Source organism: Pinus tabuliformis, chromosome 6, assembly GCF_031772625.1.
Source record: "Pinus tabuliformis cultivar Carrire ecotype Pingquan chromosome 6, CPIR1, whole genome shotgun sequence".
Classification (NCBI taxonomy): Eukaryota; Viridiplantae; Streptophyta; class Pinopsida; order Pinales; family Pinaceae; genus Pinus; species Pinus tabuliformis.
Window position 1 is genome coordinate 1,680,424,951 of NC_142292.1, and position 69,312 is coordinate 1,680,494,262.

The window sequence follows — 69,312 nt, forward strand, 5'->3', positions numbered from 1 at the left end:
TGCCATACTTGAAACAAAAGGATGAAAACTCTAAAGAACTAAAAGCCCTGGCATTGTCTGTAGTGATCTTAGCAGGGACACCAAATCTAGTAATGATGTTATTCTCAATGAAATCCATAATAACCTTTTCAGTGGCATTCTTAGCAGGAATGGCTTTGACCTATTTAGTAAAATAATCCGTGGTAGTCAAAATCCATGAGTAGCCATTAATAGAATTTTCATGGAACTTCCCTATGAAGTCCAGACCCCAATGCTGAAAAGGTGCCTCTACAATGACAGGTTGTAGAGGAAGGGCAGCAAGCTTTTGCTTCCCAGTGAACAGTTGACAGGCTTGACACGCTCTAACAAACTTGTGCACATCAGAAAAAATCGAAGGCCAATAATAGCCAGCTCTCAGGATTTTGTGGGCGGTAGTTCTAGCGGCATAATGACCACCACAAAATCCTGAATGAAACTCAAAGATTAATCTTTTGGACTCAACATCGTCAACACACCTAAGCACTATGCCCTCAGGATTTCTCCATCCAAGGCCATCCTTCATAAGGCAGTACTTAGTGGCCTTTATTCTAAGAGCCCTTCTCTTATGAGCGACTAAATGGTTAGGACATGCAAGATTGGTTAAGTAATAAACTATGTCCTTATACCATTCATGCTCTGCTAATCTTTTCAATTCTGGCGAAGATAGATCGTTAAGGCAGAACAAACCAAGAGTCTTTTCATTACTTTCAGTTAACATTTGAGCTAAACCTTGGCCTTTGATCAGCTTGGTGGGTCTGATTTCCAAATCATACTCCTATATCTTAGTAACCCACCTAGCACGAGTCCCTAAGCAATCGGTTTGAGTTAATATGTCCTTAACAGCAGAATGTGGGACGAAAGCAATGATCTTAGAATAGCCCACATAAGTTTTAAAATGCTTAAGAGAATTGACCAGGGCATAAGCCTGCTTTTCCATGGTATTGTACTTCAATTCGGAGTTTTGAAGTGCTCTACTCATGAAAGCAATAGGTTGCTCATGACCATCTTTATTCTTTTGAAGCAGGACACCGGCAATGGTATCTTCAGAAGCGAAAGAAAAAATCATGAAATTCTTGGAGTAATCAGGACTAACCAGGACAGGAGCTTTGGCAATAGCAGACTTGATTTCTTGGAAATCCTTTTTGCCCTCTTCTTGCCAGAAAAATTTCGCATCTTTCTTCAGAAGACTTTGAATGGGCTTAGCTATTTCTGCATAATTTGGGATGAATCTTCTAATAAAATTTATCTTTCCAAGGAAAGACTGAAGGGATTTAAGATTATGTGGGAGAGGAATCTTTTGAATTGCTTCAATTCTTTCGGGATCGATCTTGATTCCTTCCTTAGAAATGATATGACCGAGTAATTTCCCTTCTGTTACCCCAAAAACAGACTTAGTCGGATTCAAAGAAATTCCATATTCTCTACATCTATCGAAAACTAGCCTAAGATGATCTATATGACTGATACCATCTTTAGAGAAAACAGTAAGATCATCTTGGTAAATTTCGATAATTTTCCCGATTAACCCTTTGAAGGCATAATCCATAGCCCTTTGGAAAGTAGCCCCAGCATTTGTTAACCCAAATGGCATTCTGATGTATTCAAAAGTACCCCATGGTGTTTTGAATGTGGTCTTGTGCCGATCTTCCCTTTTAACCCATACCTGATTGTACCCAGAAAAACCATCTAGCAGCGACATCATTCCAGACCCAGCTACTCTTTGCAACAAAGTTTCCATGTTTGGCAAAGGGTAGTTATCCTTTTTGCATGCTAGATTAAGGTTTCTAAAGTCGACACAAAGTCTTATTGTACCATTCTTTTTCCTAACAATCACCAAATTCGAACACCATGTCGAATGCCTAGTTTGAGCGATGATCCCTGCTGAAAGCATCTTTGCAAGTTATTTCTGGACCAAGGGGGGCTAATTTCGGATTAATTTGCCTAAGTTTCTACCGAAAGGGTTTAGCATTCTCGTCCTTTAAGGGAATAGTATGCTCCATAACATCTTCCCTATAGCCCTTTAATTCATCATAGGAAAAAGCTAAAACATCTCTATATTCATGAAGTAAATCGGTTAACTTTTTCCTTTCCTCCAAGCTAGTGCCTTTACCAATTTTAACTATTTTCGGATTTTCAGAAGTACCAATGTTAATTTCGAGGTACTCGCCTGGGTCCATCTTGTTTTCTTCTCTAAGCTTCGTGGCATCATGCCGATCAAAATGTTTCTCTAAGGCAACCACATTTCTAGGAGTAGGATTTATGATATGTTCATGATTTAAAGATCCATCCTCTTGAGAAATTATCCGAAAATCTTCAAACTCATCCAAACTGTTGAGAAAATGAATGACTTGCATTTCGTCGTTAAAAACTTGCCAATGCTCCGAGTTATCTGGGACAGATGGTCTAAATATTACTTCCATTTTGATTTTATCGTTAATTAACTCATCAGATAACTGGAAAGTTGTGGCAGCTACAGCAAGTTCATCTGCCAAACTATTTTGTTCTCAAGGGATTGCTTCAAGGTTAAGGGCATCGAAATGCTCCATAGTATCCCACACAGCGTTTCGATAATTTCTTAATCTTTGATTTCTACATGTGAATTTGTTCTTAAGATACATGATAACCAGATCGGAATCCCCCTTGATGCTAAGCAATTTAACCCTTAAAGCCTTGGCCATTTCAAGTCCCAACAATATAGCTTCGTACTCAGCAACATTGTTGGTTGCTTCAAATTCTAAATGATAGGCAAACTTGAAAATATGACCAAGGGGTGATTTAAGCACTACTCCAGCACCTTTACCATAACTAGAGGACGCACCATCGAAGTACATATACCAAACTTTATCTTTAAGATCCTTAATCTTATCATCGGGGGGAATTATGAAATTGGACATGATAGAATAGTTCCCAATGTCAGATTTCTCTTTAATTATTTCATTATGAGGCTTCTTAGGATCTTCAACATGAAATTTCCTCTCGGGCTCTCTATTTAGCCTAACAAAACCATCACCGCTAGGAGAGGGAATCATAGCATATGACCAATTCATTTGAATGCTTCCTCCTAGATCAGAGGCCCACTTTCTAGATAACAGCATACCCCAAGCATCAGGTACATCAACGACAACAATATCCATAACAACCATGATGTCTGGGTAAACTGAAAGATGAACTTGTAAATCCTTGATTAAACCATGTACTTCGATTTTCTTAGAATCCATAGCACATATATTATAGTAGGGTCTAGAAACTCTTAAGTTAAGCTGTTCCATGACCCTTTTAGTCATAACGCAAGCAGATGCGCCTGAATCCAACATGCAGTTATTCAATTTATACCCATTGACTAATAAGGTGATAAAGAAGGGTTGATGATCTTTGTTATCAGCATCTACGCTTTGCAGATATATGGGAGCATCATGATAGTCAACCTCACGAGTCTTCTGTTGAGAAGCGTTGACTTGAGGACCCTGAATCGCTTTTAGTAACTTGTCTCTTTGGGAAGGGATCTTAGCAATTTCAGACACAGGAACCCAGATTTTTGCATTGTTAAACCAACTTCCCAAATCGACATCTATTCCAGAGTTTATGCCAGGGTTTAAAGTTCGAGGGGGAATTTGATTCCCGCTCTGATCTTTATCCCTTCTTTGGTATGTCAAACCCTTATCTCTAGCAATTTCTAAAATTTTCTCAGGAGAGGGTTTCTCACCATATAACCTAGCCAAAATGTCATCTTCATTTTCAAGGTTATTTATACTAAAAGCATATGAAGGATTCATAACATCATAGCTCCTTTCCTTAACCTCTATCCAATCATTCATAGGCAAAGGAAACTTGCTCCCTACTACGTTTATTTGATCACCTGTCCCAAACATTCCATTATCTAAGATTCTTCTGACGATGGGACAAGAGGATTCTTCATGAAGAGCATCGCAAACACGACAGTAAGGAGGAGCATTATCTACCAAATTAGTAAGCGGATTAGGGGGTCTTTGCTCACTAGATTGACCCCTTCTTTGCCAATTATTATTTCTGTTATTATTATTTCGAGGTTGAAAATTTTGCGATTGCGCTCTTCCCATTTGAATCAACCTATTCTGCAAAGTGTTTATCTCCTTATTATGATTAATTTCCATAGTTTCAATTTTTTGAAGCAACTTGAGAACAAGCTCACTTTCTGGCTCTTGGACTGCTTTTCCCTTAGGTTCCTTTAGTTTCGTAGCAGCCCTATCAAAACCTGGGATTTCAGACTTCCCAGAAGTTTCCTTGTCCTTTTCAAGTTCTATAGCTAAGGCTTGGCAATCTCTATAATCATTAAGTTTAGCACGCCTTAACTCATAAGATGGTTCAGGACTAAAGGCATCAATGTAAAAGTCTTGGAGAGTTTTATCTGTAGGTTTATAGTCTTGAGGTAATTCTCTAATAATACCATTAAACCTTCTATTAAATTCCTCAACAGTTTCATCCTCTCTCTTTTTTATTAGACTAATAGCTTTTACAAGATGTCTTCCCTCTCTCTTATCTCCATATTTTTCTTTAAATGCATTAATGATTGATTGTAGGGAGTCGAATGAATTTGGAGGCTTTTCTGTAAACCAATCATAAGCATCACCTCCTAGAGTCAAGATAAAAAGAGTCATCCTGACATCTTCATGATCAAAATCAGTAGATATTGCATACTTAGCCATCCATATGTTGAAATCTCGCAAATGGGAATTAGCAGTAATGGCATTATCTCCTTGAAAGCTAGGCAATTTGTCTATCCCAACAGATGGAATATCATTGGGGTATCCAGGAATGTTATAAAAATCACAAGGGGCATACATACTCATGGTGTTGCGCCTAACTTGACCCTTAAAGAGCAAATGAATATCGGAGAGGGCTTCTTGTCCAAGATTTCCAAGAAGTGTACGAGAAGCGAGTTTGTGTGATCGCACCCTGAAGACCTTTTCAGGGTCAGGAGTAGGGTTGCACAGACTGCTTGGATGCCTTCTAGTGTACACTCTTGCAGATAATATAGGAAGTGGAGTCGCCACCTGAACAAGAAGTTAAACACAGAAAAGCTTGAAAAGAACCAAGGACAGAAAAACTCTGTCCCCGGCAACAGCGCCAAAAAATGTTGTCGCGCAGATTGACACGACAACGCTTAGACCAGGGGTTGTCACTCTAATCCCCAATCCCTCTGTTTAAGCCTGTCTCCCGCGGCTAAGGGGGGTAGACCCTATGAGATAATGAAGACCAACTGTCGACTAGTTGGTTGGGAGACACAATATGAATAGCACTAGAATGGATTTATAAGTTAAAAGACCGGTGCCTAGAGGAACAAATGTTTAATTGTTTAATTACTAAATGCTGCAGAAATATGACCTCATCAAGAGCAATCATTTATCAACAAAGCCTGAAGCGAAAATTAACTTTTATCAAATACGAGAAAATGCTTAATGACTTAGTGATGTTCCAGCAAATTAAGATTTCAAGAGATAAAGTGCTTTGAATAATCATGTAAAATAATAACAAGAGACCACATTCATGCAATTAACCATCAGATGAAAATTAGGATCAGATTAAACACCACTTCCCACGTAAATTTTTTTAACCTCAGCATAAAAGATGAAACATAGTTAATTCCCGAGCCAAGACTGAAACTAGCAAAAATATTTCCCACAATATTATTTTTGTATTTATTTTTTTTTATAAAAGAAAATCAAACAAAACCTAAGAATTAAAAAAATAATCTAAGCCAATTTTATTTTTTTTTTAAATAAATCTAAAACTCTAATAAAAAGCTATTAGAAAACACATCCTAAAGTTAAACTTAAACTAAAACAGAACTTGAATCCATTCAAAACATAACCTATAAATACCAAAATTTTAAATCTAAAATCAAACTCTAAAATAACTAAAATCTAAATCAAAAAATTACAAAATCTAACCTAAAATGAACCCTTACGTGTGTATATATATATATATATATATATATATATATATATATATATAAACTTTTATAATCAAAACCTAAACGTATTAAGCTATGATTTAAATCAAAATAAAGATTGAAAATAAACCTAAAACTGACGCATACAACAAAGAATGAAACACGTAAATTTTACCCTAACGATAATGAATCGAAAGTGTCCAGGCGAAATGGTCGGGTTTCATACAGTCGACGGCGGCAGTTAAGTGTCCAGGCGAACGGTCGGGTTTCATACACAGTCGACGGCGGCAAAGTTTTCTATGGAGGTAATACGCAGTTGAAACCACAACCGCAGGAGCATACGCCCAAACTGTTGAACGATAATGTCTCAGCCACCGGAGGAAGGAGGTGCGGCCTCGAATTTTTACGGGGAAACCCTAGCCGTCAACCGAAACTTTGCGTTGAACAGTGAGACGTTTTCAGGTGAATCGTCGTCACACTGAGAAAGAAAAGCGGAATAGGAAAAGCGAACTGTTCATTCACCGCGTTCTTCCTTGGCTAGACAAGGGTATAGACCACCTGTAACCTACGCATAAACTCTAAAACGAAAATGCATTTCCTCACAGGCCAAAAAAATTACGAATGCAGGGTGACAAGAGCATAACATTCTCAAAGGGATGATGAACAAATGCGTGAGCAGGATTAACGCACAAATGCACAGATGAAGGCGGCAATAGTAATCAATTTGAGATTTACTGAAGATGGAGAAACGCAGCAGTTACCTGTCTCGAGATTGCAGTCATTACCTGAAGCTTCTACGCAAATACCGTCCGATGTTTTATCTGAAACCTTTCACGCTGGCTTTTGCTGATTATCTGAATTGAATTAGCTTGGTGATGAGACCGACTGGCCTTTAGTTTGTTGATCAGATGGATTGAATGTGTTCTCCTTTATCCAGCTAATGCACTGATACATGAAATGATGCCCATCACAGTTTTAGCACATGTTTTACAGCCTCAGATCAGAAGTGCGTGAGCCTGCAAAACCCTAGACAGCGCAATGATAACCCTGGAAAACAGAAAACAAGAGCCCGGCAGATATATGCAAAACTTCAAAGTAAAACCCTTCAAAATTAACCTCGAATCACAAAAATTTACAGCTCTAGAACAGCCAAATTTAACAATAATTGCAGTAATATTTTCGAAATATCAGAAGACTTGAATTCTGCTGTGAACAGAAGTAAAATCTCTCATGCAAAACAGGAAATAAACTTTAAATGATTAACCCAGGGCCAAAATCAGCTGGGCTCTGCAAAGAAGACCCTGTGGGAGTCGGTCGGTTCAGCCTAGAACTTCCCCAAACGCCCAAAAATATTCTTCAATAAAGGTTTTTTCTGCACAACTCAAGCAACCATCAGTAAAGAGAGCAAGAATGCTGCTAGATCTCAGAAAGTAATGGAGATACCTTCCATTACTTCAGAAACCCTAACAACACTCAAACCCTAGCAGGTGAACAAGATACCTGTGCTCACAATACTCTAAAAACAAGCTATTATTAATGGCTGAAAAATGAAATATGTAGAAAATTAAACATCTCACAGCACTTCCAGAGAGTAACACCAGCAAGATTTGGACCCCAAAGTCTTCTTTTATTAACCAGAAACTAGATTACAAGAGAGCTTTTTCAGTACAAGACTCACAGATCCAATGATCTGAAATGACCCCTAGCACCCTATTTAAAGGAAATGATCCCAACGGCTAGTTCGAGTGATCCATGTCGAAATGATCTCGACCGTCGATGAGGATCAAGACATCTCTTAATCTCATCCGTCGATTTATTAAAAAATGATATTTTGCATGCATTCACAAAAAATATTATTATTTTATTATTTAGGGTTTTTGCTTTATTTTATAATTTTTTTTATTAATTTTTTTTATTTATTTCATTTTTTAATTTTTAATTATTATTTTATTATTTTATTTATTTTCTTAAATGGATCATCGAACTAAGCCTTTGGAAACATCACCTAGGACCTAGGACTTAGGACTCATGAGGGGACTAAAACATTTTTCAACCCTCAAGACACATTACATCATGACTTTTACAATTTACATCTTAAGGGGACAAACCCACTTTAACATAGACCCTCATAAACCACCCAGTTCTGCGACACAACTATAATCTAGCAGATTAACGCACTAGGATTCTCCTAAAGTTCTAATAACAAAATGCATCCCGGCTTTGGGGTCAGGTTGAAGGAAAACTCTGCCGATCGTAGATCGGTGAGACGAAAAACCTTCCGGGACGTAGATTATCATTAGAAAGTTAGGTCCACCTAGGCAATTTACATACATGACTCAGATCTGCTAAGATTATTTACAATTCATACATGCAGACTGGGTTTACAACATAAATCGATCAAGCTGTTGATGACTGTGGGATGGCACGGACATGTCGATCAGGTGCTACCCCTTTCTTGGCAAAAAGGGGGTGGACTGCATGGGTAGTTGACCAGTAGTGGTCAACAGAAGGAATTTGATCAAAGATACATATTCATTTTTGACCAAAATAGAAAGGAATTAGAAACATATTCAGTAGAAATAAGCAGGCTCGGGATTGAAAATGAGAAGCAGAAGGGATAGATAAAGGTTCTCAACAGAGAAGTAGAGAAGACCACTCTTCTCAAGCTACAAGTTGAGGAGACAGAAAAAAAAGAAGGAAGATCTTGAAAATATGGTTTCAAGAAGATCTTGCTCAAAAGAAAGAAGAACTTGACTCAACCAATGATGAGATCAACAAAATCAATAGATCGCAAAAATAAATGTTACAAGATAAGACAGATGAAGAAGAAAAAAAGAAGGCAATTGAAGATGGTAAAGCTCGAGTTGATGAAGGTACAATCTCCACATCTTCATAGGATGATTCTAAGAAGGAACTTAATCAAAGTGAAAAGCCAAAGAAGAATGTTGCAACTCCAAAGAACAAGACCAAAGCAATCAAGAACAAAAGACCACAACAAACTACAACACCGCCTCCAAAGAAGAATGAAAAATATTCTAGGTATGTTCATTTATTTAATGGTTATTGTTTTTCGTGTGCTAACTATGGACATATGGCCAAGGATTGTAAAGTTATTGACAAGTACAACTATCAAGGACCATCGCATCCAAATGAACCATTCAGGTATGCACATTTATTTAATGGTTATTGCTTTTTATGTGCTAACTATGGACATATGGCTAGGGATTATGTAGTTTTTTATAGGTACAATAATTATCCACAAAACCCTGGAAGTAGTTTACAGGATCATGAGACAGGTTCCACGATGATTTTGTCAGAAGAGGATACATGCTAGATGGGCCAAACATTGAATGTTTCAAATTCCATAACTATGGTCATAGCGCTCGCGGTTGCAGATATAAAATGGAATCACCTATGGACAACATTGAATTCTTCAAGTGTCATAACTATGGGCACATGGCTTGAGATTGTAGGAATAAGAAGGTCTGGAAAAGGAAACAGGTATAGGAAGACCAAGCAAATAACAAGGTTTCAGCAGTTATGCTTTCAAGATTTGTAAAAGAAAAAGGTCATGAGGAATTAGCAGTTGCTTCAGATAATGACTCAAGTCAAGGTGGCCCATTAGGTGACTCACTATTTTGAACAATCTGGCTTGTTGACTCCTTAATGTTTGTAGAGGATGAGTCTATGCAACAGTATATGGCACAAATCTACGATTGACTAGAATGTAGTTTGAACAAGATGGCAGTTTCATTACAGGTTCAGGGAGAGAAAAACAGTTGAAGGATTACAAGTTACCAGGAACAAGGCAAGATTAGTCTGTAAAGAATATGCACAGGTTGAAGGAATCGATTTTGAAGAAACATTTGCTCCTGTTTCCATAATGGAAGCTGTTAGTTCCAGTCTTCGCAACCTGTCACCATGGATCAACGTGTGCTCTTACTATGTTTGGTTTTGTTAGATGTTTTTCACATTATCTTCAGCACAAAACATGTCATAAGCATGTTCATCAAGAGTAGCTCGGAAAGAGATTTCCAACAGTATATCACACTCCAAAAATCGGCTCTCGAATCAAAAGATATGACCGAATGAATGGTTGAGTCAAAGATCTCCCGTGCAACAGTTCAAGTATTGAATGATCCAGAAGAAACTAGGAGATGTCAGTGGTTGGTCTTGTCATTGAATTGTGATGGAGAAGGAGAGAACATAGCATTTGAAGGCCTATTATCGTGCTGCTAATCTTCATCTCAACATATGGCGAGCTTGTTTCTCTGCTTTGATTGAAATAGATATCCTGTGCAGAGGGCACGGTACATTGTTGATAGGGATATTGCTGGTGAAAAGTTTATAGCTACTGGTCTCATGGTTCTAGAGAGGAATTACTTGAAGATTTATAGATGTTCATTCAGTGTTTGCTATCATCCTTACTTACATCTTTTCCAAGCTTTTCAATTCATCAACTTGTGTCTATCTACCTACCTAAAATGCTTCAACAACATGGTTTTTATTTGAGCAACATGATCTGGAGTGAAAGGCTTTCATAGGGCCTTGTTAAGGCTGAATAACGAACTGCCTTAAGGGATTATATAGTGAAATGTCACTTAAAGACATATGCAATGACTCAAAACACAGTGAGATCGTTGCAGAGGAGCAAGTTTGTTGTATTTGTGGGTGTGAGGACAATGAAGATCACGAGGCAATGATTCATCCTTGCACCTGCAACGGAGGTTTAGTTGTTGCACATCCTAGTTGTGTTGATGCTTCTCGAGCAATTTATAGGTTTTGTAGGTTGCAGGAAGAAAAGCTTCATTTACTATTCATCATGGACCTGTGATTGGTTAAGTGCAAGCCAGTTGTTAGGGTCGTCTACCTACATTGGATGTTTGTGGGTTGTATGTGAGAAAAGAAATCCCGAAACACTGTGTTCCCATATTTATTTCTGATGTTTCAATGATTGGAAAGACTGAGGTATGATCTGAAGACCTGAAGTGTTGCTTAAAAAGGTTTAGAGAGTATGTGAATTTTGTTTTTGAGTATTTCATTGCAATTTTCGGTTGAATTTGCTCAGCCCCCAAATCTCCAAGGTGGGTTTTGGGTTTTAGCTATGGACCCTCTGGTGCCCTCAACCCCTGATCCCACTAAACTTAGTTTAGTGGTCAATAACCCTAAGCATAGATCAGTAGATCTTGATGCATCTTTCAAGAATGGAATGGTTGTAGAGGAGACTAGGGTTAATGACAAGGTCACATTGGTGGGCTCTTCAATGGACAATGTCATATTGGTAGAGACACCTGTGACGCTCTTTGCTAACAGGGAGAACGCTAGGAGTTCGATTACCAACCTAACTCCCTAGACCAACATTTCTTCTGCAACAAGGAAGAGTGATTTTGGTGATTTCTACTATGATGAGGGAAATGAGTGGAATGAAAAGGTTGTTGAGAAGCCCCGTAGTGATTCCAAGACCCGGAGCAGAGCACTTTTGACCCATTTTCGTCTGGTCCAGAAGAACTCATCTTTGCGCCCAAGAAGTCTCATAAAGCAATGGTGATATTTGATGACAATGATGGTCATGCTCCATCGAATAGCCCCAGCAGGCCTAAAAGGACCTGCAATGTCCATAAATCTAAACTCAGTGTGGCCCGTACCTTGTGCTTTGACAGCTGCCTAGATTCAGAGGACAAGAATCATAGCATGGGCTTGAATATTATTGTTGTACCCAGTTCAGCAAATTCAGATCAATGTGACTCGCTAGTTTCTGCTGAAGCTCTCAATTCGTCTTCTCAGTCAAGGTCACGTGTCGTGATGTTTCAGATTTGCATTATGAGAAACACTCTACTCCAGAAGCACATAATGCTGGTGGTCCAGTTAGTGATAATGATAGATGGATTATTTTACCTGGTGATGATGCTTTTGACAAGACAAGTGGGGTATGTTGTCAGTGGCGTTACGCTCCTGGCTGAAGCGTTGCGCTTCTGGGAGTGTAAAGTTGCGCTCCTGACTGTGGCATTGCGCTCCTAGATTTAGCGTTGCGAGTAGAGGAATGCCAAAGGCACGGATTGCTATGCCTATGGGTGGAGATGGCCCGTGTCATTGTGTCTTCAAAGCACCGTATCCTAGTGATAAGGAAGAGAGCAAAATGGTTGTTGAGTATGTGGATTTTTGATGGCCACTCATGAGATATTTACAGCAAAGGTTTCAGGCACTTTCAACAGGTGGTAAATTTCCCAAGGCTGCAGAGTGCTCTTTATTATTGACACCATTTATAAGCTTGCACACAAGGAGCTTGTTGGAAGGCTGTGAATGGAATGTGGCTCTTTTGTATGACTTCACAATTGAATGCAGAACAGGTTAAAGGATGTCCCAGCTATTTCGACTGGTGCCTTCTTAGAACTCTCGTGGAGGACCTGAGAAACCTGTTTGTGATTATTGGGGCAGCAATGTTGAAAAGTGTGCAACAAGAAATGCTAAATTTAGAATGTGCTAAAAATAGACCTGCTAAAAATAGCATGTCTAAAAATAGCAGTTTTTCCAGTGAGGTCATTGGCCACATTGGGTGAGAGGTGAAACTTCTAAAAATAGCATTTCTGGGTCCCTTCCTATTTATAGCAATCCCTAGTCTATCTATAGGAAGTAAAATTAATTTTGATCTTAACAATAGTTGGAAATATTAATTAATTAATTCAGTTGAGTTAATTAGTTAAGGAAATTCGAATTTGAAGTCTTTGTGAGCATGCACATGAGTTGTCCCACTCATTGAGGAATTTATCCTTAATTTCCTCCACTGATTGAGGGAATAAGTATGAGTTGTATAATGAGAGAATCATTTGACTTAGTTCTAACTAGTCAAGTCCAGTTAGATTATTTTAACAAGTTGTTAAAATAATAAAATATAGTTTGTGAATGCTTGCATGCATGTGACAACTATTATTTTAGATAACTGAGGATTCACTCATGGATAACTATTGCATGTCAGTTCTGTCAGAGACACAGTTGAGATTAGATGTGGGACAGTGTACTATCAGATGCTTGACTATTTCTAGTAAGTAGTTTTTGCATGATTGAGGAACTAGTGTCCTCAAGGATTACGTAGTTGGACCATAGGTTGACTTGGTTTGTTTGGAATTAATTGCATATGCTTTTTCTATTATTTCCTAAGCAAACTACGTAAAGAAATAGGGATTGGACCATAGGTAAAGCCTTTATATACAGGGCTTGGTTGGTTCATGAGACATATCTTCATATCTTCATAGTTCATTGAGAACTGGATAGCTTGAGAGCTTATTCTTTTTGTATTGTGAAGAGGATTTCCACTTTATTGATAATACATGGTTGGAGTTTTATGTTGGTGCTTTCCCATAGATGTATCTTGTGTTATGTGTGATTATTTCTCTTGATCAGTTATGCATGTTTCTACTTGATGTTGCTCATGAATTCGATTATGCTTCCGCTTAATGTTTTGTAGAAGTAGAATAAGTATTATGCTTTAAGACATTGCATATATCGGTTTGTTCTACAGGTGAAATTTCTACATGGTATCGGAGCTAGCTGATTTGTAGAAAAATTATACATGGTATCAAAACACAAGTGATCAAGCAAGAATAGTATACTAGCTGGAGAAATTCGAAGTTTATTTTTCGGGATATAGATCTCAAGTTCTTATCACATCTATTTCATCGATGGCATTCTATGGTTTGAGGCTTGAGTATGCCCTTGATGGCAGCTCAAACTATATAGCTTGGAAGGATCGCATGGAGGTAGTTTTGGAAGATAATGGTCCTAAGGATTCCATTGATCAAGAAATCACTAAGGCTACTGACAAAACTGAGCAAGTGGAATGGAGGAAGTATGTGGCTAGAGCTAGGATAATTCTCTTGGAGGCAGTGCAAGATCACATTGTCTCGAGCCTCCATGGGAAGGAGACTCCACATGCAATTTGGAAAACATTGAAATATTTATATCAGAATAGCAGTGATGAGAGGATGTGATATGTGTCTGACCAAGCTAATCACAAGTAGGGATGACCTTGCAAGTGTAGGTGTCATGATATCGGATGAGGATATGGTGAGTCTAGCACTCCTTGGCCTTCCTAAGAGCTGGCATAGATACCAGTACTCGGTGAATGGAAGGGAGAAACTACCAGATTGGGAACGACTATGGTCGGGATTGATGCAAGAGGAGATCAGATGGAGCACCAGAGATAGTTCTTCATCCATGCATGATGAGGAGAACTATGCCTTAGCGAGTGAGGCAAAGAAGGGGAAGGAGAAGGGTTCTCTTTCCGAATCCAGTTCTTCCAATGATGGTAAGAAGGTTGACAAATCGAAAGTGTGATGCTTTCATTGTCATGAGGTGGGCCATTATGCTGTAAATTTTCCACGAAGGAAATCCAAGAAGGGATCCAGGGAAGGATCTGAAGGTGAGGCACTTGCTTCACAGTTTGAGTTGGATTTCACACTCTTCGCATGCATGGTTTCATCCATGGTGGGAAGTGGTTGGTTTCTTGATAGTGGAGCTTCTTTCCACATGACCGGCGACAAGAGTTTGTTTAGTACTTTGGAGGAGAAAGATCTCCATATACTCATAGCGATGGGTAATGATGAGAAGTATAGTGTCTCAAGTGTAGGCACGGTTATTTTTCAGAGGGAGCATGGAGCTCGCCTTACCTTGACTGATGACAAGTATGTACGAGGACTGAAGAGAAACTTGGTGTCGATCATGATGCTGGAAGACAGAGGCTATGATGTAGTCTTCAGTAAGGGAAATGTTTTCCTTAGACACATCATCACTAGACAGGTGAAGCAGATTGGTTCACGGGTCAAGAACCTGTATGCTCTTGAGGTTCAAGATGCATGCAAAGCCTTGAGCAACAAGGCAACTGATGGAGACTTGGTGGTTGAGAGGGAGGGTATATTACCTCTCAACATGCAGAGCCATAAGAAGTCTCAGACGATTATGGAGGAGCCACAACTGGTGCAGCAGCTTCAAGAGGTTGTGGAGTAGCCACAACAGGGGAAGCTGAGTGGAGATCGAGTAGAGACATCTACTCATGCAGAGACCTCCAGTAGGGGGAAACTTCAAGCCAGGTGGGTTGAAGGATCACATGCATCCATACCTCCAAGTAGGAGGTGGGGCGATATAGAGTGATCATCCCAAGGAGGAGGGGAAGGATTCTTGAGGTACCCAACCCCTTGGATGAAACCTTGCTACAGGAGCCCCGACGTGAGTAGCAAGAACTGATTGATTGGGTAGAGACAGATACGGATGGAGCGGCAAAGAGAGCGACAGTGTAGGGAATCCACGACAGCGCATAGCTAGTAGGCTACAACAATGCGAGAGGCACAATTGTTTTGCACAGTGCTAGGTGGCACAGAGAGGTGTGCAATGGTGCGAGACGCATGTAGATGTTTCCATAGCACAGATGTCAGAGAGGGAGCACTTGTCAGCAGCAGGGAGAGCTTCAGCATAACAGTATGTTCCTAGCCCGACAGATTGGTCAGTTGGGAGTGTTTTTGTTCCAAGTGTTGTTGGAGCAAGTTGACCGAGTAGATGTGTTGCATGCAGAACATTCCAGAGTTACAAGATTGGGTTCGAGAGGAAGCCTTTCTTGTTGAGAGGGAGTTTCGAAAAGTGTGCAACAAGAAATGCTAAATTTAGAATGTGCTAAAAATAGACATGCTAAAAATAGCATGTCTAAAAATAGAAGTTTTGCCAATGAGGTCATTGGCCACATTGGGTGAGAGTGAAACTGCTAAAAATAGAAAGTTCTAAAAATAGCATTTCTGGGTCCCTTCCTATTTATAGCAATCCCTAGTCTATCTATAGGAAGTAAAATTAATTTTGTTCTTAACAGCAGTTGGAAATATTAATTAATTAATTCAGTTGATTTAATTAGTTAAGGAAATTCGAACTTGAAGTCTTTGTGAGCATGCACATGAGTTGTCCCACTGATTGAGGAATCTATCCTTAATTTCCTCCACTGATTGAGGGAACAAGTATGAGTTCTATAATGAGAGAATTAGTTGACTTAGTTCTAACTAGTCAAGTCCAGTTAGATTATTTTAACAAGTTGTTAAAATAATAAAATATAGTTTGTTAATGCTTGCATGCATGTGACAACTATTATTTTAGATAACTGAGGATTCACTCATGGATAATTGTTGCATGTCAGTTCTATCAGAGACCCAGTTGAGATCAGATGTGGGACATTATACTATCAGATGCTTGACTATTTCTAGTAAGTAGATTTTGCATGATTGAGGAACTAGTGTCCTCCAGGATTGTGTAGTTGGACCATAGGTTGACTTGGTATGTTTGGAATTAATTTCTTATGCTTTTTCTATTATTTCCTAAGCAAATTGTGCAAGGAAATAGGGATTGGGCCATAGGTAAAGCCTTTATATGCAGGGCTTGGTTGGTTCATGAGACATATCTTCATGTCTTCATAGTTCATTGAGAACTGGATAGCTTGAGAGCTGATTCTTTTTGTATTTTGAAGAGGATTTCCAATTGATTGATAATACATGGTTGGGGTTTTATGCTGGTGCTTTCCCCTAGATATATCTTGTGTTATGTGTGATTATTTCTCTTGATCAGTTATGCATGTTTCTACCTGATGTTGCTCATGAATTCGATTATGCTTTTGCTTAATGTTTTGTAGAAGTAGAACAAGTATTATGCTTTAGGACATTGCATATATTGGTTTGTTCTACATGTGAAATTTCTACGAGCAAGACCTGTACCATTTGTTGATCAGGTTCCCCAAGCTCCATTATATTGACCTGACACAGTATTGCCTCGGTGTGAGCCATTGTTTGATGCTTATACTTTTCAAGCATCAGATTCATATGCTTATGCGTATTAGAGACAGGCTCTGCCTCCTACTGATCCATTGCCTGTGAGGAATGGGTTGTTATCTGATATTGATTATCGTGTGGTAGATCCAGGGCTTGAATATTTACACCGTGAAAGAGTAGGAGAACGTGTTTTAGAGCATAATTATCTCGATTATGTGCTAAGAGAAGCTGACCACGCTAATGCTGCCCTTCGTAGAGCTGACTTCACATCTCCTCCTAGACGTTCATGTTTTCTAGGAATCGATGACAAGTGTTTTAGCTATGAGATCAACAACATTGAGTTTTTGAAGGAGAGGTGGCAGTATTCAAATTATTCAATGAACAAATGGCAAATATTTCAGGAACCCAAGGCATCTACAGGGCGCAGGTAGAGGATGAGTTGATCAGCATCCCAGATTATCCCTGATTTCCAGCGATGTTCCACAACAGACTTTGGCAATTCGACTTGTGGCAGCAAATTAATTGTTCCTTTTTATTTTTGAGATTTAATTAGGTTATTTTGTTATAATTTAATTTATGTAATTTGACCGCATAAAAACATATTTAGGTTTTGTTTGTTTTTTCTATTTTAATTATTTTGATTCCTATGTTTAGGAATCAATAATTAATATGTAATATTATAAATAGGATTAGTTTGAAGATGTAAGGGTTGAATTTTTGCAGCAGAGTGAGGCTGCCATTGGACTGTGTAAAATTTTCCTAAATATCATTTTAATAAAGCAGTTTTCTGCCCTTTGGACCTGGGATTCATCACGGTGTTGATGTTTAGTATGTTTTTCCTGTAATTCACTTACATATTTGGTTTTTCTGCCTTGTTTCAGCATTATCTAAGAGATATGTTAGGAATTCATTTGTAATGATGCTCCTTTCATGATGATTTTGTTGTTAGTTGTAATGGTTGTCTTAGTAGAATTCATCCTTTGCTAGATGCTCTGTTGAGCAACCTCATGATTCTCTTTCGTCTAAAGTTGTTGCCACAGATCCATCCTTTGTTTGATGCCTGTAGGGCAGCGGGCTTTCTCCCCTATTCTTCTCACATTCACAATCTTTATCTGGCTAAACATGGCACTTAATTTGCCCCAAGTTTTCCAGCAAAAACTAGCATTGACTCCATATCCCAATCATCCTTTCTCTTGTTGTTTCGACCCAAAACCTTTCAAACAAATCCCCGCACTCCATATCTAGCCTAAGATTTCATTTATTGCAGCCACATTTTGTTGGCAAAGAGAGAGCCCTCTCTGGTCTGGCAAGGCTATATGCCAAATCGAAAGCTTGGTCTATGGCTACCTGGGAATTGCCTCTTTCAGTCTTGAGGTTAATTCTGAGTGCTAACATTTTGGTGTCGTTGTCGGGGACGAGGTGACAGATCTTCTCCAGGAAAGATCATTCAAGTTGCAGATATGATTGTTGATGGTGGACAGCAGTCAGACACATATGAAGGCTGAAACATCTGCATGGTGAATCCATTGTTCAAAATCCCGAGTTTCAAAGTATTGATGGTGGCTCCACTGGCTAAATCAAGGACTCAAATGTTGTTTCTATTTGTTCAACGTATTCATGTATCAATTTTTCTAATATTCCTAGTTTTCCTAATCAATTACCAAAGGATGCATATATTTTGAGTAATGGCCCTAAATTCAATGGGGAAGATCTGACTTTGACTCTTGAAAATATAGAAAATTTTAAAACATTTGTGAAAATTCTTAGAGTTAAAAAGGAAGATGTCTTCATCAAATTGTTCTATGATTTGTTTCAAGGCATATCTTTCTTGAAACATGGATGGAGAAAGAGGAAGAATTCAAAATAGAAGTACCCTCTATTCAAGGCTTTAGGGAATGGGAAAATATGTGCACGGATGATGAGGTAGGTGAGAACTTTGCTTCATCTCTTTTTTCTTATTTGAAGTCCTGTCAATGTAGCCATGAAGTTAAGCTTAATTTTTTGCAATAGTTTGCCATCAAAATTGAAGGAGATCTAACTGAATTGGAGACCCAAATATAGTGCTAGGATCTGGACTATTAAGCCCCATTCTTTGGGGACCTTTTCCAGTAGAAGGAAGGAAAGGTAAGGCTACCCATGGATGTTTGCATTGACATTTTGCAACTGGAAACATAGGTTGAGGAGTTAGGGCAGCAGACATGGTCTAGTTTTTTTTATCCTATTGTCGCATATATGGAGTATTTTTTCAGTTTGAATGGTAAGTCATATTTTTTTTCACACAGCAAAATTCAGTTTGTGCATGGACGGCTGTCAACATTCCCGATTATGTACTGGTTCGAGCACTTCCAAGTAGCATCCCTGTTCCAGTTACTCGATTGGTTGGTCTGGAATTATAGCATTACTTGATCTATTGATTTTGCATCAGAGTAGGATAGATTTGTAAATAAATAAGCTGCCAAAGGTAGCATTTCAATTTCTGATATTTGTTATGTACAGGTTGCAATATGTGTATGTTTGGATTGGTATGAGTTGTTTTGAGTTTGTAGCTATTTGACCATATTTCCCAATGGATGAGGCACTTGGTCTACGGTGTTCTTGACACCTCCAAGGAGCTGCCATCCCCAATAAGGCCGATGTTAGCTCTAGTCTTCGTAACTTATCACAAGGGATCAACATGTGCTCTTACTATGTTTGGTTTTGTTAGATGTTTTGCACATGATATTTAGCACAAAACGTGTCATAAGCATGTTCATCAGCAGCAACTCGGAAAGAGCTTTCCAATGGTATATCACACTCAAACAAATAGCTCCCGGATCAGAAGATATGACTGAATGAATGGTTGAGTCAAATATCTCTTGTGCAGTAGTTCAAGTATTGAATGTAGGAGATGTCAATGGCTGGTCTTGTGGCTGAATTGTGATGGAGAAGGAGAGAACATAGCATTTGAAGGCCTATTACTGTGTTGCTAATCTTCATCTCAACATATGGCGAGCTCATTTCTCTGCTTTGATTGAAAGAGATATCCTCTACAGAGGGCACGTTACACTGTTGACAGGGATATTGCTGGTGAAAAGATTACAGCTATTGATCTCATGGTTCTAGATAGGAATTACTTGAATATTTATAGATGTTCATTCCGTATTTGTTGTCATCCTTACTTACATCTTTTCCAAGCTTTTCAATTCATCATCTTGTGTCTATCTGCCTACCTAAAATGCTTCAGCAACACGGTTTTTATTCGAGAAACATGATCTAGAGTGAAAGGCTTTCATAGGGCCTTGTTAAGGCTGAATAACAAATCACCTTAAGGGATTATATAGAAAAATGTCACTTAAAGACATATGCAATGACTCAAAACACAGTGAGATGGTTGCAGAGGAGCAAGTTTGTTGTATCTGTGGGTGTGAGGACAATGAAGATCATGAGGCAATGATTCATCCTTGCACTTGCAATAGAGGCTCAGTTGTTGCACATCCTAGTTGTGTTGATGCTTCTCGAGCAATTTCTAGGTTTTGTAGGTTGCAGGAAAAAGGAGAAAAGCTTTTTTTACCATTCATCACAGACCTGTGATTGGTTAAGTGCAAGCCAGTTGTTAGGGCTATCTACCTACATTGGATGTCTATGGGTTGTATGTGAGAAAAGCAATCCCGAAACATTGTGTTGCCATATTTATTTATGTTGTTTCAATGATTGGAAAAACTAATGTATGATCTGAAGACCTGAAGTGCTGCTTAAAAAGGTTTAGAGATTATGTGAATTTTGTTTTTGAGTATTTCGTTGCATTTTTCATTTGAATTCACTCAACCCCCAGATCTCCAAGGTGGGTTTGGGTTTTAGCTATGGACCCTCTGGTGCCCTCAACCCCTGATCCCACTAAACTTAGTTCAGTGGTCAACAACCCTAAGATAGATCAATAGATCTGGGTTTGGGATTTGATACATCTTTCAAGAAGGGAATGGCTGTACAGGAGACTAGGGTTAATGACAAGGTCACATTGGTGGGCTCTTCAATGGACAAGGTCATATTGGCAAAGGCACCTATGATGCTCTTTACTGACATGGAAAATGTTAGGAGTTCGGTTACCAACCTAACTCCCTAGACCAACATTTCTTCTGCAACAAGGAAGAGTGATTTTGGTGATTTATACTATGATGAGGGAAATGAGTGGAATGAAAAGGTTGTTGAGAAGCCGAGCAGTGATGCCGAGACCCCAGAGCAGAGCACTTTTGACCCATTTGCTTCTGGTCCAGAAGAACTCATCTTTGCACCTGAGAAGTCTCATAAAGAAATGGTGATATTTGATGACAATGATGGTCATGCTCCGTCCGATAGCACCAGTAGGCCTAAAAGGACCTGCAATTTCCACAAATCTAAACCTAGTGTGGCCCATACCTTGTGCTTTGACAGCTGCCTAGATTCAGAGGACGAGAATCACAACATGAGCTTGAATATTATTGTTGTACCCATTTCAGCAAATTCAGATCAATGCGACTCGCTAGTTTCTGTTGAAGCTTTCAATCCATCTTCTCAGTCAAGGTCACACGTAGTGCATGTTTCAGATTTTCATTATGAGAAACACTCTACTCTGGAAGCACATAATGTTGGTGGTCCAGTTAGTGATAATGATAGACAAATTATTTTACCTGGCGATGATGCTTTTGACAAGACAAGTGGGGTATGTTGTCAGTGGCATTATGCTCCTGGCTGAAGCGATGCACTTCTGGGAGTGTAGCGCTGTGCTCCTGACTATGGCACTGTGCTCCTTGGTTTAGCGTTTCAAGTAGAGGAATGCCAAAGACATGGACTACTATGCCTATGGGTGGAGATGGCCTGTGTTGTTGTGTCTTCAAAGCACTGTATCCCGGTGATAAGGAAGAGAGAAAAAGGGTTGTTGAGTATGTGGATTTTTGATGGCTACTCATGAGATATTTACAGCAAAGGTTTCAGGCAATTTCAACAGGTGGTAAATTGCCCAAGGCTGCAGAGTTCTCTTTATTATTGACACCGTTTATAAGCTTGCACACAAGCAGATTGTTGGAAGGTTGTGAATGGAATGTGGCTCTTTTGTATGACTTCACAATTGAACGCAGAACAGGTTAAAGGATGTCCCAGCTGTTTCGACTGGCACCTTCTCAGAACACTCGTGGTCCTCAAACTCTCATGGACAACCTGGGAAACATGTTCGTGATTGTTGGGGCAGCAAGACATGTACCATTTGTTGATCAGGTTCCCCAAGCTCCATTATATTGAGCTGACACAGTATTGCCTCAGTGTGCGCCATTGTTTAATGCTTATGCTTTGCAAGCATCAGATTAATATGCTTCTGCGTATCAGAGACAAGCCTTGCCTCTTGCTGATCCATTTCCTGTGAGGAATGGGTTGTTATCTGATATTAATTATCGTGTGGTAGATCCAGGGCTTGAATATTTAGACTATGAAAGAGAAGGAGAGCATGTTTTAGAGCAGAATTATCTTGATTATGTGCTAAGATAAGTTGACCATGCTAATGCTACCCTCCATAGAGCTGACTTCACATCTCCTCCTGGAAGTTCATGTTTTCTAGGAATCGATGACAAGTGTTCTAGCTATGAGATCAACAACATTGAGTTTTTGAAGGAGAGGTGGCAGTATTCAAATTATTCAATGAAAAAATGGAAAATATTTCAGGAATCCAAGGTATCTATAGGGCACAGGTAGAGGATGAGTTTATCAACATCCCAGATTATCCCTAATTTCTAGCGATGTTCCACAACAGACTTTGGAAATTCTACTTGTGGCAGCAAATTAATTGTTCCTTTTTGTTTTTGAGATTTAATTAGGTTATTTTGTTATAATTTAATTTATGTAATTTTACTGCTTAAAAACATATTTAGGTTTTTTTTGTTTTTTCTATTTTAATTATTTTGATTCCTATGTTTAGGAATCAATAATTAATATGTAATATTATAAATAGGATTAGTTTGAAGATGTAAGGGTTGAATTTTTGCAGCAGAGTGAGGCTACCATTGGACTGTGTAAAATTTTCTTGAATATCATTTTAATAAAGCAGTTTTCTGCCCTTTGGACCTGGGATTCTTCACGGTGTTGATGTTTAGTATGTTTTTCCTATAATTCACTTACATTTTTTTTTCTATCTTGTTTCAGCATTAACTAAGAGATATGTTAGGAATTCATCCATAATGATGCTCCTTTCATGATGATTTTGTTGTTAGTTGTAATGGTTGTCTTAGTAGAATTTATCCTTTGCTAGATGCTCTATTGAGCAACCTCGTGATTCTCTTTCGTCTAAAGTTGTTACTGCAGATCCATCCTTTGTTTGATGCTTGCAGAGCAGCGTGCTTTCTCCCCTATTCTTCTCACATTCACAATATTTATATGGCTAAACATGGCACTTAATTTGCCCCAAGTTTGCCAGCAAAAACTAGAATTGACTCCATAGCCCAATCATCCGTTCTCTTGTTGTTTCGACCTGAAACCTTTCAAACAAATCCCCGCACTCCATAGCTAGCCAAATATTTCATTTATTGCAGCCACATTTTGTTGACAAAGAGAGATCCCTCTCTGATCTGGTAGGGCTAGATGCCAGATTGAAAGCTTGGTCTGTGGCTACCTCGGAATTGCCTCTTTTCAGCCTTGAGGTTAATTCTGAGTGCTAACAGAAGCTATGAGGATGTCTCTCGCTTATGCTTGCTCGAGAAAAATGAAGGTCTACCAAATGGATGTTAAGTTAGCTTTTCTAAATGGTGAATTGGCAAAAGAAGGTTACATTGAAAACCCGAATGTTTTCTGCTCTCTGACAAGGAAGACTACATCTAAGATTAAAGAAGGCTCTATATGGTCTCAAGCAGGCTTTTAGGGCTTGGCATGCTCATCTTGACAGATATCTACATCAACAGGGATTCAAGAAAGGAAGCACTGACAACAATCTTTATGTGAAAGTGGATCAAGATAACCTAACAATTATCAAAGTATATGTGGATGATATAATCTTTGGAAGTAGTGATGACAGATTAAGTAAAGACTTTGCCACAAAAATGCAAAGTGAGTTTGAAATGTCTATAAATGAAATACTTTTTAGGGCTTTAGATTTCTCAGCAGGATAAAGGAATATTCATATATCAAGCCAAGTACATCAAATAAATGCTCAATAAAATCCAAATGGAAGACTGCAAGCCAGTTCTTACCCCCATGGTAAATGTTGCAAGTTAAGCTTAGAAAAATCGTCAAAGGATTGTGACCAAAGGTTGTATAGATCCATGATTGGTAGTCTCTTATAAGTGACAGCCTCCTGGCCTGATGTGATGTAGGTAGTTGGACAAGTAGCAATATTCCAAGCAGCACCAAAATAATCTCATATTATTTCCGTCAAAAAAATTATTCGGTATCTTAAGGGCACAACGAAATATGGTATATGGTATCCCAAAGGAAATGATCTAGTCATCCAAGCTTATATAAATTCAGATTGGGCAGGAAGTGTTGATGATCATAAGAGTACCAGTGGAGAAGCATTCTATCTAGGTGGTTGTCTTGTTTCATAGTTAAGTAAAAAGCAATCTTCAATCTCATTATCCACAAGAGAAGCAAAATATGTCGCGGCAACAACTTGTTTTACTCAAGTTCTTTGGATGAAGCAAACTTTGCAATAGCTTGAAGTCAAGTTCGATGAGCTTATTCCCATCTTTTGCGATAACACCAGTTCCATTAGTATCTCCAAGAATCATGTGATGTATTCCAAAACGAAGCGCATTCCGATTAAATATCATTTTGTTAGAGAGAAGGTCACTAAAAAGAATATCAAGCTTGAATATGTTGGCACAAAGGAACAAATCTATGACATCTTTACCAAACCATTACCTCGTGAAGAATTTGAGTATCTTCGCCAAAAGCTTGGGATTCTCCCAAGTTTTCATTAGACTCTTTCTCTTATCTACTCGAGTAGAAAGGGGGAGTGGAGGTGTGTACAGGTCTGCAGGATGGCTGTTTGTCAGGGGGAGTTACCATTTTCCATTGATGACAAAGGGGGAGAGAAGGTAGTAGGAAGAGGTGTCATGATCATAAGGGGAGTACTTGTTCTGCTATCAATTCCAAAGGGAGAGATTGTTGATCAGTGGTTGTCATTGATGTCAACCCAAGCAGCACCAGGGGCTACCCCGGTCTTGTAAGGGAATTTTGACTTGAAAAATCATATTATTTTTCATCAAATATATTCTCGATGGATTCTACTCATTGAGATTTTTCCATTTATATATGGTATGCCTCTCATTTCTTCATACTTTGAGAGTTATTTGCGTTTGAAGTTAGTAACCCTAGTTAGTGGGCTAAAACCCTATGGGGTTGTGGCATGGCACTCATAATTGGTTGTGGTCATTGAATAGTCAATAATTAATAATATTTTTTTCTCCTAAAATCCCTCCAACATTCACTTATTGAGGACCCTCTCAATTCAAGACATTCATATAAATAATGACCCGCATATCCTCATTTAGTAGCGATTTTGTGGCTTTAAACAGGTCATTGTGGAATTTTCTCTATAACTTTTTTTCTGCGTATCTTCAAAATATTAAATTAAAACCCATTTGAGCCAAAATCTTGATGAACCGCGTGACCAAATTTCAGATCTTGGTTCGCTATATTTTCAAATATATCATCTGAGGAAGTTATGGTTTTGCAGGCTCTCGAATTCCATGTCAAACAGGTGACGTTGGGAAAATCGTCATAACTTTCTCTATGAGCATTAGATTCAAATTTAGTAAATAGTCACAGAAAGCAGACAAACTTTAGTTTGTTGAGTAGCATTTTCAGGGCTTAAGGTTGCAACAGTGACACGTGGCACTTCGTACAAGTTTTCTCTACTAAACCAAGCTATAATCAGGTCATCGTGGGAGATTGGGCATAACACTTTCTTGAAGAATTCAATTTTGATCAAACCTGTGGGGTTGCAAAGAGGACTCAGAGAAATTTCAGATCGTGGAGATTCGAAGTTACATAGATACAACAGATTCAATATCGAGCAAATAGAAGGCAAGAAAAAGCATGCATTCAAGGATCACTGCAGTAAGGACCACACATCAACAGTTAAGGGTAAGTCTCCTACAGCAAGGTATGTATGATTAAGTGTTTACATTTTAATTTTGAGTATCATCTCTGACATATGTTTTTGTAGGAAAACATAAGTATATACAAGGTCTTAGTTATATCTCTATGTCTCTATATGTCACAGTTAGTTTTGATACCACATTTCGAACGTCCTATTCTTGATACTACACATTTGGTGCTACACCAAGTCTACTAAATCTATATGATGTTGTAATTTCATGTCACTTGTCTTGTCACGGTTGATAGAATGGTCTCTGTTGTTGTACTTAGAACTTGGTTCATCACAAGTCTAGGGTCTGTCACAAGTTTCAGTTTTCGATATAGTCTTGCATAGAGTCTAGGCCTATATCAAGAGTGGGAGTCTTTGTCTACTGTTGCAATAAGTCAACAACAAAAGTGACAAGAACAATTAAGGTACACGTTGTAATTTAATTTGTATTTATTCATTATTATGCACTTACATGTGTTTTGCAGGTAGAGGTAAGTTGAAGGGTATTTTATTTTTCCTTTTGAGATTGGGTTTTGCTGGGAAAATTTTGCATGCAAGTAGAAGAAGATTCAAGTACAAATTCATGCAGTGATTCGAGAGAAAAAGTATTAAATCAAAGGAAGCATTATAGCGGGACATCCTTTGAAGACATGACAGCAATCCGTATATTGTGAAGGAGTGTCAAGGCCAAGAGTCATCATTGTAAAGTTGTAAAAGTTTCATTTGTAAAAGTGTCACCATTGGAAGAGTCATTATTGTAAAAGAGTCAATCTTCATAGAGTCGAAAAGGCATTATTGGGAGGTATAGGAGCCTCTGTTGGGATGATGTCATGGTTGGGTTGCAGGTCATAGTGTGATTGGGTGTTTGGTCAAAATCATTGTAAATCATATTTTATCGTGGATTTTTGTCCCTGGTACGGGAATCCACACTCTTGTCTCATTTCAGTCATTATAGGGTGGCAGGGAGGTGCTAGGATGGTGCATGAAGTCACCTACAGGTTGGAGCTTGTGAACACTTCAGGGTGGTAGGTTGGTCTAGGATGTTGGGGCATCCATTCAGTTGACTACAGAAGAAACCAGGGTGTTGGGGCGTCCTTCTAGTGGGAGCTGGAGAAGAATTATTTACTAGAATTATAGGAAGTTGTTTCTTTCATTTCAGTTGGGGCTGAATATTAAAGAATTTATTAGAAAATCATTCGATGGTTTTTGACCCGGAGGGGGTTTTCCACCTAAAATTCTTGTGCCTACTGTGTTCTTTTATTTACTTTTATTACTGCATAAACATTAATAATAATTGAATATTAACTAATGTTCTGAAAAGATTTAAAAGTGCTAATTGCTAAGGAATATTGATTCACCCCCCCTCAGTATTTCCAACAGTCATTTCAACATAAACACTACACCATTGGAAATTTCTACATGAAATGAAATGGGCTTACCATATAGCATAAAGACTACACCCATGGCATAGTCACATACATCAACCTGAAACTCAAATGACTTTTTCAAGTTTAGAAGAACAAGTATAAAGGTTGAACTAATCTTTTGTCTTAAAGCATCAAATGCCTCTTCTTGTTTTCCTCCCCACTAGAAGACCTTTTTCACAACTGCCAAAGAATTCACATGAGCTACAGTAGAAGAAAAATTAACAAAACCTTTCCTCCAACATTGGGTTGCTCCCAAAAACCTCTTATCCAAATGACTATCTTAAGCATTGACAAATCCATTATGGCATCAATCTTGGAGAATTCTAACTTCAGCTCATATTCTCCAATATCATGTCCCAAGAATATCAAAGAATTTTGATAGAACATATACTTTGACATCTTCAATAACAAATTTTCTTGACATAAGACATCAAGTATTTCTTTCTCATACATGACATGCTCATAATGAAATTTTCTGAAAATGAAAATGTCATCCAAGTAGACTATCATGTCTAGAAATTTCTACAATACATCTTGCTTCATATGCATGAAAGTAGTAGGAGCATGGAAAAGACCAAAAATCATAACAAGTCATTCCAAAAAACATTGTTTGGTTTTTAATGTCGTCTTCCATTTGTCTCCTTCAACAACTCTACTTTGATGAAAACCACTTCATGAATCCCATTCAATGAAATTCTTACCATTCTTCTTGGGCACCAAAACAAGAGGTGCCCAACATTGTAAACGAGAAGGTCAAATGATCCTTTTGTTCAACAATCCTTGGATTTGTTTTGTTATTTCTGTACTTTCCCTTCTTAACATCCTATGCATGTCAATGTTAGGAAGAAGGCACTTTTGTTGCAATGGTATTTCATGTTGGATTCTTCTCTTGGAAGGAAATCATTTTGCTTTCTAAAATACCTCATCATCATGGTTAACAACATCAACCAATCAGTTTTCAATTTTGAATTACAACCATCAAACATTCATAATCAATATCAACATTGGGTTTGATCATAAGAAGCACTAAATTCTTGCTTGAATTCACTAGTCTTTCCATTTGCCCTACATTAACTAATGAAAGATTTAGTTTCTTGCAATGAGCTCTCACAATATACTCCATATCATCTTTGAACAAGTGGTATTTGTTTTCATGACGATAGACGATTTATTTTCTATCATAGAGTTAAGGACTACCCAAAACAATTCTTGATATATCAAGCGGTACAACATCTAATTCAACTTCGTCAATGAAGTTTAGTGTGATTCCAAACCGAAGAATACATTTTCTTGTAACATGTAAGTTTGTGTCCTTGCATATCCAACCCAATGGATATGGCTTATGATGTGGAACGGTTTCAAATTTAAACTTTTAACAATGTTTTCAGAGATAAGATTGGTTTGAGAGCCACTATCGAAAAGCGTGTCGGTTTTTTTATGTTTTGAGATTACCCTCACATGAAATAATTCAATCCTTATTTCTTCATTTGGAGTACTAGTGTGACAATTTGATATACTAGTGCTAGCAATGAATTATTTTCCTTTTATACCCATGGTTGTAATTTTAGTTTCATCACCCGAATTGGATCCCAAATCCTCTTGAATGATGGCAGTTGTCTTTTCTTTTCCTTTGGTTTTGAATTTCTTTGGTTTCATTTTGGGATGAAGCTTCCAACAATGAGCTTCATCGTGACCCTCTCTGGAACAATGTTTACATATTGTTTTCTCTCCTTCCTTTTTAATGGATGCATTTTTCTTTCCCTTGAAACCCTTTTCTTTCTCTTTACCCTTCAATGGTTTTTTACTACCTTCTTTTGGAGTGTTTTTCCCTCTTGCCTCAAGATGAGTGGCTTGCACACACACATCATCTAGATTATTGAGATTAAACATTAAGATAGTATGCCTAAGTTAAGTGTGTAAACCCCCTATGTACTTCAAAAATGTGTATGTGAATGAAATCTACACCTAACATTAAAGAGCTTTTTCTGAATTCTTGGGTGTAATCTTGCACATTTTGACCTTTAAGCTGTCTAAATTTCTGTTGATTCATGATGGCTTTCTACATATAAGTTGGAGGGTATAATTGTCTTTTGATTGTAGCAATGAAATCATTCCAATAAATTTAGATCTTACTGTGTTTTTTAGTCTCCTCTTGGGTCTTTGATTCCCACCATACTAGTGTTGCACCCTCCATTCTCAAGGAAGTGAACTAAATCTTTATGTCATCCTCTTGAAGGTTTTGAATCCTGCAATAAACCTCCAACTGATGAATCCAATTATCAAGCTTCTCTTCATTCACTTCACCATTATACATGGGAAGCTCTGATCCAAGTGGATGTTGGTGGCCACCCACCTATCCCACTTTGACCCCCACAACTGTCTCTTTCAGTTTTTCAGTTTCCTTAATTGTAGCACATTTTACTATTTTTAGCAGGTTTTTGGGTCCTGAACTTCCGGAGCCGTTTTGAGGCCCTAAACGACGTTTTTTGGGAAAACTGGGAGCAACATGAGTCCATGGACGAATGTTTCTCTTCCCAAAGTTGTATTCCTCTGATAGATCTTTCTAACAAGATATTGGGCACATCAAACGGAGATCGTATGCCAAAGTTACGACCCCGGGAAGTTGATGTACCAATTTACCCAAATGGGGCCCACAGTTTGGCGTTTCATCTCCTATGGTTAGGTTTTTGGATTTTTAGGGTTTTCCATTGTTTCTCAATAACAAATAGGCCTTCAAACCTCATTGTAACACAGTTCAGAGGCATGTAACTGCCACATCTCTTCTCAGAGATAAGCTACCATCACCCTAGCTAGTTTATTTCTATTTCTCTTTGTAAGCATATTTTGGTATTTTACGTTAATGAAATGAAGTATTATTTCTATTGCATCTCTGTATTTATGATTATTTTGTACTTTATTGCATTCCTGCTTAGTTCGGATCAGTGGTATCAGAGCGGTCTATTTTTCTCTGTTTTTCTTTGCATGTCCCCAACAAGGTCGAGATATAAGGAGTTAGGGCTTGAACTGGTCGAATCCTTACAAGACCAGCCTCGCAAATCCTTGCGGCATCCCATGGCAGATGAAAAGAAAGACGAGGGGGTAGGAGATCCTATCAAAATCTTGCTCGAAAAAGCCCTCGAGCGACAAAGGAATGCGATGATGGAAAACTTTGCCAGATCCTTCAGCGGATACCCAGGGGTGGCGCATCAGCTTCCAACAGCTACTCCAAAAATGCCACACCCTTTAAGGTACAAGTTAATTTTGAAATCCCCATATTCAAGAGTCAAATGGACGTAGAAGTCGTAGATAAATGGGTAAATCTGCTAGAAGGGTATTTTTCTGTTCATGATTTTTCAAGTCAGGAAAAGATTATTTTCACTCTTCTCAAAGTAGCTCCCCACGTCAAGGACTGGTGGGAAACCTACTGCGAGTAGAATGATGAAAGTACAGGCTCCCTATTTTCAGTCACACCCACTTAGAATTCATTCTAGGATGCCATCAAGGAGAAGTACTACCTTGTCAAGGGCTATGAGGATAAATACATAAAGTGGACCATGTTGCTGCAGGGAAGGGACCAAGACGTGCCAGAGTTCACAAACATTTTTCATACCCTTCACACACAGTTGGGTATCAAGGATTCTAAGCTACATTTGGTACTCAAATACTATGTCTGCCTACACAAGTACGTCCAGGATGAGATGGAGTTCCTGAACATCTCCTCGCTCAGCACGGCGTACCGATACACTATCAAAATTGAGAAGAAGTTTAAACAAAATAAGCAAGACTTTGGATCTGCAAATCTGAAGAACAAAGGACAGAGCCAAGGCGGGGTGACCCAAGACAACCTATCGAAGTCGCAAGTAAAGAAGAACACCGCGAAGTCAAAGAAGGACACCAGAAAGTGGTGTGAGTTCCATAAGAGCCCCACTCACAACACAAGTGAGTGTCAGACCAAGAAATCGATGGTGGCTAAGTTGAAGGCTTTAGAATCAAATGCATGTTCCGACTCTGAGTCAGAACCCTAAAGGGGAATGACAAAGGGAAGAAAATCATTGATGCAGATCCTAGTGCCACTGTTGCCACCGTCAAGTTCCAGAAGAATGAGCCCGAAAATCCAGAGGAGGATGAGCGTCTTTTCCACTCACAGATGTAGGTGAAGGGTTCGCCATTGCAATTCATTGTCGAAAATGGTAGCCAAAAGAACCTCATTTCAGCATAGGTCATGAAGCGGCTGGGAATATCAACCATACCACACCCACAGCTATACAGTATCGGGTGGCTTCACCAAGGATGAGATCTCCGAGTCTGCCACCAATGCCACCTTCCCTACAACATCAAGCCCTTCATAGATGAGGTATTGTGTGATGTTGCACCTCTTGATGTTTATGATGTATTTTTAGGCCAACCATACTTATGTAGGTGACATGTTGTGTATGAGTCAAGGCCTTGCACTGTTATTATTTCTTTGGGTAATTCATTATACAGGATATCAAAGTTAGCCCCATCTACCACCACCTCTTTGATCACTGCTAAGAAATGCAGCAAGCTCATCTCCCAGACTAGGAAATTCATTTTTTGTCTGGTTTTCTCCCAAAGTAAGGGAAAGATCGTCACCACATCCATGACCCCCACAAAGGATTCCTCCACATAGCAGCATCAGCAGATGGATACGGCCATGACAACAGACAAGAACATCTTCTCCTCACCCACAGGGACACGATTGCACTATCAGGTCAAGTATTCATTCGATCTGAATCCTAGAACACCTCTACCCAACGGGTCGATATATCGTTGCTCCATTCTGGAAAATGCCAAGTACAAGCAGCAACATGATCAACATTGAGTGCCACACAAGTTTCAAGTGGACAACAAAGTCTGCTTGCATCTATAGAAAGAACACCTTACCAGATCCCATCAGAAGCTTAGACCACTCTGATATGTTCCTTACACCATTACCAAGGCTATGGGAAACAATTCTTTGGAGCATAGAATTCCCCCATTCCTTCACTTACACTGAGTGTTCAATTTGGACCACCCTCTACCATGCTTCCCACCATTACTGGACACATTAGAGATTGCAGAACAGCTCACCAGGGACCAATTTCAGCAGAAGTTTCCTCATCTCATGGAGGAACTCAAAGCAATGGGGACCATCACTTCATAAGGGGGGAGGAATGATCCAGGTGGATTTTGGTGGCCACCCACCTATCCCACTTCGACCCCCACAACTGTCTCTGTCAATTTTTCAGTTTCCTCAATTGTAGCACATTTTACTATTTTTAGCAGGTTTTCGGATCCTGCACTTCCAAAGTCATTTTGAGGCCCTAAAAAATGTTTTTTGGGAAAAATGGGAGCAACATGGGTCCATGGACTGATGTTTCTCTTCCCAAAGTTGTATTCCTCTGATATGTTTTTCTAACGAGATATTGTGCGCATCAAATGGAAATCGTATGCCAAAGTTACGACCACGGGAAGTTGATGTACCAGTTTACCTTATGGGGCCCACAGTTTGGCGTTTCATCTCCTAGGGTTAGATTTTTGGATATTTAGGGTTTTCCATTGTTTCTCAACAATAAACAGGCCTTCAAGCCTCATTGTAACATAGTTCAGAGGCATGTAGCTACCACATCTCTTCTACGAGATAAGCTACCATCGCCCTAGCTGGTTTATTTCCATTTCTATTTGTAAGCATATTTTAGTATTTTACATTAATGAAATGAAGTATTATTTCTGTTGCATATCTGTATTTATGGTAATTTCTATACTTTATTGCATTCCTGCTTAAATCCGGATCAAGATCAAATTTAACATCAACTTTTTTAAAAGGTCATTTACCAGTTCCTTTTGAAGTATAATGATGAGCATGAGTAAGGGTTGTGTTAGTGGAAGAGGGTCAAGATGCTTGTGAAGAATAATATGAAGAATATGGTGGAGAGGGTGGAGGTTTGTATCCATTTCCATTACCTCCTTTTCCATTACCTCCTCCTGAAGAGCCTTCTCCTTTGGGAGGTTTGGAACTTTCCCCTTGCAACTTGGTATTCCTCTCTTCATAGAGGACGTTCACCATCTTTGTGATATCAAAGAAATCCTTTCTGAAGGTCTTCTCATATTCTGTCATATTTTTAGGTTCTCCTTCATGAGACATGATCTCTGGAGTCTCAACTGCAACTCGATGTTGAACTGGTGTTGGAGATTGTGGCAACCTTGCTCTCCTTCTCCTTCACCCAACTTCAGGGCTTCCAACCAGCTTCCCTTCTCCTATTTTGAGTTTTAACCTTGTAAGCATGACATAAACTTGCAAACAATTAAATCCTTATTTCTCAAAGCAAACCCAGAGCTATAATACTAAAATGATATGATTTAGAATATTAGATTTTTGTGCTAAGATCCTCCACAAATGAGATACAAAATGATTTCATTGTGCTTAAGGATTCATGAATTTTTGCAAGTGAAATGATGAGTTTTATCTTAATTTTGTGAGAAATTTAACGTAAATAAGAGGCTCAACAGTAGTATAAACATGTACATAATGTTAACACCCAGGTTGTTCCCTATGACTCCCAAGGGAATACGGCCGGGGTAACCACTAACCAATCTTTGGATTACAGTTCCTAGCCAAACTATGATCAGAGAGGGCTCTCTCTTTAATATTTATCTCTGTTTTGTACTGATTTTAGGCTAGCTATAAGTTCAGGTTTGTTTAAGGTTTTGGTTGGATGATAATTTCAATCAAGGTGCTTATGCATTCTCCGAAGTGTTCTAGTCCATTGGGCTATGGAGTCAGTGGTCCTTTAGTTATTTTGAGGTGCTGAGTGATTTGCTGTAGTGATGCTGCAGAGCCAGATTAGTGTCTGAGAATAACCTTTGTAATAGTGATTAAGTGGAGTGTATCCAGTTAATGCAAGGCAGTGAAGAATCTTGCAGTGAACTGCTGAAGAAACACAAGGGGAATCTTGTCCTAGAAGCAATTAAGAATTTCTAGGTAGTATTCATAATTATAGAATCAACATAGACATGAGCAATTAAGAATTCATGTGCATAGTAATCCTGAAGACAAACATTTACAGTAGTAAAAATTGAGTACAAGGTGTAGTGAAACAAATCCTGCACTATTCTTTCTTTTTACTGCTAGCTTAGTATAAGATGAGTATGATTTTGAAAAACATAAGTAAAACAAGAACAGAGTTTGGAGAAAACTTGTTATTTCATCAGATAGCACAGGAATTCTGCATCAGCACATGGAGCATCATCCAGACATCAAATATTTCGGGAAATCATTGAGCTCATCCAGCCCTTTGTATTAGATAATTCTGAAAGTGTACAATACATTTGTCTCGTAGAGAAAATTACCAACCCCTTATGAGTTACTCAGGGGAGTATATATACAAAATTTACATCAAAAATATAAGCGAATGAGTTAATATCTCATTTATGATATGCTAATCTCTGGAAAGCAGTAGCTGAAGGAGTGAATGTTGCAGTAATTCCTTAATGCCTCAGCTGTCAAAATAGTCAGAAGATATTTGGACTTTATGGTTGTTAGAGTCGGCTGGAGATGTGCTGTCTGAAACTCGGATAGCTGTCATTGTCTACGTGATGAGTCACTTTTTTAGCTGCTATAACTGCTGACATTTGTCACGTTATTTGTCTTGTAGTGACCTGGAGCTGGCAGTGGCCGAATGACTAAAGCTACCGTGGCAAAATCTGAAGCATAAATTGCCACCAATCCTCCTTAGGCATTTGATGTCTGCGCATCTTTATCAATGTTTCCTCGGCCTCTGTATGTCTATAAAGATTGGGAGGGGTTTCAAACAGGTGATTTACTTCATTCTCAATGAAGAACAGGCCTCCAAGTTTGTCATATAAGCTCTATCCTGTGGGGGGCCCTGCTTGTTCAGATGAACTGCCAGATGCAATAATCTGATTTTCAATAGTGGTTGCCATTCTGTTGGCCATTTGATCTGGAGAGATCAGTTTTCCTGCACCACTTAGTAAGCTGGGCAGGCCTTTTGCTTGCAGCACTCCTATTTTGACTTTGTATTCCTCCACATCTGCTTGCATCTCATAGTACTTCCTCTCCATTGTTTGTATATAGTTCCTGAGAGTTAGTACCTTCTTGGCAGAGAGGACAGCTTCTGTTCTGTTGGGAATGCCTATAGCTGCCAATTCCTCCCTTTCATGCCTGTTGAGGAAGTCTATCATTCTGTTTGCCTGCTCTGCTCTGTTCCCTAGCACTGTCTTGGCCTTCTGAATTTCTGCTTGAGCCTGGCCCATTAAATCCATCTGCTCATGCATTATTTTTATTGACCTCCATTGTTGTTTGATGGATTGGCCAATTTTGGCCCATAGGATTCTCTTTATGTCGGCCATAGCAGTCTCCAGATTCAGCTCTTTCTCTAAGGCCTTTATCTTTTCTTTTTGGGCCTTTATTTCTCTGCCCTGTTCTGCTATAGTCACTTTGGACTTGTCATACTTGGCATCCAGTTCTGCCAACTTCTCCTTGGCCTTCTTTATTTCATTTGCCTGGAGCTCCATTGCTTTGACGGCCTTGGTCAATTCCTCTACACTTGGGCTGGCATCTGGAGCTGCTGCTGTTCCTGCTGCTTCTGTTGTAGGGGCCACTGCTGCCCCTGAAGTTGCTGCTGTTGTTGAAGTAGTTGGAGGAGCTTGGGAAGTGGATTCTGCCTGTTTATCTTGTAATGCTCCTTCCAGCTCTCTCTCCAAATCCCTGATCCTCTGGTCTTGCTGCATTAGGAGGTCTAATTGGTCATCGACCTGTTTTTGCTTTTGAAGCTCTGCGGTTTGAGGGTGCTCTGTGGGCTGCAGCTTCAACCTTTTCTTTAATGCATTTAGGTCATCATCCTTCTTCTTCATAAGGGCCTTCACACCCTTTGGATCACTAGGATCATGTCCAAGATCAATGATGATGTCCTCCAAAGATTTTATTCTGTTATCTTTGGCCAGGGAGGACATTTTCTCAAAATCCAACTGAGTGTTGGTATTTTTGAGTGACTCCTTTAGTTCATGGGCCATGGTTGCTTTCTCCACCAAAGTTGCATACACCATTTCTCCAGTTTGTTTGTGGAGTTCTATTTGGTCCATGGGATGGATGTCTTTGGCCATGACCTCCACCCTTGTCTTCACAAAATCTGCAGCTGATGTAGGCTGAGGTTTTGTAGGCCTGAAATGACTAACTATCATTTTTTCTTCTTTAATGTCATATACAGACATTAATCTCTCTTGCTAGGCTGGTGTAGCATCTATAAATTGCTTGTAGACCTCTGCCCTCAGCAGCTCATTTTGAGCCTTTATTTGTTTGAAAGAAGCCTTGGTGCTCTTAGGCTTCTTGCTTTGTTGGGAAGAAGAGGACACCTCCAAACCGAGCTGTAAAGTTTGCTCTTGCTGAAAGGAGCTTGTACCTGTATGCTGACTGCCCTCCCTGTCTTTTCTTGCACTGTCCAAGACATCTTCAGTAATGTCTTCTACCTCTGGGGAGTCTGCTCTTTTCCTTTTTGGCTTCTGGCTGGTGGGAGGATCCACTGAGAGGAGTGGACTCTTCTCTATCTCTCTTTGTCCCCCTTTCCTCATGTGCCGGGGTCTGTAATATTGGAGCAGTTACTGGCTCAGTTTGTGGGGGTGGAATTTGCAGTGCTGGAGCTGCTGGTAGCTCAGTCTGTGGAAGGGCAGTTTGCCCTTGTTGCTGCTCTTGTTGCTGCTCACCTGAAGGGGCAGACTTTTCTTTCATTGTTTGTTCTTCTGTACCCATTATCCCTTTGCCTTTATCTAATACTGGTGCTGCTGTGGAAGATGCCTTTATTACTGGTGCAGTCCTTGAGGCTGAGGTCCCTTCTCCCACTGAATAAGGCGGTCTGAAAGGTACCTGCTGCACATAGTCTAGGTCAATAGTTTTTTCAAGCTCCTTCACATTCTTTAGCATTGTCTCTTCCTCAGTTATATTTTCAACTAGAGTATCCATCTGCCATTCTTGCAGGTTGGCATATTTTTCAATGTGTGGGTACTGGCAATGCTTAATGCCTATAAGCCTATACTTGTTTCTCCTAGCAGTGATGAAACCTTCAGGGTCATAAGGGACCCACCGAAAACTATAGGACAGCTTGTATTTATCCTTAAGGATTAGGTCTGCATCTTCCCACCCTTCTTTCTTGTTCATGATGAAGGGACCCAACTGGTGTTTGAACTTGAAGTGGGCCTTCTTTTTGGCACTGTGGAAATGGGTGAGGTCGGACTGAATGAACTGCCTGTAATACTCCAAGGAAAATAACCTCATAGGTACATATTTTGGGAGCCTGTATGGACAGAGCTCACAGCCATAGATCCTAATGACAGTATGGTTCTCATATAGGTACCAGTCACCTATTTTATATTTTTTGGAAAGCTGTAGAGCTTTCTTTATCTCATTTGATATTCTGGGAGGAGGGGACCTCATCAACAGGCAAGAGACTGGGTATACAAATTGGTCAACAAATTGACAGTAGGTATAGGGTGAATTTGTGACTTTGTGATAGACAGAGGTCCAGAAGATGACAGATCTTCTTTCCCCTCTGTGATCCAGCTTTTTGATGTAGCATGGGAAGGCTTCAGAATGATAGTACATGAACAGGTGGTAAATATAGGCCGAGTACTTGAAGACCCCCTGTCTGTCCACTCTGCTCAACTGATCATGAATCTTGTTAGCTATGAACTTAGCAAAGTTATATTTGCGGGCAGGGGGTTGGCGTGGGCTGTAAGCAGATAGCAATACCAGCATTGTTTTATCCACATACTCACTGTTTTTGTATCCCAACACATAGGCAATCATGTCCAGTAAAAGCCTGCCTACATCATTGAAATGGACATCCAGGTAGGGAGGTGGCCCTGTAGGCTGGCACTCAGGTCTCATGAATGTCCTGGTGACCTTTTGAATCTCCTCACTGGTCATCTTTTCACCAGTCTCCAGCAAATAGTTCATGGAAAATGGGATCAGCAACTCTGTCTGATCAAAATGTAACATTTTGTTGATGGACTCAGCATTAATGTAAAAAAGGATCCTCCCAGATGGAGTGCTAATAGCTCTGTGCTGCACATCATAGTTTTCAGCACATAGGTGAATGATTTCAGGGAAGACATTTACAGCTGGGAGACAATAGTATGGTAGGTTTGACTCCCATATCCCATGTGTACCATGACCATCCTTATAGTCCTCTCTCAATTGACAGAAGGTCTGCAAGAAGTCCCTGCTACCCTCAAAGTCTTCTATAAGATAGTCCTTGTCAGCAAATGCCAAGGCCTCCAGCTCTTTATTTGGTGGATTTAATGGAGCTACACTGAGGGATGAGGATGCAGAAGCAGCCATTGTAAAACTTGATTTCGAAATAAGGTGATGGCAATGGTTTGCCAAGTTCTTTAAGAGCTTAAGTAGTAGGCCAAATGTAGACCAAGTCTGAAGTGTTTTTCTCAGTGGAAAATACAAGCTGGTTTCTGTAGCTTGTTGCAAATTCACAGGGATGTGAATTGCTAAGGGTAAGTTGCAGAGGGTATGAGGTTTCCTTTGGTAGAAATTGCAGCTGGCCTGTACTCGGCAAAAGGGAACAATGCCGAGCACCTTGAGGATAATTTTATGGTTCTGGCCCGTGGAACGACTGTTTTAATGTCAATTTTTAGTTCTGGGGGCAATGCAAGTTACTTTAGCTGACTCTTAGTTAGCAGACAGAGCTAGACTGTGGTTTTTGACCAGTCTTCAATGGTGAATTTACAGAGAAATGGAATGCATGGGCAAAATGGGGAAATCTGGTGAAATACCTGGAAAAACGTTTGACAGGCCTGCGGGCCGAACTGTGCAGGCTCAATGTAGCTGAATTCTTGACTTGTAGCGGTCGGAATCTTGAATTTGATGGCTGGAAACGAATTTTCGCGGCAGCTGGTTGACAACGGCTACGTCGTTTGTGCGCGAAAATGACCGCAAACGGCTAATTTGGTCGTTTATAATGACAAATTTGGAAAAAACATGTTATTGGCGCTTTTCCGCCGATGACGTCAGCATGACGTCATGGTGGGGCCTGGGTACGGAGGTGACGTGGCTGCTGAGGTGTAGGCCAGGGTGGCAGGACACGGTGGCGGGTAGATGCGGTGGCAGGGCTACGTGGAGGGGCACGGGACGCGGGGGCGGGCGGAAGCGACATGACGTCAGGCTGACGTGAGGGTGATGTGCTCCGAATGGGTGGTAATGGGGAGGCGGTAAGCGGGTTCCCCACACCACCTTTGGGCCAAAGGCGGTATTGGGGAGGGGGCTCCGAACAGCCCCACCGCCTGCCACGCGTCCTTGTACGGGGCGGAAAACCATTTTCCCCGGATGCTAAAGGTCGGCAGATCCGGGCCCAAGAATACCCGCCCACCGTTAGATCATGGGTGGCGGAAGATCGACGGCTGGCGGGCCCTCTGATGGATCGTGCAAGTTGGGGGGACCCGCTGGCCTATTAAAATACTCAATTTAATATTTTTAGGCGGAAAACATTACAGTTGAGGGTTTTTGATGTGTTTTTGGGGATTTTTGGGTTTTTCAAGGGTTTTTATAAGGGAAAAGAGGTTTTTAGGAATGGGTTTAGCAGGGGGAAAGGGGTTTTCTGTGTTTTTTGAGCAGAGGGAAGGTGAGGGCTTAGGGGGAAGGTTGTTGCTCATAACCAGAGGTTAGAACAGCCCCAAGACAGGGTTGACCACAGCCCCTGGTGGACTGAAGTCTCCTTAAACAACTTATTTGGCTATAGTGCCAAGGGGAGGGATATTTATACTATGTTTGGAGTTTATACACCATGGTGTTATACTAGTAGGGAAAAGGGTAACATAGGGGAATTATATAATAAAGTTGGGGTTAATATGGATGAAAGGAGTGGAGGGGGGGAGATAACAACAAGTTTATTTGAAAATAACTTAGCTTAGGGAGTAGATCAAAATAAAAAGACTTTTAGACAAGAAATGTGGCTTCTAATAGGACTAAGAACCACCATAAAACCATCAATTCTTCCATGTATCTCAAATGATTTTGGGATGTTAGTAAATGAATGGGAAGAGGGGAAAATTTGGGAGGTTAGACATGCTTCTTTGCTTTGCTTTTCTTATCTTGACCAGCAGGATTCAATCTGAAATGAATATCAGTTCTGCAACCCCATCTACTTACCCAGCTACTTTGCCTAGCATTTTTTGTTTCTTCTTGGAGGGTGCACTTGAACTTGCAAACCCTTATGTGCCTTTTCTTTTCATTGGCTTTTCTTTTGATCATCTATCTAAGACTGCCCTTATTTCTTCCAAGGTCCCAGATTAAGCAGTTGGGAGCCTTTCTTCTCTACCTAAACTACTTGTCTGCCAAGATTAAACAGTTTGGACAGATTTCTTTCTCTACTCTACAACTGGAAATTCAAAACATGGCATGATCCAGATTAGGCTGTTGGACCATCCATCAAAAATGAGAGAACATCAAGCTATATACACAGATTGTTTTCTCTTGGAAATATGTGATCTTTGCATGATCAAAGCAGAGCATATTTGGAACTTTTCGTTGTCAATCATGAAATATGAAACCTATTGGTATAGGTAGCTAACACATAACATCATCAAAAACGCATTATAACATGAACATGATAAAGGAGTTCACCCCTCCTGGGCTACGTCTCCTTGGTCCGGCTTCTAATGGCTTGGGCCTATCTATTATGATCAAAAGTGTAAAAATATGTGTTTACAATGCTCAAATTCTTTTGAAACCTACTCCAATGAGTCCATAATACTCAAAAATGGTTATCTAGCCTCTTTTTGCATCCAATTTGGTCGAAAACTGAAGAAGTTATGACCTCTCCTAGTTCTCTCAATATTCGCTCCACAAATTGCACCATTTCCGGCATGAACCTACAATTTCGCTCCAAAATTGCACTAACTAGGAGAAAATTTCACCACGCAGCAGTCCATAATCTATCGGCACTGACTATTCCATCACAAATCGCAATCGGCGGAGAACCGGTAGTCTTATGGTCTGTGAACGCGGTGGGGCAATGTACGATTTCGATATGGCGGACCCGAAGGAACTATTAACTGGAACCCATAACCTTATCGCATCTGGGATCCATCACAATTCACGATCAGAAGAGCTAGGGGGGTAATAGATATACGGGAATCTGCACTTCTGCGATGTGCGATTTTGATTATCGCATCGTAACCTAAGTACGCTGGGGGGTGATTCATCACATCGCACCCTGGCTTGTTTTGGGGCCGATTCTTTAACATCAAACCGCCTCAAATCTATTAGTCAAGAACCAACCTACAGGCATGGTCGTAAATCTTGGTGTTATTGTGGGTGAGATCGTGGTTTTAACCCTGACCTCCCCACATAGAATTTTATTTGACCTTTGAGAGGGCACATGGCGGCCTCCGGGTTTTCCACGTGTCACCCTCTTATTGGTCCACCTACATAGCCTTCAACCAATAGCATCCTGCCAACACATGCATGTACGAACGTGCCACATGGCACTCAACTATTCACTGATGAGATTACACTGCCACATCAGCTACACATTCAGCGCCAATTGGGCAACCTAGTCAACAGTACGGACTGCTGACTTGGTCGTCCCCGTTTTTTTTAAATAATACCTGTTTGCAAAGTGAACAAAATGCATTTCTGAAGCCATACATTTTCTATTTCACACGAAATTTGTTGTGCCGGATTCAAGATGATGAGAACTACGTGGTCGTTCACGTTCTACACCATTCTGATGACTTTTATTTTTGAGCATAAGTTTGAGCACCTGATCAAACCCATAGATCAAAATTATGTTCATTTTGTTGAAATGTGTGATAAGATTTTTCCCACTTAATTTGATTTAGTGCAAACGATCTAAAAGCTTGAATTTGGACATCTCCAACAAATGGAACAAAATTTTCATTTAAATGTTCTGACAAAAGGAATTTATGCATGTAGAGTTCACATAGGAGATACCTCGTTTTCTGATCCTGCTTATGAAAAACAGTGATGAAATCCATAATACTGGTGAATTCATAAGGTAGGCTACATTGTATACCCTTAACTCTAAGCAACAAATATTTTTTAGCTAATAATAAAGCATAATTACGAGTTGGATATCTACATACCATGATATCTATAATAATAGAAAAAAATTCATCCCTTTCCCCTATGACCTTACAAATACATTCCTTCAATACCTGAATTTTAGTCTTGGCAACTCTTAACTTTGCATCTGTTTCATCTTCTATTATTGTTAATTGTTGAAACCATTGGAACATCTTATGATATTCCCCTTGAGGCAATGTTTCTCCTTGATATTTATCTATAGTCTCTTTATGTTATGCCAGTGTTTTGTTCAGCGCCTTTATTAAATCATATTCAATCAATGGAGTGTAAGGAGGTACATCATCAATTTGTACTCCTCTTTCAACAAGAATAGGTACAATATTAGTTTAGGTCTTGGCTTCAATGGAAATAGGTGCAGAATCACTTTGAGTCTCGGCATTTTGGACCTTGAAAATTTCCTTCCCACCATCAGTTTCAAGTTGTTCTACAACTTTCTTCTCATGACTCTTATAAGAGTTTATGTTATTCCAATTTTTCAACTATTGTACTTTCCTTTGTAACCTATCATTTTCTTTCCTTAGTTCAATAACTTCCCTAAGAATTTTACCTTTTGTTTTATTCTTCGCAGCTATTGTACCTCTATATTTTTAAGCAAAGTTTTTGGCCAAAACTATTGAAGTAGTATTAGGAGAAACAAAATTTTTTATTTCATAATCTTTGACAGTAATCTTTCGGATAGAATTAACCACTATGGGATCAATAAGTAAGTTACAAACTTCCATTGGAACTTTGTCAATCAAATTTTCTGAGGAAACATTAACTAGAAGATCAGTCTGAAGTCCACTTGTTATGGATGAAGGAGCAACAATAATACCTTCACTTACATCAATAAAATCACCATAAGGAAATTATGGAGCCATATATTTTGGAGAAGAGGGTTCTTGTATAATGGCAAAAAAATTCATGGAGTGCTCTTGAGTTGAACTAGCTTTAGAATCAATGGATGGCTCTAAAATGGTAGCGGTTCGACATTCAATAGAAGGATTTGCAGCTAGGGAATTAGGTAAAGCATCTTGATTATAATTAAGAGAGTTATATATATGAGTTGCATGCTCCTATATTAGAGTAGGTGTTAGTTCCCCTAGGTTCATTTTTTCCAATAAATTTTTTGTCACGTACCTCCATGGACTACCTGGAAATAACCCCTAATTCCCAAACTTTTAAAAATTTTGCTTAGTTATAATTAAGATTTCCTTGGTTATAAATTAACTCTACTATCATGATCATCCATCATGATTATAGTCTTTCTTTTGTCATGCATAACTAATTGGTTTGGCATAATTAGATCAAATCTTAGATCAGACATTATACAGGCAACCTATCTCATACAGTTATAAATATTACAATTATTAACTGAGTTATGATGCAATACTAGAGATGTTTTTCATTATAGGCATACTAGGTATCGTCAGCAACCTAGTGATATTTAAGTCAATTTCACTGGATATCTCACTGACCCATATATGCATAACTAAAATAATATACCATCAATTCCTTATATCGCATGCAAGAGCATCTAATTTCATTATGCACGACATAGACCATGGTGAACCTTTTGATAATACTAAGGGAGACATTCCTCCATAATTGTTCCACATGCATGAAAATCTGCAAAATACTAAAGCATGCTACCATTTATTATCTTAATAACTTCGATATGCATATGAGAGCACACGGAAGTCTCACACATTATTAAATCCATCATTTCCATCATAAAGATTACTCTTAAGCAATTGACAGAATGCAAATCGATCCTTATTGGGTATACATGCAATAGAAAATCTGACCATCATAGATTATTCTGTTACCTACATTATACTATGATAATCTGCAACCATCTACCACTATCTGCCATATTAACCAGAAGCTTTATATAATAGTAAAAGTTCCTTCACTAACATAAAGAAGATTTCCATTTAGATTCATTTAGTATCCTACTCATTCATACACATAAGAATGAAATACAAATAGCATCATACCAACACATAAGCCAAGACTGTTAACATATCCAATACTGAAACAAATAAAATAATCACATGAAGGGAAAGAGACCAACATACAACCATTTCATGCAAATGACACCAACTAAATCTCACTTGGAGGGAGGAGCACCACCACCCAACCATGAATCACCTTTGATTCCCCCCGAGCTGAAGATCTTGTCAAGGATCCATTATCCTCAATTGATCGATGCATTGTGTATTCAATAACCTCTTTCATGATTTATTTACCATTAGCAGCATCCCACTATATGAATTTTTCCATTTGCCTAGGTCTTAACCGGAAAAGCTCATCTTTATCTCCCACGACGCTTTTCCACGTAAAAACTTACCTATATCTCCCGCAAAATCTTTTATGTTTGATGGATCTTTATCTCCCTTGATGCTTTTCCACATAAAAACTTACCTATATCTCCCGCAAAGCTTTTATGTCTGATGGATCTTTATCTCCCATCCATCTGATGGATAACCAATCCATCCAAGCTTATCTAGAATCACATCTAGAAGCTTATCATGAAAGATTCATATCTATCCCATTCCTCATGGGATTTGGAAAGCATCTCCTCTCTCTTGGTGCTCCACCCTCCAAGTGATTTATTTTATTAATTTATTTAAAAACACATTTGCTTTTCATATTACATATCACCTAGCTTTCCTCAGCTTAGGTTTTGAATAGTTTAACCCACAAAGGAGGGTATCAAACCTAGCTTTCCTTAGCTTAGGTTTACAACATTTAACACACAAGGGAGGATATCACACCTAGATTTAACTTAGCTTAGGTTTATAATAATTAGTACACAAGGGAGGGATGTTACATACTCCCCCCTTAAATTTTACACCGTCCTCGGTGTATCACTGCATCATGTCCTCGTTCGCAAGTAGTTGATTTCTAAATCAATGGCTCTGCCATCTGATGCAATTTTTCTGATGTACATCTATCACAAGGAGTGCTCCCAACACCTCTCCTTCCATAGCTACATCAGTCTCAAGGAGTGCTCTCCTTTCATAGCTACCTGTAACATTTTTTTCAAACCATTTGTGAGAATTTATAGATGCAGAAGTTTAACTATGATAAATATCATAATCTGTTACTTAATATTATTAAAGAAGTTATTGCTTATCAGTTATTTTATGTGAGGAATGCATGTTCTCTGCTTGCATTCTTTCAAGCCTTTGTGTTCTTTTCGAACACCTATTTCTTGCAGTCTCTTTGCATACAATACATTAGTTAGCATATTTTCCACATTAATATACATGCAAGGTCATAACAGATTATTTCACATCACAATATATATTCATTTTTTCCCCTTGGAAAAATCGTAATTTTCATTAATATTAAGGAAAATTACATGTTGTAGATGTTATGTGCATATGTAGTTTTTATAGGCTGTAAGCCTATCAAAAAATAAAATCAAATATAAATATGTTCTCCACGCAGGGAGATATTTCCTTAAATGTGTATTTTTTAGTTCTCAAAATTTAAATTACTCTACGCAGAGAGTATTTCCTATAACATGTAGTTGTATATGTATAAGCAGAATAAATATAAACAGAAAAACAGGTCGCATATCAAATGATATCAGGCTCCTGGTGAGCCTGTGCAGCATGGTCCATATAGGGGCGGTGGTAATACTAGTAGTGCTCCCCTTCTCTTTGTTCTTGTATCATCCAGATGTCGCGTGGTCGGATCATTGCCTCTTTGCAAAGTTAGTCAGTGAGTGATTTTCGTTCCCTATAGATATGATGACATGAAAAACTGTCAAAATATGATATATATCTATGAACCTCATCCAAAATGTGTCGCAGAGTGTAAGCATGACATGTTGTAGTTTTGTTTATCCAATTGCAAACAATTTTTGAGTCACCAAACACTTGTAGATTCCTGCATTTTTTTCAATAGCAAATTGAATGAGATGTTTGGTTGTGATGAGTTCTTCATATTTGTTTGTTCCTCCTCCAAGTCCCATTTGTATGCGATAGTAATGGGAGTTTGTTAAGTATAGTACAGCACCCCACCCCCCCCCCCCCACATCCTGCCTCTTGCGCTGATCCGTCAAAATAAGCCCAAGGTTGGGAGTGATCAATGGTTTCAGGGATGATATGTCTGGGTGGAGTGTTATCATCATCATCAGGTATATTATTGTAGTCGGCAAGGATTCGGGCGGTGATGGAGGGCCAATGGGGGGCGGTGTCCAGAAAGATGATGCGGTTCCTGGCAATCCAAATTTCCTAGCTAATGAGGAGGGGGAGGTTCCTAGCTTTCTACAGGGATGTTGTTGTCCACCAATTGGCCCAAACCTCCCTGATAGCTTGACCACTCCATGAGTTGGTTGTAGGGGTGTGTGAGAGCGTAGAATTCCAGAGGTCAGTGGTGATGGGGCAAGAGAGAAATAGGTGATCCACTGTTTCTGAGCTGGCTTTACATAGGCAGCACCAAAATGGCCCATGTTGACCCCTTTTGATCAGGTTGTCTCTGGTTGGGGCTTTGTTGTTCAGGATTGACCACATGAGTAGTCTTGTTCTAGGGGGGCTTTGAGCTTCCACATTCCTTTCCACCATATATCAATATGTTGTGGTCTATGTCTATTGGCAAGGTGTAGATATCCCTCTTTGGGAGAGTACTGACCATTTTTTGCTATTGCCCATGTAATCTCATCCTCCCCTTCCAATATTCGGATGTGAGACTCAGTAAGAGCCATTGTGTATGCCCTCCAGAGATGGTGCCAATGATGAGGTAAGTGTAGGTTGTGGGTAGATTTCCAAGCTTGGTGTAGGAAGGTAGATCTCTCCTAGTCAGCAATGTGATAGATGTGGGTGATGCCAATCTCTTTGAGGTGTTGGATTAGTCCTTCTGGTAATAAGTGTGCATTCTTGCATCCTATCCGAGGGTGAAGGCTGATACGAACAGATGTCCCATTATGAATTCTCCATGTAAGTCTGTCACGGATCAGTGACAAATATTTTAGTACTACTTTCCAAATGTTTGAAATCCCCAATTTGTTCCATCTTATCTATCTCAGCCAATCCATCAGCCTTAATGGATCAATGTATTTTGAGGAGGTTACTTTGGTCCATAGACTGATAGAGGTGATTAATTTCCATCCTAGCTTGGCCGCTAGTGCTATGGAGAAATCTTCCATTTTTTTAATGCCCCAGCCTCCCCATTTCTTAGGGATGGATAGCAGATCCCATTTTTCCCATGCAAAGATCCTCCCTGTTTGTTTTCCTTTCCACAAGAATCTACAGCAAATGTTTTGTATTCTTGAAAGGATGCCCCTTGGGATCCAAGCTAGTGACATCCAATATACCGAGGTGGCCTCAAGAACATCTTTGATAAGCACTAGTATTCCGACTCTGGAGAGATACTTGTGATACCATATATTAAGTCTCCTTTCTATCTTAGATATCAACCATGTCCAATCAGCTATTTTGTAGTTGAGTGGCTTCAGCCTGTATCCTAGATACTGGAGGCCTTCTTCCAGCTGCAACAGGGTGAAAGGAAACCTCTGAAGTGCGAACTGGATCTCATGTGGGGTGCAGTCAGATATAGTAATGGTGGATTTTGAATTATTAATAGTCATGCCAGTTACAGTTTTGAAAATGTTGATAGAGTGTTGTATGGTAGTCAGATCTCCTAATCCCCCATTAAGTAAGATTAACACATCATCCACAAAGAGGAGGTGTGTTATCGTGCATATGTCTGTGATCCTGATGCCCAGGAGCCTACCTCTAAGGTGCATATCCTTAAGCAGTCTGCTGAGTCCTTCCATAACCAGTAGGAAGAGTAGGGGTGATAATGGACATCCTTGCCTGAGTCCTCTTTCAGAGTGGAAGAAAGGCGAAGCATCACCATTTATCAGGAAACTAAAGGATATATTAGTGATGCAGCACATTAGCCATTTTATAACTCTCACAAGAAATCCTAGATGTGTTAGGAGAATTCTGATATATAACCAGCTTACCTAGTCAAAAGCCTTAGATATATCATCTTTGAGAATCATACCTTTGATCTTCTTTGTTTGTATTGAGTGCAATACTTCCTGGGCCGTTCCTATAGCTTCATGAATCTGACGATCTTGCAAGAAGGAAAATTGTTCTGAGGAGATGTCTGTGGAGACGATGGAGCAGAGGTGATTAGCAATGATTTTGGAGATGATTTTGTATATGCAATTTCACAGGGAAATGGGCCAGAAATCATTGAAAGTTAATGGATTGTCTGATTTGGGGATGAGAGCAATGAAAGTGGAGTTGATGGCCCCATGTATTCGTCTAGATATCTTGCATTCCTCGATGACCTTGAGTAAATCTTGTCCTAGGATATCAAAAAAAGCTAAATAAAACTCCACTGACCAGTTGTCTGGACCGAGGCTCTTGTCTCTCTTAAACCATTTCAAGGTGGCCTCCAGTTCCCCTAGAGTGACTTCTCTATTCAGATCCATAGCATCCTCCTGATCGATAAATTGAGGGAAAATTTGTGCTACCCTTATAACCTCTGCTAGGGTGGCATTGGGAGGAGCCTGGTAGACCTGTTTGAAATGTGAGGTGGCGAGAGTGGCCAAGTGAGGGAAGGTGTCTACCTCAATTCCCTACTCATTTTTCAGTTTCCAAATAGTGTTGATTTCCTTTCTTCCATTTGCAAATTTATGGAAGAATTTTGAGTTGTCATCTCCCTCCTTCAACCATATTGATCTTCTTCTCAATCTTCAAGTTTCCTCCCTTTCCTTGAGGATGTTCCCCCTCTTGGTTATTAAGGCTGTGAGCTTATCCCTATGATCATTTGATGGGAAGAGACCTTCACTTTCATCCTCCATATCAACAATTTCTATTTCAATGTCTCTTAATTTTTGTTCTTGTATCCTCTTGTTATGAGCCCAAATATTTGATAGCTTCTTCAGTTCCTTTAGGTTATCGACGAACCCATCAGTGATGTTCCTTCCGACAACAGGTGGGTGGGCCTTCCAAAAGTCTGAGACAAGGTGGATATAGGAATTATCCTTCAACCAGGAGGAGTTGAATTTGAAGGGGGCTCTTGGCTTACTTATATCTCCCTGTATATCAAGGTATATCGGTAAGTGGTTTGATAAGCCACCCGAGCCAACCCACTGGCGGTAAGTATATCCTCGCTCCAGGAATCGCTCCTTGATGAGGAAGCGATCAAGCCTCCTGGCAAGACTATCCTCCCCACATATTCTATTCCTCCAAGTCGGGACTAACTTTGCAGATGGGATGTCAATGAGACTGTGGGTTTCTAGGAGTTTCTTGAAGAAGGACGATAGAGGGTTGACTTGGGCATGGTTCCCTCAAGACTCAGAAAATCCAATAGAGAAATTAAGGTCTCCACCCAGAATGATATTATCTGGTTGCAAGATATATGATGTCAGAATATTCTCCCAGAAATCCTCCCAGTGATGGAAGGACCCGTAGACATTCAACAGTCTGATTTCAATTCCCAGATCGGTAGAGAAGGTATACGCTCCAATGAATCCAATGCCACCCCAAGTAATTATTAGCTTTATCGAGCAAGGATTATGCCCTAGGGCAATGCCACCAGAGTGGCCATTTACATCTATGGCTTGAAAATTCCATCCTAGAAGCATAGATTCCAAGAGAGGGGAAATGGCATCAGCAGCACCCAGGGTTTCTTGTAGGAAGACAATATCAGTCGACTCATTCTGGAGAAGCCTTCACAATGCTAGTTTTTTTTCGGGACTAGCAATCCCTCTGCAATTGAAGGAGAGGACCTTCATGGTGGAGATGGCTCGAGGGGGTTCTGTGCTCTAAGGACCCTGTCAAGAGTAAGTTGTTTTCCTCTGGCAACCTCCATCCCTATTTGTTGTTTAGCTTTTGACAAGGAGGATGGCCTACCTCGGGGGAGCTTTGGAAAGGTGGGGAAGGTACAAGTCCAATGCCTATATCATCTAGAGCTCAGAACCAAGAAAGTAAGTGAAGTTGGTACCGATGGGGGATGGGATCAGTTCCAGGTTTCAATTCAAATGGCACCTTCTCAGGAAAGGAAGGGGGGCTACAAGATATAGTAGGCAGAGGGGGCATTAAGGGACATTCAAGGTGATTGAGGTGAGATTGTGAGGTAACAGGGTTTTGCTGAGGTCCGATAGCTATATCATTATATGCAGAAGAACTAGTAATTGATGCAGAGCAAGGGTCAGGAATTGACATACCTGAAGATAGCGCGACTCCAGCGACTGCCTTAGACCTGGTCAATGGAGGTGAAGGAGGCCAGAGAGGTGTTTTCCCGCACTTCTTCGGTGTTGTCGAGACCAGCCTGGATCCAGCTGCATCAGTGTCTATTTTCTCTGCCTCATCCGAGTGATCCACCTGTGTCTGAGCTTTCAATGAGGGAGATGACTTCCCCTTGTTCCCAATCTTCGATTTTGCTAGAAGTGGGAAATATTTGTAGAGGTTTCCAACTCTGTGGCATCTTCTACACTAGAAGGGGACCCCCTCATAGTCAAGGATCTAGGTACGATTGTAATTCCTCCAACGTAGGGTGACTTGCTCCTACAGCCCTCCTCTGATGTCCAAGTGTACCAGAATTCGTGCATAGGCCATAACCCCAGTGGAGAGGTATGATCTATCATAATCTAGATAGGTGCCCAGAGAGTTCCCAATCCTCTTGAAGATGTCCTTAGTCCATAAATGGAGTGGCAGACCGAGGAGATGGACCCAAATTGGCCCAGCCCCAAGTTGTTCTCTGTCTGGGTCAAATAGCAGACTCCACCTCCTTAGCATTATCGGGGCCTGCTCAATATGATAGAAGGAGAAAAATACCCAATTTTTATGTTATGTTCACGCAAAATACAAAGAAAACCAGCCGCTGACAAAGGTTTGTACGAAAGGCAGATCAACCAGATGTTGGCCCCAGATTTCCGCGACCCATTGCTTTAGTCTTGCCGCAAAGTAATTTCGTCCCCTAACTCTCCCCACCAGGACTGTCACTGCCATGTCCATGGTATCTTGCCACTAGAAGTCCTCCTCCCAGTTGATAAAAACCTCTTGTGCTTTTGGTTTAATACACATCAACCTCTTTCCAAGTCTTGGCTCTGCGACCTCTGCACACCTTTGAGCTTCGTCGAAATTAGGGGGTTTTCAGAGTAGTCTATTAGGTTGATCTCCATTGTTTCCCCAGGGATTATGCCAGCTGCCACCATTTTCTGGAGTAACCGTCACAGGAGGGGACCAAACAGAAGCGAAAATTTGATGAACGGTAAGCTTCAGTCATGGTGGGGGGGAGTATGGTAGGCGTGCATCGAACGGGAGGAGCATAATAGTGTGGAGCCAAGCGCCTGCTGGGAACGGGCCTAGTATAGTTGAGGCATGTACCAACTTTACTGTAGAGGCCCTACCCTGTGTCAGGATGCGGTCGCGCCAGTGAAGCTGCCATTAGAGCCCACCTTTATCTATTTATTATCGATCACAATATATATTCATATACATATATTCATCTTAATTTTATGTATGCCAAACTGTGATTAACCATAGTTACTTATACCAAACTTACTTTCCTTCTCTTGGGTAACCTCCAGGTTGGTTTACCTGGCCATACATCCATCCAATGACTAATGCATACCTGCACACAAGGTATGTTATACACACCAATAGACATTTCGTTTTTCAAATTTGTAGCATATGTAGTCATACGGTCCCATATGTACTGTTGTACATAGTCCCGCTATGGTACAGCTTATAATACCATCCTCATGATATCACCTACATGACATAAACTTTATCCACATATTTTTCCACCATGTTAGTATCATACCAACATTCATTTATCATGGTTCATCTATGAAAGTTTTTATGTCATGTGTAAATCAATTCCAAATGTCATGTGGTCATAATATCAGTCGTATATTATTGGATTCATGCATATTTTCATCTTAATCATACCTTCTTCTTAATGTTCTAAAGCAGACTATTAACTCATAGTTGTTGAAGTTTAATATTCATCAGATCATTAATTCACCTTGTATGTTTTACTTTTTCCCTTTTTATGCCTCAACAACCTGTTGGCCATGTATAATTTAGTGTAGTTATGCATGAAAGTTTTTACTACTTTCAATCCTACACTCCTTGTAGTTGTAAGTGTTTATGATCTCAGGGTATTTACATGTTAGCTCATTCTTAACATTAAATCACCCTTTATCAAAAGATGAATTATCTATTTTATGAATTCTTGTTTGAATCATGCAACATTTCCTTATGTTGTCGAGACACCTCATCAATGCAATCCAATAAGAGATCCTCTCAAAATTGCTTGGTACAAATTATGACATCAATCTATTTAAATAGATTTGTTAAATATCATTTAATTGACCCCATGGTCCATACCATTTGTGTTACTTAATCAATTACTATGGTTTTTCACTCAAGGATACTTATAGGTTCTATTATTCATATCCATAAAAAAAAGCATATGTCCTTGAAACCTATTAAGGTTAATTTTCCCCTTAATCATACTTTCTTCCAACCGAAGAACAAGTCACATTGTAAGTAGATGCATTAATCAAAGGATTAATTTGACCACAATTTGTACAGTTATATAGTCTTATACTATAACCTACTCTCACCATCCTTTACCTTGGTATAATAATTTCATAGCAATTATACCATTTATAAGTTGTTTTTATAGCATGATGACCATATTTTAATCTCTGATCAAAATCATAGTCTAGTTTTATGAGAATTGTGATTCTTGCATTCATGAAGGCAACATATGTAAGTATGCCACTCAAGTAATGATATCTTCCACCCATATGCATTACTTGTTATTAATTTCAACATAATCAAACAACATTACTTTTAAGGCATTTTCTCCCTATTGCATGCTATAATATTTTTGGTTATAAGATTTTTTGTGTCAGTAAGATTAATAACCTTCAATTTCTTTGTCCAGCATGACTCCTAACATAGTCATGCATACTTTGCCTATTTACTATTGGCATATATCAGCCCAAGCATGTATGCTATCAATATATAACTTCAATATAGTTCAAGCAACTCAAATCCCCTGCATGTAGGAAGAACCAAATTTCTACATGCTATGCATATTTGTAAGCATTGATAGCAGCATAAAATTGATTCTACAAATCCCAACTATGCCCAACAAAACATACAGTCTATCACAACACAATAACAATTCCACACTATTTTACCAATATAATCATTAGGTCAATTACGCTCTGTTATGTAAAAAATTAGCTAACTTAGGTTTATTATTTAATTTTAATTTTAATTAGACGAAAGGGCACGATCATAAGATCATGCCCTTTCCCAAAGGGTGTCCATGGCGGTATATAAGCCAGGCACCCGCAATTGTAATAGCATCATCTGTCTATTCATCTATTAATAAAATATTTCTATATATATATATATATATATATATATATATATATATATATATATTTCTATCTCTCCAGAAGTTTTATGCTCCATTGGTATCAGAGCAGGTTGCTCCTCGGATTAGTGTTGCACAGATTAAATTCCGACACCGTCATTACACTCCGCGTATCCGATATCCTCTCTTCCTCTACCGTCGATCGTGCTGCCCACTTTGACGTCCACTTCCATTGACTTCTGTCACGCTGTTGAATCATAGCGTTAAAACTGGTTCGTACGGTGTGATCTCTACAGAATATTTGCACCAACAGATTGACGGTTAAAATTATTCGGACTGCTCAAAAAAAAAAGACGTGACTGGGCAGGGGGGTTGTGACGGTCAACCATATAACGTTATTTACAAACGGTCCAATATATATTTTTAATATACATAACGTTATATAACATATATATATATAATAAATATAACGTGAAAAATATGTAACGTTATATAACACTACTTTATATAATATATATAACGTGACATATATTATATATATAATATATATAACATGACATATGATATATATAACTAATATATATATAATTATATTATATATAATACATATAATTTGATTAATTAAATTTATTTTAATTAATTAAAATTGATATATATAAATTTTATTTTAGCTAATAAAAAAAAAAGAGGAAAAATATTTTCGCTGGCAAATAAATACATGCCCCCGCAAACCCGCTCAATGTCGACAATGACAATGGCGGATTTCCAAAAAAAAATGTTGGATGCAGAGCATAAGATAAATAGCAACCACGATGAGGTCAATAAAAGATTAAATGAATTCCAGATCAAGCTTGGGGAGCAAGCTGATGAAATCAAAAATCTTCACGATACGACAAATCGAATAGAAATAAAGATGGAAAATTACCATGTCCAGACAGAAGCAGGGATCAGAGAGGTCTTAACAATGATGAAAAGTCTGTGTAAAAGGTCGAATTGTACACCCGAACAACTACTAAAAGAAGGTGAAGAGAATCAAGAACACATCTCGTCAGATTCAACTAAGTCCAGAGACTCTCATGACAAAGTTGAATCCAAAAAAAATCAGCGACACCCCACCAAGAAGCAAGTAACACAGCCTTTACAAACAAGCAACTCTCGGATAACTTTACCAATCAACACCCTTTTTTCGCTCAACCAGTAGCAACATACCAGCGAAGGGAAAAGGTCGAGATGCCTAAATTCGATGGAAATGAAAAAAACAATGTTGCATGGATAAATAAAGTAGAAGAATACTTTGAGATATATGACATCAATGACGATGATGAAAAGCTCAGGCATGCATCCATGAAAATGGAAGGAGAAGCATATAATTGGTATATGTGGTGGAAAAAGACAACACATGTCATTAGCTGGAGAAAATTTAAATATGCATTCTTCAAAAGATTCCAAGGTGTAAAGGAAGAAGAATTCTTTTCAAAACTCATCAAATTACGACAAAAAGGAAGTGTGGATGAATACACTCAAGAATGGGAGACCTTAGTAACACGAGTACTTGGGTTATCAAAATCTCGTCTAATTCAGTCATACATCTCGGGACTCAAAACCCATTTACAAGTAGAACTTGAGATGCATGACATTACATCTATAGAAGTAGCAAGACGAAAAGAAAAAACAGCCGAAAAGAAATCCGAACCAATATTTTGGTCAACAGCGGAAAAATCTTATGCAAGACGAAGGATACCCCAATATGTGGACTCAAATAATACAAGATATGTTCCACCACATCGTCGTGAAGATGAAAAATCTAATGTGGAAATGCAAAAGATAAAAGAGGGTAAATGTAAACGCTGTGGTGAGAAGTGGGACCCCAAACATAGATGTGCTAAAGGAAAAGAACCAAAGAACCTATATAATTGTGAAGCAACCAATGATTCAAACAGTGAATATTATGACATAGAAGACACAGAAGACGCCCCAAAATTCTCACCAGAACTAGATGATGGAAGTATTCCACAAGTATCATTATCAGCTATGACAGGTATATCACACCTCAGACTTTAAAGTTAAAAGGACACATAAATAAGAACAACGTAGTGGTTCTCGTCGACTCTGGAAGCACACACAATTTTTTAGATGCAACCGTGGCAAAGAGACTCAATATCTTTTCATTTCCCTTACCAAACATGAAAGTGATGGTAGCTAATGGTAAGAAGATTGAAAAGGTAAGGAAATGCCATAAGGTCAATTTGCAGATTCAAGACTTTAATCTAGAGTCTCCATTCTTCACAGTACCGTCAGGAGGAGTAGATGTAGTCTTAGGTATCCAATGGTTACGAACTTTAGGTACTTGTGCCGCCAACCATCAAGTACAATTTATAAAATTCAAATGGGGAGGTCAAAAGTACAAGCTACACGGATTCCAAGCACCAGAAAATCAAGTTGTATCATCATCTCAGATGATGAAGCTAAATCGAGAAGAGTCACCAGAGATACAAGATCTGATTCGGAAGCATGAAAAAACATTTCAAGACCTACCTATGAAGATTCCACCTAATAGGGAAATTGAGCATACAATAGAAGTCAAGGCAGGGTCAGACCCTGTAAACATCAAGCCATACCGATATCCACATCACCAAAAAACGGAACTTGAGAGATTAATCCAAGACCTTTTAAAGTGTGCGACCTTGATCATTTTAGAATATCTGATCAAGTGGAAGGACTTACCCAAAGAAGACGCTTTCTGGGAGAGTGAATCATTCTTCAACACCATCCGTCGTTACTTATGCTTTGAGGACAAAGCATTCTTTCGAGAGGAAGGCAATGTTATGTAAAAAATTAGCTAACTTAGGTTTATTATTTAATTTTAATTTTAATTAGACGAAAGGGCACGATCATAAGATCATGCCCTTTCCCAAAGGGTGTCCATGGTGGTATATAAGCCAGGCACCCGCAATTGTAATAGCATCATCTATAATTTATCTTATTATTAATAAAATATTTGTATATCTATTTCTGCGTTCATAAGTTCTTCGTTTAACGCTCTTTTCTTCTACAGAACATACTGCCCCTTACTGGTCATTGGTGTTACCAACATTTTTATGCTTGTTGAGCAATCACTTTTACTTTCTTTCAACATCTAAGAGACTATCAATACCATAATTCATTATAAAGTGCTTACATGGATGGTTCATATGACTCTTTTCTATACATGTATATTAAGCATGATCCCTTCTAAAACATGTTTATTTGAATGACCATTCAGCTAGATTATGGTAAAACCTACAATTCATGTCAACACATGGGTGTATGTATTATACAACAATCAAACAATGATACAACCATGGCTTTCTCTGTTATCTAATCTTCCTTTCCAAGATTAGGTGATTTTATTTAGCCATGCATCTATACCATAATTGGAACAATCAATTTCAATATAGTTTTCCCACATGGTTCATCAACCGGTTCATGTCATGGTTTGGGATGTTGATCCAATGGTAGAAATTGTGTTAGAGGTTTTAAGAAAATATTTCTAAGTTCTCTTCGTCATTCACAATACCAATTTTGCTCAAATTTCCTTTTATGTACATCTAAATGCTATCGTGCATATATATGTATTTTTCCTTCACTTTCGATACCACAATCTCCACATGCTCAAGCATGACTGTTTTGGAGATTTACATGAAAATAAACCCACTAGAAAATTTTCCTATAGATGAATTATTGTTATAACGCATATGGGTCATTTCAACAATGATTTATTGTGACACATATCAACAATGGCCTTTTTATTATGATGATTAGCCCGCACTCTTCACTAATTATTGAGAGTTCTTCATAGAGTCAACATGGAACAAGATAAAAATGGCTATAAATTATAAATATTATGTCGTGTTCTATGAGTGAATTGCTAATAACATCGTTAATTACAATGTATTTATTGTATAATTCCATATGCATCAAATGTTTTTTTTTTCTAGTTGTAGCAATAAAATTACACAATACTTATATTCACTATGACCTCAACACATATGAGCCTCCTCACTATCTCACATCATCATTAATTTTGGTTTAAAGACACTATAACATTTTAAATCCACAATCATAGCCATATGCAATGATTAGTGTTTCACTACACTATTAGAATTCTTTATTCACTCCTTGAGTATAATCATACTTATCACTTGTACTAATTTGTGAATAATACTAGATCATAATTGGTCAAATTAACCCAAGGAATCATGTTTCCATAATTATAAACAGTCCCGTGAGTCTTTTAGTTTTACCTTCCCCTTGATGCTATGAAATTTCCAGGCACACCTCAATTCCCAAATTTTGACATCATGCGGTCTGTCCAGGAAGTTATCTCCGTTTATGGATTCTCCATTTTAACATCTAATTATCAGATGTACATTCTATAATATTACTTGGCGTTTTAACCTGAATTTTTTATGTTTTCACACTAATGTCGAGTGCTCCAAGGTGCATATTACTAGGAAGTTTTCGATGTGTTGACCGGATATGCCAATGACATCACATTAAGAAATCACTAGAGATTAGAGTTTAATCCACAATATTCATCAACAATAATAGTGTCAATAATATTCCATAAATCTCAGACTCAATCACATAGCTAGGAAGATCAACACAACAACACTCTCGAATTACATCGACAATGGCATTAGCATGAACTCAAGTGACCTCACTCCATACAAGCATGCATGCACAGGAGCAATTAAATCACATATTGGAACCAAATGCATCTCATTTTTGGTCAATCTCCATCACACACGTGTTGTCTATTCCACATGCCCTTGTGACAAGCAAGCAATCCTCAACACACTGTCCATGAGAGATTAACTATGGTAAATTGCTCAGAACCTAGCACGGATAACCATCACATGCATTCAGATTAAATTCACATCATTTCAAACGCCATGCTTTTGAAATTTGCAAATCTGCATTTTTACCCATGATTAGAATAGCCAAGACTCAGATTTAACATAGTTCAACCAAATTAAAGAGCCAAAAGCATCCCCTATTGCAGTCTTCAAATCACGAGTTGAGAATTTTTTACCTATAATAGAACAATAACACAAATAGAAACAAAAGATGGAAACCATCTCTCTTATGCAAATATTGAACCACAGAAGGACTCACACTTCAATTCTCATATGTATATTGGATCCCACGCATATATCCATTTGATTAGACTATTTAAAAAAATGCATGTATATAACGTAACATACCCATTGATTATCCATGCATAAACCAATCAAAAATAAATGAGGTTTAACAGCGACGTTGCAGAAACAAGGTAACCTCAAATAGTTGGCTGTTAATTATGTCGAAAGAGCATAACATTAATTACATATCAGCATAGATTTGGTTGCGATCGAGCTGGAGAGAGGGCTCGTTAATAATGCAAACAATGTTGTGGGAGGAGGGATGTTGGGATTTAAGAGTCTGTCGCAAGCATTCAAGAGCTATGTATTTGTCGTTGCACGGCTACCCTCCCATGGTTCCCCGAAAATCCTATATCAGGACCACAATCAAACAACGCTCAGAATACATACTCCTTTAAATCAACAGATCTACATTAAGTTTACAAAAAACTTACCTTTGCAGCTTCGCGTGCAATATAGGGCGGCATCCCCAAATCTGTCAATCACTGCCATATTACTTCATAGCTCACCTATATAAACAAGGATGGCTGCGAAGCAGCTAGTCCCTGCACAGAGTTCTTTGCTGCCTTTGAATTCGTATACTATGTTTTGATGTTCAGAGATTGACCAGCAGCACTGAAATCTTTGGACATGGGCTGTCGTAGGCTTCAGTTTTTAAGAAGTGGTAGCAAGAGCTAAGAGCAAGCACAGAGTTCTTTGCTGCCTTTGAATTCGTATACTATGTTTTGATGTTCAGAGATTGACCAGCAGCACTATATGCCGACAGTTTCGGTGGGAGCTCTTGCAGACATGAATGGCCCAATCGGTGCAATATACTTATGTTGTACTATTAGTGTGTTTTAAGTATCTATCTGTCAATATTGTTCCACAAGAAGAATGTTCTCCTATTTGTGCTAAAAGGGACAGAGCATGCAAATGGTCTAATTCTAGAAAGGATAACTAGTCCCTTAGGTGTGCTGCTTATAATTCTTGAATACCGACCAGATGCTCTGATTCACGTAGCTTCATTAGCAATTCGAAGTGGAAATGGACTTCTTTTTAAAGAAGGCAAAGAAGCAGCTCGCTCAAATACTATTTCTAAAGGAACCAACAAAAATTTAGTGCTCGGTCATACGGTTGGTGTCTATCATGTATATGTAGACAAACCAACTGATTTGGATATGGCAGTTTTGGCATTCTCTGGGGATATTGCCAAACTTGTAGAGTGAGTCTGGCTGTCTAATCAGCCTTGCCAAAGACAAAGAGTGGAAAGCAACAGGTTGTCTTCAAAGGTCAGAATCCATTTCACTATTCACAAGGCTGGATATTGAAAGGAAAACGCAAGTTGCTTGCAATATACTTATGTTGTACTATTAGTGTGTTTTAAGTATCTATCTGTCAATATTGTTCCACAAGAAGAATGTTCTCTTATTAGGCGCACTGGGCCGAAGGATTTCCACATGTTTAGGTGTGTTGCCAGCTTATGTGAAGCATCTCTACAGGCACCTACTTCATACACAGGAAATGCAAGATCAACTCTAGACATCTTGGGTCACTGGGGACTTTGTCTTTCTCCACCAAAAAACCCTTAACGATACTCATTTAACCCCATCAGAACAAAATTGTCACAACCTTGTTATATTAGTCACACCGTGGCTAGTTAAACAACATGGAACATGGATAAAGGCATATAGTCACATATAATTGGAGTCGAATAATAATAAGAGTCATATTGAAAATTGTATAGTAATAACATCATAGAAAAAGTCTGATTACAACCCCTTTCATTATTATACAAAGTTAAACTTTGTCGAATCAATATTTAGAGATAAACCACATTGCAAAATCATCTTTGCTATGACATGGAATCAAGAAAAAATACAAGGGAAATCAAGTGATGTCAAACGACCATCCGAGTTTAGCCCCGACCCATTGAAACATTACTGTACATAGACTTGAACATGTAAAATTTAAGAAAATGAAATATAACTGTAACTCTATATTGAAATAATTTAGCTACCAAAGAAATTCTTTCTTTGAATAAGAATTTATGTAGAATTATCTTAAGAAAATAACATACTTTCTTCCATGTGACTATAATTACATCATAACCCACATAGTTACCATCCAAAGAAAAAAACAGGGCTTGTAAGCTTCATTTCATGATTGACAAACCAGCCCAGAAGTGGATTGCGGGGGGAGGGGTCACTGTGGTAACTCAAGGATGAACTATATTCAAGTGCCCCAACCGTCAGTAGCAACACTTTTGTCCAAATAGATGCCCCTAAATCCTCTGATGGATTTGGATATGTGTAACCTTTTGATAGAGTTGTTGGGCTTGTAAGCTTCATTTCATGATTGACAAACCAGCCCAGAAGTGGATTGCGGGGGGAGGGGTCACTTCCTAAACAACTATGCATGTCTACAGCGCATGTCTACAGCACTAATTTCATCCCATACAGGCATTTACGTTCACAAATCCTGAAGAGCCATGAAAATACCTTAACAAACAAAAGTACAATTATTGCATGTATGAACACTGATAACTAGCTGGGGAAACACGGCTGCCAAAGTGATAGTTGTTGTAGTTTGAGAGGTTCAAGTTCGAGGGCCACGGATACTAAAACATCTCAATTGATTGCCCTTCTGCAACTTGGATTTATGTAAACCCAAAATAAACTATGCCAACAAGCACCAACATAATATGTAGAATGAAGACAATGAGACTCAACATTTCTGTAAGCCTCTGAAGCAGCCTATTCTGGCGGGAGATAAAGTGAAGTGAAGCCCTCTTCACTTCAAGAAGTCTTTGCTCTCCCTTATCGATGCATGAAGAGGGCGGGGCGTGGTGGGATCATGGCGTAGGAACTGCCCTATAGATTCAATACAGCTATACAATCTTGGAAAGGAAGGCTTGGAGAGGAGAGGAAACTCCGAAAGCTTCATTTCATGATTGACAAACCAGCCCAGAAGTGGATTGCGGGGGGAGGGGTCACTCTGGTAACTGATTTTTAACTTGGAGAGCCGCAAATTTCCCCAAGTTTTCATGTGCCTAAAGTTTTCTTACAAAACCACAAATTGCAAACGGCACTTAATCCAGCTTATGATATTCACTCACAAGCATAAAATCATGTAATAGTGCAAATATAAACTGCTTGCAAGATTAGAAAACATAAAGAGTACCTGGACCCGAAGCGAAATAACAAAGCGGCAAAGTAACGAAGTCGAAATAACAAAGCCGCAAAGTAACGACGAAATGATGTATGAGCAACGAAGTCGAAATAACAAAGCCGCAAAGTAACGACGAAATGATGTATGAGCTTATTATATAGCAAAAAAATCAGTTACACGTAGCCCCGATGCTACATGCACAATGTCACCTGGAATCAAATGTGAACACAATACAGGTAACCCCCATCAAATCATTCTATGTGAGGGCGCAACAGATGTTAAGAATTACTCTGAATCACCCTAACCCCCGTCAAATCAGTCTATGTCAGGGCGCAACAGATGTTAAGAATCACTCTGAATCACCCTAACCCCCGTCAAATCAGCAGTGAGGGCGCAACAGATGCTAAGAATCACCCTGACCCCGTCAAATCAGCTAAGCATTTCTTATAACACAGATCATCCTCCATGGTTCCATCGTTCCTCATCACTTAGCTGTTACCCCATATATTCTCTTTAATAGCGAGAGGCATAGCGATAGCGACAGCGATAAATCAAAATCCATAGCCTTCTGAATACCTAGTGGTGCTGATCAAAATCCATAGCCTTCTGAATACGTAGTGGTGCTGCCCTACTGAGATCTTCGAGGCCCCATTAGGTCTTCCAAAGGAATGCTATCAGACCTTACCTTCCCTTACTGCTATACATCCAGAAACTAGTTAACCCACGTATGGTTCTGTTTCTACCGGCTTTTCGTGATTTGATGCAACCCTGAATAGATTATAGAGGCCTTGCCTCTTCGATCATAATCTTCTTTGACCCTGAATATTGATTAAGTTCCCCACATTTTCACCCTACCTACCAGCCAGGCATATTACTTACGAGCATGCATGAATAACAGAGCTAGCTCAGGTAATAGCAGGTCCTGACTTCTTCCGCTTCTTAATTTGATTGCTCTGCTGCCTCCGCTAACGTAGCTGCATCTACCTTCTACGCCTCTGCCTTTGGTGGCCAACGGGTTCAGACTCTACCTCCACTATAGCCGCGGGTAGATCCAGCTCTTTCTGTTGTTTCTGACCCAGATGTGGATCCAGCAACAGTGGCTTCGAGTGATTCAGTTCCTTATGACCGTAAGCGTGACCGAGTTTCTGCTTTTCGTGCGCCCTGCAATCCCTCTGCTTTGACCCGTCCACGGAACCTGCCCTAATTTCTGCAGCTCTTATGTTAATTGTGATCCTGTTCACGCGTTGGCAGCCAAACTAGCTCTCTTTTACATAGAAGGGGTTCTTCAGGGCGTAGTGTTAATAAGTCTGTAGTCAAATTACCCAGGCGAAAATCCCAGGCACTCTTCTGTTGTGCCCAATCCACCAAAGAGAAGACATTTGTTGTAGATCCATCTCGCCGGTAGAGGACAGGGAGAATGTAGTTGTGATTGACTGGATCTAACCAGTACATGGGCTGATCTATCGTCTGGTTGCCTAGTTTAGAGGTCCCCCGTTCAGATCTATGAGGAATGCCTTGTTTCAGACAGGGATAGGTCGTCCATGTCCCCTGTGGGTATCTTTTCGCCTCTGAGGGTTCATGATCTGGCTCAAAGCTCTGATGAACCCTAGCTCCACAAGCCATCCTCGTTCCTCCTTCCCAATGTGAGTGAAACTCGAGACCTTTGTGAGCGAAGTCGAGTGGTTGAAAAAGATTTGCAGAAGCATATGGCGAGAACCTCATTACCCACCCGTCAATGCCAGCACACCCATGCAGCACAACACCTGTTAACCCTGCGACCTTAGGATATAGTTTACGAAATCAGGATATAGTTTAGGAAATAACGAAACCTGTAACGAATTAATGCTAGCATTAACGCTAACAGTTAACGGTCAGGCATAGTGAAATTAGCGATAACTTGCAAATTAACGCTAACAGTTAACGGTCAGGCATACTGAAATTAGCGATAACTTGCAAATTAACCTAAGTTCGGGCCTCTTCCGCCTCGGGAAGAGGCCAAATAAGATCGCAATCCTTCAAGGCGGAATGGAACTTTGGCTTTGTGCGCGCATGACCACACAACAGGGACTAAAAACTTTGGACTAACCTAAGTTCGGGCCTCTTCCGCCTCGGGAAGAGGCCAAATAAGATCGCAATCCTTCAAGGCGGAATGGAACTTTGGCTTTGTGCGCGCATGACCACACAACAGGGACTAAAAACTTTGGACTAAGGACGCAATAACGCTCACCAGCGACTACAAATTAATGCTAGCTCGCACCCTAACGATTACTATAGTCCCTGCCGAATGCCAGATGGCAGGGACTAATAAGAAAGATATCTCGAATTCTATGTAGAGACTCATTGAAATCAAATTAGTATTACTCTTATAATATTTTGCAAAACACCGATTTGGGTTCTCCTACAGAAGAAAAAAACGTAAGTGATCCCAGTCATCAAATCTCCAAATGAACCAAACACGAATCGGATAGGTAATAATCGATATCAACATTAAAGGTCTATTATAATAATAAAGGCAAGGCTAGTTGATGATCAAAATTAAAGCCAACCCAGTACGAGATAAGACACGATAATCATCCGTAGATAATCATCCTATAGCGACCGGATAGGTACCCATCTAATTAAAGAAACAATGTTAAAATTATATATATATTATGCTAGGAAAGCAACCCACCATTTTCTTTTGCCTGTTCGTCGTGATATTTAGCATTTTTACAGAAAGGAAACAACTTTCTGAGACTATATTACCACAATGACACATTATGCTTTACCATATTTTTATGGATAGCGTTGCCATATTCAATCTTTCCATTCCATCGAATTGGAAAAACCTCTACCGAAATCGAAAAGAAAACAGTAGTGTATGAGGAATAAAGCATTGCATGCTACGATAATATGTCGATTCGCACGATAACATGTTGATACCATTTGCTAAAACTTTTAATTGAAAGAAATCACTTCTTTTTCTACAACGCGTGAAGATAAAAGCAACATTTTCGGGACAATTTCCATCGCACCACGTGCCATGTCACATGGGAGGAGATACGAAGAACCATACGGATTTTCCTTGTAATAATTTAATCAACCAGATTTTACAACAACCCCAAGTGTTTGGTAGACTTCTGTCATCAGTCTTTCTACAGTAGTTGACCAATCCTTACATGGATATTATTGCATGCATCCAATGTCAATTTTACTATCTCTGGAAATTATATTATAGTTGGAAACACAGTCAACTAATTCCAGCACCCATTATTCCTTGATCGTCATAGTAAACATACCCTTATATATTATAGTAATATATGTCGATTATGCCATTTGGGGTTCCTCGTCGTGAGGTTCAACTCAATTCTCGAATTCGGGATTTTGGATGCTATACTCAACTTTGGGTAGTAGACATAGTACTTCGACTCATGGGGACGCAACAACAACCATGTTATAAATATAGTAGGCCGAGAATAGTGAAGCTCATGCAAGTTATCATGCGCTTGCGATGAGTAGTTTGACTAGTCAATTTGTCAACCCAATCCACATTTTAAATATTTAGATTTATTCTTAAACAAACCTCGTTTCCCAAGAGTGGACCGATTTATAGCTTAACTCCAACTAATCAAGCGTTGAGCCACAAGGGGGGACTAATGTTATGCACTACACGTCTCTTTGGCTAATATCGAAGCTAAGCCTGCAACCTCGATCTAAACACATCGAATTTATATCATACATGCATATTTGAATTTTATCTCCGCATGTTGAAGTATATGCCACAACTTAATCAATTAAACCATTATTTTATAAAGACTGTAGGCATGAAAACCCCATTAGTTTTAAATCCCTTTGAAATGTTAACATGTTATTGATCCTTCAATAACCTTGTTACTGATTCACCCTCTAACAATTTTTGGGTCATTTTTCTTACAAGAATTTATAATCAAGATCCGTCAACGAAACTCTACAAAGTTGATGAGTCCATAGGCCTCAATGTTTGAACCTATGGCTCTTATACCATTTGTCACGTACCTCCATGGCCTACTTGGAAAGAACCCCTAATTCCCAAACTTTTAAAAATTTTCCTTAGTTATAATTAATATTTCCTTGGTTATAATTTCCTTGCCTACATTAATGATCTTAATTAACACTACTATCATGATCATCCATCATGATTATAATCCTTATTTTGTCATGCATAACTAATTGGTTTGGCATAATTATATTCAAATCTTAGATCAGACATTATACAGGTAACCTATCTCATACACTTATAAATATTACAATTATTTACTGACTTATGATGCAATACTAGAGATATTTTTCATTATAGGCATACTATGTATCGTTAGCAACCTAGTGATATTTAAGTCAATTTCACTAGATATCTCATAGACCCATATATGCATAACTAAAATAATATACCATCAATTCCTTATATCGCATGCAGGAGCATCTAATTTCATTATGCACGACATAAACCATGGTGAACCTTTTGATAATACTAAGGGAGACATTCCTCCATAATTGTTCCACATGCATGAAAATCTGCAAAATACTAAAGCATGCTACCATTTCTTATCTTAATAACTTCGATATGCATATGAGAGTGCACGGAAGTCTCACACGTTATTAAATCCATCATTTCCATTATAAATATTACTCTTAAGCAATTGACAGAATGCAAATCGATCCTTATTGGGTATATGCAATAGAAAACCTGACCATCATAGATTATTTTGTTGCCTACATTATACTATGATAATCCGCAACCATCTACCACTATCTGCCATATTAATCAGAAGCTTTATATAACAATAAAAGTTCCTTCACTAACATAAAGAAGATTTCCTACTCATTCATACACATAAGAATGAAATGCAAATAGCATCTTACCAACACATAATCGAAGACTGTTAACATATCCAATACTAAACCAAATAAAATAATCACATGAAGGGAAAGAGACTGGCATACAACCATTTCATGCAAATGACACCAACTAAATCTCACTTGGAGGGAGGATCACCACCACCCAGCTATGAATCAGCTCCGATTCCCCCCGAGCTGAAGATCTTTCCAACGATCCATTGTCCTCAATTGATCGATGCACTGGGTATTTAATACCCTCTTTCATGATTTAGTTACCATTAGCGGCGTCCCGCTTTATGGATTTTTCCATTTGCCTAGGTCTTATCCGGAAAAGCTCATCTTTATCTCCCACGACGCTTTTCCACATAAAAGCTTGCCTTTATCTCCCGCAAAGCTTTTATGTCTGATGGATCTTTATCTCCCATCCATCTGATGGATATCCAATCCATCCAAGCTTATCTATAATCACATATAGAAGCTTATCATGAAATATTCATCTCTATCCCATTCCTCGTGGGATTTGGCAAGCATCTCCTCTCTCTTGGTGCTCCACCCTCCAAGTGATTTATTTTATTAATTTATTTAAAAACACATTTGCTTTTCATATTACATATCACCTAGCTTTCCTCAGCTTAGGTTTTGAATAGTTTAACCCACAAAGGAGGGTATCAAACCTAGCTTTCCTCAGCTTATGTTTACAACATTTAACACACAAGGGAGGATATCACACCTAGCTTTAACTTAGCTTAGGTTTACAATAATGTAGTACACAAGGGAGGGGTGTTACATTTTCCAATACTTCCCATGCTTGAGCCACCTCTAGTTCTTGTTCCCTGGCCTAGATTTGTTTGTTCAAGAACTACTGAATTTTGAGCCACATTTCCTTTAGGGGTTTCCTATATTGTTTTTTTGAATATTGTGTTCCTTTCTCATCGAAAATTTCTCAGATTAAATTTCCTTTAGCTGACTGTTCAGGGGGTTTTAAGGATCTTTGTCCCAAATGTAATTTAACTAATCTAGTTGATCTCCTCCTCTTTTTAGACCAAAAGGCCAAAAAGGATGCCACCCGTTTTTCTACTCTGCTAGGTTTTTGAGTCGGAGTTTCAAGCTGCACATATTCTTTTGAGACATCTCCTATCATAGAGGTTTCATTTTGATTGGTTTCACTACCTTTCTCTCCCTACTCGTTGTCAGCTAAAGTATTTTTAGGTGTTTCAGTAATTCCTTCACTAGCTAAGGGAATTTCTTGCTCGTCCCTAGGGTTCCCTAAAAATCCTTCCCAACTTTGTTGCATTTGGTTCAAATTATTCACAACTAGCAATTTAATAAGTCCTTGATGGCTGAAAACTAAAACTTGATCTTTAGACCCTCTTAATCTACAAGAAGTTTCATGTAAAAGAGAATACATAAAACAAGGGAGGTTCAGGACTACCTTTTGTCTCAAATGTGCCATTAGCTTAAGGTGGCGACCTCAAACTACATCATACCTTCTGTCACAAGTGATGTGTCACTGAATAATAACTGCTATCTCTTTCCAAAGTTTCGAAAGCGAATTGGGTTATACCCTTTCCCTTTGTTATTTAATTCTTCCCCTGGATTTTAAAATAGAAGGGATGCATTTTGTAGCGAGGTATGTACTTTGTACCATTTCTCTCCTTCTAACGGGAAGCCTATTACTTCTACTACGTTTTCTTCATTGACATGTAGTTTCACATTCTTTACCATTGTTACCCCTGCATTCAAATTTTACATGATTTCAAGTGCAACTTCATTGTCGAATCCCTACTAACATTTAAAATAGCCTAGCCATCCTGCATGATTCAAAATACTACGCGCTTCTTGTGTGGCCTACAATTGGGTCACCTCATATTACAATGAATGTCCTCCCATGGTTATTCAATCAACAATGGACGACTACAAATGGAAACATCATAACAAAATGTATAGTATGGTAGAATCAATGCGCAAAGTATGGGAATTCAGTGAAATTCAAGGCATAGCATGCAACAAATGCATTCTCGCCACCAATAAAATTTTAAATTCACCTGCGGCCATTAAGAAGCTTAATAAATTGACAAGATTTTCTCATAATGAAAAGATAAATACACAGTGATTAATCATGAGAAATAGTCATCAAAAATGGTTGTTTAGGGCGAGAAAGGTTTATAACACATCAAATAATCATTAGGTTGACCTCTCAATCATAAATGCAATAATAACGAAAATCGTTACGACAACTAAACCATTAGAGTCAAAATGAATAAAGGGCATGGGAAGATGATGATTGGAAACTATGTTTAGTTAAGGAATATTACATAGATAAAATAAAAGGAGTTAATGAGGAAAGATGATAGAAAATGCTAGGTTTTCGAATGTCCCCGATATGTA

General features: G+C 39.0%; 2 pseudogenes; both read left to right on the top strand.

The window, feature by feature from the left end:
• Positions 1-11,051: 11,051 nt before the first annotated feature.
• Positions 11,052-17,171, top strand: LOC149265411 (uncharacterized; annotated as a pseudogene).
• Positions 17,172-20,579: 3,408 nt separating this feature from the next.
• On the top strand, positions 20,580-60,128 carry LOC149265412 (uncharacterized; annotated as a pseudogene).
• The last annotated feature ends 9,184 nt before the right edge of the window (positions 60,129-69,312 follow it).